At 34.5% G+C, this 72,089-nt stretch overlaps 1 long non-coding RNA gene across 1 annotated transcript; it reads right to left on the bottom strand.

Moving 5' to 3' along the window:
• Positions 1-20,816: 20,816 nt before the first annotated feature.
• Positions 20,817-48,273, bottom strand: LOC131858623 (uncharacterized). The gene is made up of 3 exons (XR_009358994.1): positions 47,615-48,273; positions 40,927-41,027; positions 20,817-20,901 (listed from the first exon to the last, which is right to left on the bottom strand). It is a non-coding gene; the product is annotated as an uncharacterized LOC131858623 (long non-coding RNA).
• Between the last annotated feature and the right edge of the window lie 23,816 nt (positions 48,274-72,089).

Genomic DNA, 72,089 nt, shown 5'->3' with positions numbered 1-72,089 from the left:
AGAATATAATATCAGAGCAAAGAAATCATTGGTAAGTGTTTTGACTGATTTAGAAATGATAAATGTTATGGGACTTCAAACCGCACATGAGATCTCAGAGAAGCTTGAGATTCTGTATGAAGGTGATAAACAGGTGAAAGTTGCTAAGTTGAAGAATTTAAAAGGAAAGTATGAGACATTGAAAATGGGAGATGATGAGAACATACATTCTTTTATGGATAAGGTGAATGACATTGTCCTAGGTATCAGATGTGTCGGTGGAAGCATTGAGGAAGATGAAATTGTTGTCAAGGTGTTGAGATCTTTGCCTCATGCTTATAAACATAAGGTTGTTGCTATTGATGAGATCCGAAGTGTGACTACAATGACAAGAGATATGTTGGTTGTAAATCTTGCTACATTTGAGCTGAGTGAGTTTGACGACTCACATGGAAAGTCTGAAATAACATTTCAAGCATCTGCGTCTGTATCCGGTAAGCAAAAGTATGATCCTGATGAGTACATAATATCCAGATATGAAAGAGAGAGAAGAGAGGAAGAGAAAGAAAGAGAGCTTGGTGAGCTTGAAGCACTAATTTCCCAAAGATTTCTTAAAGGTGTTAGCAAGTATGATGGAAAGTTGCCCTTGAAATGTTTCTCTTGTAATAAGATGGGACATTTTGCTTCTATATGCCCAGAGAGAATGGCTACGTATGACAAGTATGATAATTTTGATAAGCATTAGAGGAATGATATATATGAGAAGCATGAGAAATATGATAAGCCTTATAAGTCTAACCAAAAATTTAGGAACCAGAAAAACTGTTATTATGCTGCAGATGAAGGTGTTACAGATGCTGAATCAGAAGGAGATGAAGTTGTGTTTATTTCTATTAAAGAAGATAGACCAGTACCTATTGATTCCACTAATTGTTCTATTGAGGAGAAATCTTTGGCTGCTAAGGTAGAAGAAAAGGATGAATGGGTGATTAACAACGGTTGTTCACATCATATGACTGGTGATAAAAGAAAATTTGTAAGCATGGAAAGGTATGATGATGGAATTATTAGATTTGGAGATGACAAAGCCTGTGTAATATGTGGGAGAGGTTCTATTTCTTTTGATGGTAAGCATAACACTGATGATGTCTTATATGTTGAAGGTTTGAAGCATAAAATTTTTAGTGTTAGACAGATGATTGATAAGGGTTATGGTCTATAACAAAAGGATGGTAAATGCAAGATCTTGAATGCCTCTAGTATAGAGATTGCATCTAGGACTAAGACTGAAGGTAATATTTTTCATTTGAATGCTGGTGAGAAAATTTGTTTGATTGCTAAGATAGATGCGAGTTGGTTATGGCATAGGAGGATGTGTCATGTGAACTTTGATTCAATGATTAAGATCTTTTCTACACATGTTTTTAGAGATCTTCCTAAGATTGTTAAGCATGTTAATCCAATATGTAAGGAATGTCAGCAGGGTAAGAAAACAAGAATTTCCCTCAAGAGAAAATAGTATACAACTGAAGGACTACTAGATCTTGTACATAGTGACCTATGTGGACCTACAAATGTTAGAAGTGTGCAGGATGATAGATATTTTATGCTACTAATTGATGATTTTTCTAGGATGATGTGGGTTGTCTTTTTGAAGAATAAATCACAAGCAATGGATAAATTTAAAATATTCAAAGCTAAGGTGGAAACTGAGTCTGGATTGAAGGTGAAATGTCTAAGATATGATAGAGGTTGATAATTGTGTTCCGGTGAGTTCAATTCATTCTATGAAATGCATGGAATTAGAAGACAATTGTCTACTCCTAGAACCTCTCAGCAAAATGGAGGTGTTGAGAGGAAGAACAAAACTATTTTGGATGTTGCAAGGACTATGTTGATTGAAGGAAATGTTATGAAGATTTACTAGAGAGAAGCCATTAGCACTGTTGTTTACACATTCAACAGAGTTCATATCAAATCTGATACTGGTAAGACCCCTTATGAGCTATGGTTTGGGCATATTCCTACTATAAGATATTTTAGAGTATTTGGTAGAAAATGTTATATCAAGAGAGATGAGGATATAGGAAAGTTTGATGCTAGAAGTGATGAAGGTATCTTCTTGGGATATTCAACTAAGAGAAAACCCTACCAATGCTATAATAAGAGACTGAGAAAGATAGTTGAGAATGCAAATGTGATAGTGGATGAGAACCCTGGGAAGGTGATCAGAGCATGTGATTATGATGATGGTCAACATGTTGTTCTAACTCTTGTTTAGCCTAAAGAACCTAAGCAGAATGATCCGGTAGATACTGTTAATTTGGATGTTGCTATTGCCGATGAAGATGTTGAGGAACCTAAGAATTAAAACAATCAAAAGACTCTGAGGTATGTAAGATTGAATTATTCTGAAAATCAGATTATTGGTGATAAGAATAAAGGTGTGATGACTAGAAGAAGGTTAGTTGTTGAAGAAGTATGTTTGATTTCTAAAGTTGAACCTAAAGATGTTGTTGAATCTTGTAAAGATAAAAATTGGATGAGAGTTATGGAAGAAGAACTAGATCAGATTGAAAAGAATAACACTTGGGAACTTGTGCCTATACCTAAGGATAAGAATGTTATTGGTACTAAATCAGTATTTAGAAACAAATTGAATGAATCTAGTGAAGTTGTCAGAAATAAAGCTAGGATGGTCTACAAAGGGTATTCACAGCAAGAAGGAATTGATTATGAGGAGACTTTTTCTCTGGTTGCTAGACTTGAAGCTATTAGACTACTACTTGCTTATGTTGCTTATAAATATTTCAAGGTTTATTAGATGGGTGTAGAATCAACCTTTTTGAATGGTGATCTAGAAGAAGAAGTTTGCATTGAACAAACTGATGGATTTTCACTGTCGGATGATGGAGACATGGTATGTAAGTTGAAGAAAACCCTTTATGGATTAAAACAAGCTCATAGAGCCTGGTATGCTAGATGAGACAAATACTTATTGAAATTCGGATTTACTAAAGGTGTTGCTAACAATAATATGTATTTCAAGATAGAAAATGATAGCATTCTGATTGTTGATGTCTTTGTTGATGATATTATCTTTGGTGGTGATGATGACTTGAGCATGAAGTTTGTCGGTGATATGTAGAAAGAATTTGAAATGTCTATAATTGGTGAGATGAAATTATTCTTAGGTTTGCAGATTGCACAAACAGGAAAAGGTATATTCATATCTCAAAGTAAGTATGTGAAGGAATTGTTGAAGAAGTTTGGATTAGATGATTCCAAACTGGTTGGAACTCCTATGGTGACTGGTTGTAAATTGTCTAAAAATGACAAATCTCCTAAAGCTAATCAGAGTTTGTACAAATCTATGGCTGGTGGACTGCTATATCTTACTCAGACTAGGCTTGACATTATGCATGATGTATGCAAGGCTGCTAGATATCAAGATGATCCTAAAGAGATTCATGTCACTGCTTCTAAGAGGATATTCAGATATCTTAAGGAAACTGTGGATTATGGTTTATGGTACCCAAGGAATGATGACTTCATGTTGTGTGCCTACACTGATGCTGATTGTGTTGGTGATGATGACTGGAAGAGCACTACCGGTGGAGCATTCTTTTTAGGTAAGAATTTAGTGTCATGGGATAGCAAGAAAAAAAAATTCAGTGTCCTTATCTACTACTAAAGTTGAGTACATTGTTGCTGTCGGTAATTGCACTCAGGTGGCCTGGATGAAGCAAATGTTGAAAGATATCAGATTTATTCATGACGAGCCTACTGTTATATACTATGATAATTCCAGTTCTATTAACATGTCAAATAATCTAGTGCAACATTTAAAGACTAAACATGTGTCAATCAAATATCATTACTTAAGAGAGCAATTCAGTGAGGAGAAGGTGAAGCTAGAGTATGTATCTACAAAAGAACAGATAGCTGATATTTTCACAAAGCCTTTGCCCATAGATGCATTTTTATATTTGAGAGACAAGTTAGGGGTATCCACCCCTCCTGATGGGAACTGGATGCATTAATTTGCATCGATCTATTGCATTTCAAAGCCTTATTCTTTTATCTAGATTGATGAGTTGGTGTTGCTCCTCTGCAGGAGTAGTCTGTGTTTCAAGGGGAGAGTGATTCAAGTTTTTGTTTTGGGGGAGAATATGTTTGATTTAATATCTTTGGCATTGTTGTCAAAGGGGGAGAGAGATCATGTGAAAAACTGCTTTATCTATCTTGATCTTAGGGGGAGTTTGCTGGTGATATCTTCTTTCTTTGCATTGATTGTTTTTCACATTCATATGTTGCCATCAATACCAAAGGGGGAGATTGTTGGACAGGGTCGGTCATTGTTGTTTCTATGATATGTTGGTGTGATTGGAAAGATTTTTTGATCCAGTTTTGTAGTTTGGTTTTGTTGATCACTATTTTGCAAAGGTCGATATTCCCTCTGGTAAATTCTAGTGTGATCAAATCTGGTGCCGTGACTTTAGGATATTGTTTTGGTTGGTCTTTTGTATCTTCCATTTAGAGGGATCATGATTTGGTGCTCCACAAGTTATCTTTCTTCGTGGTAGTTGTCGATTGGTTGTGTTCTTGAGCTTTCAGTTGTTGATCGATGAAGATTTAAAAATTGTATTGGGGCAACCATTTCAGATAGTTCTAACATGCTTGTTGGTGTTTCCTAGTCATGTCCTATTTATTTTGGTGATCTGCATTGATGATTGTGTGAATTTTTGGTGGTCTCTATCAACCAGTGTTGATTTGTGTGTTATGCAATATTTTTGGTGGTGTAGAATATTACAGTTGATCTTGGCATAATTTTCGGTGGATGGGATCAATAGGGAATTTGATTGAGAATATTTCTATGCTATGTAAGTTATTATATTTGTTTGGCAATCGATCTTCGTATCATGTGATATAATTTTGTAATTATGAGTTGAGGGTTAGGTTTTAGCCGACCTTGTTATCAAGGTTAATGAATTATATACATAGGTAAATTATTCATGTAATTTGGGTGTCGATATTGTGTCTGCATTATCATAGAGAGATATGTTTGTGAACAAGAGATTTATCATTCGGTGTTGAGTTTGAGGTGATATTGGTGTTGCAGAGCAGACAATTGTGCCTAACCGGAACTATAATCAGGTATTTGGAGATGTTATTATTTTAGTTCACTTCTTCTGGATTGTAGTTTGAATCTTATTATAAGTCAATGAGACTTCCTTGAGGGTTGTAGCCTTCCGGGCAAATATATTTTGAGCAGTGAGCTCTAGGCAATGTGCCTGAATGGATGTGCATTCCCCATTGTAAAAATTTCACATACTACTATAAAGTATCATCTTACTATGGGTAGGATCCCACTGTGGTTTTTCCCTTAACCGGTTTTTCCATGTCAAAATATTGGTGTTGTGTGTTGTGTCGTTAATTTGATTATCTGTCTATTGTTGTAATTTGGTAGATCTGTTATTATGCTTAAAGTTTTATATTCTGGTGAAGATTGATTCACCCCCCCCTCTCAGTCTTCCCTCTTGGGTGCTGCTAACAAGGATTTCATCAATGAGCCAACCTCAAATAAGAGAAAGATGATAGAATACTTTCCAACATACCTAATCAACTCTTGTCCCTAACATATTTATGATTTCCTCATTCCATGTATCAAGGCTTAGTTAAGACCTATCCACTCCAAGTAAATGCCACACAAGATGAAGAACATTTATTATACGGATTTCATACCTTGAAAATTGAGCAACTTCACATTCCAATAATGTTTCATGAGGTAGAAAGAGTAGACCTAGATTCTCCAAGAGTTTCTACATGCTTAAACAAAGATAAATCACCAATGGCCCCATCCATTTTCACTACTTTATAGGATGGTCCAAAAAAAATAAGCTCTATATTGAAAGCTTGTAGGAGAGATAACTCCTCAAACACTCCTTGAATGATCATGGGCCAACCACCAATTTTCTTATGTTACTCTCTACATGAGTAGCTATAACACTAGTGACTAATCCACCAAGTGTGTGCTCATATATTCCATCTTCCTTGCTGATTTTAGCCATAAATGTATTCTTTAAAAGACGAAAAATTGTAAACATCATGATGTATACTTGAACAAAAATTTATGAACCATACCTCATTCCATGTCCAAACAAATTTGAATGTTCCTCTTGTAACTATTGTCTTGCTTAAGAAATCAATCACTTGGCCTTCCTATCTCTTTGTAGGTATCCATCACATGTACTTTGTGACTTCTCCACATCCTCCAAGGTATGATGTACAAAATCAGAACCTTTGTGGCCTAAATCTTCAATACATTCCTCACAAAAAATTTGAGTACCCATATTGGGAGACTCCTCAATACCATCAGCATAATGTGAAGTGGTTACTATCTCATTCTTATGAAAAGAGGAGGGATTGTTGTTGCCAAGAAAAAAATTAGAATAATAGTCATACATTTTTGTAGTGTCCTCAAGAGCCTCAAACACTCCTTCCTTGTTTATTGATGGTTCTTCATAAAGTGCTACTCCAAGACATGTCTCTAACTAAAAATCACATTTTTCGAAGTTGATTTGAGTCTTCATCTTCTTGGTTGTCAAGTTCATAGATGTGCCATTAATTTTTTTTGTCCCAAAGTATGTACCTCATCAAAAACCATCCTCCTCATGGTTTCCAACTATCCCAACTAAAGTACTATTGTCAACCATCAAAAAACCATAATTTTCTAAGTTTAGGGAAACATCATGTCCAATTAAGAAATCACTCTCTTCACAGTGAGATATCAAAAAATGAGGACATCTCTTCAATTTTGAATTAAGGATAATTTATTCCCCAATTGCATCACTATAATCCCTTGATGGCTCATAAGGAATATAAAAAATATTTTTCTCCTTTGATCATAGTTTGAGCATTCATTAAAACTTCTTCATTGGGAGGTTTCTCCTCAACAAGGTTGTTTGAAAAGAAGCATCCAACTGAAAATTACATGTATCTTATTCATGGTTGCAAACTAAATCCTCTTGTCTATAAATATCCTCCATCCCCTCTACTATTTTATTTTTTTCCTCTTCCTTGGGCGTAGTTGCAAAATATGATTGAATTTCTAATTCAAATGATAAAAAATGTGTCAAACTCGACTCCAAACAAACCTTATAAACTTAATTTTTTGATTCTTGAAGGGTCATGTATGTACTCATAAAGGAATTCATAGTAGCCTCAAGCTTATAAACTCCATCTTCTTTTCTTCTGATTGCATCAAAATATATCTCATTAAGCTGAAGGAGATAATCTCTATAAAAAATTAAATATAGGTAATTTGATTTCATCACAACCAAAGTTTATTTGATCACCTATAAGTCTACAAGGGAGATTTTTCCTTAAAATCCTTTGTGTCTCCCCTCAGCCTTCTAAAAATAGTCAACCATCATCTTACGAGTAACAACAATGTAAGTTATATTTGCAATAATCATGTCTTCATTTATCCTCAATTGACCTGCGAATTGATATGACTCTTCAAGTCTAACATCTTCAAACTAATTTTCTAATTTGTCTTCACAATCATTCCAATCAAAATAGCTCCCTTCATAACATCTTTTCTATAAAAACTCACATTTTGGAGCTAGGCCAACATCATGCTCAATCAAAACATTGGCCTCGTGCTCTTCTTCAACTGTTGATACAAGATCAAGTTGTAAGAAATCCAAACTTCAAACTTTTACCTCTTACCAATCAATCCAATATTGAGTATTCTCAATGCAAGACTCATGTTATGAAAAATCGATGTTAGCAAAGTTTGAAAATGAGAATGATGTGCATGCCTCTTCAAAGTGTCTTTGTTGTCCTTTGTTGTTGTTGGTGTAAATAAATATTCATTATGGATATTATTACACTTTACTTAAGTTAACTTAGGATTAGGCATCTCTTCGTAGTTTGGATTTGAGACACTTAGGGATGTGTGCACATAGGGATATAGTTTGTAGGAGAAATTCCACCTTTTGTACTCTTATTTTGTTGTTACACTCCACATTCAGTGGGTCATCTACCTCTTGTGGAATATTATATTATTTATTCTACCTACCCCTAGTATTTCTTACCTACCCTCGTTTCTCATTGAGCCACATGTCATGATTGTGTTCTTGTACATCCATATGGCCTTGCCTATATAAGCAGGCCCATATTCATTATATTGGTTAATCCAGTTGATCATTTGCATATTGATGATAATACAGTTTGTTCTTGTCATTCTTTTGTCTCTCTTTTATACTTTTCATTGTGTCCTTGATCTTGGAAAAATCTCACATGGTATCAGAGCCATTGGGGATTCAATTGATTGGTTTTTGGAGACATCTTGGAAGGCTTCTATTTTCGGATCTGAGGGACATCATTTTTTGGAGGCATCTTAGAGCGTTTTTTACCTCACCATTGCGTCCAAGAGGCCATTTCCATAAAAATCAAGTATAAACTCGACCTATTTTGGCAAAAATTGAATTTTGGGTGTTGGAGGAATGTTTTGCCCAATTTAGGGGGTACGGTACGAAATTTTCGAATCTCAAAAAAAAAATTCTGAATTTTTTTTTTTTGCGGCTCCGTACCTTCTGCCCAGTCAGCAGCGCACAGTTAGCCACTCAGTCAACACGTAGTCAGCATTTTTTGAAAAAAAATTAGACCCCTCTCCATTGAACAGTTTAGATTTTTTGGTCAACTTTGGAGGCTCATAACTTGCTCAATTTTGCTCCTTTTTGGGTGCAATTTTTTTTTTTTGGGGATAATTTTTTGTGCTCTTCATAGTGGTGTGGTTATTTTTGGGTTTTGGTGCTTAGAAGTTTTGGAATTTTTGGATTCTCTCAGTTGTACTTGTCCAATCCTCAGTTTTGCAACTTCAAAGACTTCATTTGAGCTCATATGACCTTCTTTTCAGGTGCCTTTTTTTTTAAAGTGCATATTTTTCCATCTACTTTCATAATATATGATCAGATTTCATATATTTTGAGTGTAAATTATACTTTCAGATATTGGTCTTATTTGGCCTACTTGGTACTTGTAATTTGTTTGGATCTTATTTTAGATCTCTTGCATTATTAGTTTGAGTCTATTTTGGCCTTATTGAGGTAGTTGTCAAGTTGAAATTAGAAGTCCACTTTGCCATTTTTTGCAAGTGGCCCATTGTACACACACTAAGTATAAAGTGTCAAATAATCATTTTTTTTGGGGGGGGGGTTCTTTGATTGAGTGAATTTTGGGGGGTGTCTTGTGTTATTGTGCCTCTCTTTCTTTGTTCTCTTTCATTTTTTTTGCAATGAGCCCTCATAAATTTCCACCTTTAACTCCACATAATTATGCATCATGGAAAATTAAAGTATGGAACAAATTAATGGAAAAAGGTCTCACGTATTACATAGATGGAACAATAGAAGCACCACCTGATCCTAAGGCTGATCCTAATGCTCAGTTATAATGGCTCACTAATAATTGCATGGCTCTTGGAACTTTGTGTAAGTATGTATCACATGACCTCATTTTTCACTTTGAGAAGTGTACTACAATCAAAGAGGCTTGGGATATGTTTCAGAAATTGTATGGTCAAGTTGATGAAATCAGAGGTTACAAGATTGACAATGAACTCACCAACTTGGGTCCCAAGAGTTTTGATACAATCGAAGATTATGTCACCAAAGCAAATGAGCTAAGAGCAAAGCTTAAGGATTGTGGAATTGACAAAAAGGATGCTCAGTTGATATTCAACTTGTTAGACAAGCTTGCACTAGAATATGCAACATTTGTATCTAGCTTCCAAACTCATCGTTTGACAGTGGGGAGTTCCTACATTATCCCTTCATTTGATGCTTTCACAAAAATGTTGATATTGGAACAATCTAAGTTGTTGAACATGGGGCTTCTCAAGTCTTCAAAGTCCAAGGCTTTGGTGGCTAATCAAGGGAGTCAAGGGAGTCAAGGCAAAGATTCCAACAAGAAGAAGAAGCAATCTGAGTCAAAACCACAACAAGAAAAAGGACAATCATCCTCACCATCACAAGGCAATTTTTTATCCTCTTCCAAGAAGGGGACTCCACCTAAGAAGGATAAACCAACTTATGCATATTGCAAGAAGTATGGTCATGATGAGCATCGATGCCACACCAAGAAAGTTGATGAGTTGACAAATCTTCTTAAGAAAAACAACATCAACTTGCCATCTGCCTACACAAAGAAGGATTCATATCCTTCCTCTTCCTCATAGTCTAAGGGAAAAGGGCAAGCATTTGTGGCTACAACAAGTTCTTCACAATAGTGGATACTTGACTTGGGTGCCTCTTATCACATAGGTTCTACAAAGGAGCAGTCTTCTTCATTGGAGCAATCTAAGGTACCTCACATTTACATAGGTGATGATACACAAGTAGAGATTTAAGGGAAAGCTTCAGTTGACATGGATGATGGAACATTTGAGAATGTTATTTATATTCCTAACTTGTCTACCAACCCTATCTCTATCTACCAAATCACTCTCTATGGGAATGGGAAAAAGGTTGAGTTTACACCTGATTCAAGTGTCGTAAAGGAACTTGATGATGATGCCTTGGTAGCAGTGGGACAAGTCAACGACAACTCAAGGCTTTATTCATTCTCCCACTTTGTACCAAGTTCTCCTTCTAGGGCCTTGCTTACTCATTCAAATTCAGAAAGTAGGCTATGGCATGAGCGTTTTGGTCACCTCAACTACCGCTATCTTCAGTAGCTCAGCACTAAAGACATGGTCATAGGTCTACCTCGAATCAGTTTTTCAAAGGGTGTATGTTCAAGTTGTTCCATGGGCAAGCATCCTAAGGAGAAGTTTGATAAGGGGAAAGCTTGGAGAGCTTTGGAAGTTCTTCAACTTGTTCACAGCGATGTAGTAGGTCCATTTCCAACACCTTCATTTAGCAAGGCCCACTATGTCCTCACCTTCATTGATGACTACTCCCACTTCACTTGGGTCTACTTTCTCATTCATAAGAGTGAAGTATTTGACAGATTTCAGAACTTCAAGACTCATGTGGAGAAGTAATCTGGGAAAGTGGTCAAGATTCTTCATACAAATAATGGAAGGGAATATGTGAACAAGAGACTTAAAGATTTTTGTACATTTGAGGGGATTGATCTTCAGCATTCTGTTGCATACACTCCATAGCAGAATGGAGTTGTAGAACGCAAGAATAGAACTCTCAAAGAAATGGCTAGTTGTATGATACATGCACGTTCTCTTGATCCCGCCTTTTGGGCAGAGGCTATCAGTTGTTCCATACACATCCAAAATCGGGTTCCTCACAAATATTTACAAGGTATTACTCCTTTTGAGGCTTGGGCTAGTAGGAAACTGATTGTGAGACATTTTAGAGTCTTTGGGTGTCCAACATGGGCTCGCATACCTCCACAGAAATGCAAGGCATTGGAACCTCGGAGTCGACCTTGCATATTTGTTGGATATCTTGAGGGTGTTAAGGCATATAGATTGATGGATCCTGAGATACATGAGGTGTTTATTGAGAGAAGTGTTCACTTTGAGGAAAGCTCTCCTAGCTTAGCCTCTCTACCTCCTCCACATTCCTCCATTGTGGATAGTGATTCCAGTGATTCAGATGATGAGACTCCTTCAACTTTGACTCGCGATGTTATACCTCTACAGGGTCCACTTGCAAGTGAGGAGCCTCCTTCTACACCTCCTCTAGACCTTGTTGGGCTCGACATACACTTAAGTCAGTAGGTTCTCTTGTTGGGGATCCTTCAGATACATGGAGGACTCGATCACAGCATCAGGATCTTCCACATGCATTGATTGCTACCGCTTCCAATCCACAAACATTTCAGGAAGTATCAGGGGTTCCTGAGTGAAACTAGGCTATGGAGGAAGAGTATAGTTTCTTGATGAGGAACAACACATGGGATTTTAGTCCATCTCCCTAAGGAGAGAAAGATGGTTCCATGTAAGTGGATCTATCAAACCAAGTTTGTAGCGGATGGTAGTGTGGATAAGTATAAGGCTCGGCTTGTTGTGAAAGGTTTCTCTCAGGTTTCCGGTGTTGACTATACTGAGACCTTTGCGCTCATAGCCAAAATAAACTCCATTCGCTTGACACTTGTTATTACTACAGCTCATGGTTGGGTTGTACATCAGATGGATGTGAAGAGTGATTTTCTTCATGGTGACCTTGATGAGGAGATTTATATGGAGCAACCACAGGGTTTCATCCAGGATACTTCCCTGATTTGTAAACTAAGGAAATCTCTCTATGGCCTTAAGTAGGCCCCCAGGGCTTGGTACACCAAGATGGATTCCTTTCTTCTCTCAACAGGGTTCACCAAGTGTCATTCTGATCTGAATATCTACATTTTACGATAGGATGACTCTCACTTGATACTTGTTCTCTATGTTGATGATTTGATCATTACAGGGAGCACTGCATCCATCATTAGCACGGTCAAATCTTCTTTGCATGACATATTTTCTATGATTGACTTGGGTCTTTTGCACTACTTTCTCGGGATAGAGATTTCACAATCACCTTTAGGGATTACACTATCACAACCCAAGTATGCTCTTGATCTACTTGCACGCTTTCATATGGCTGATTGTAAGCCAGCACTGACTCCCTTTCTTTGAGGAGTCAAGCTTGAGGCTCGATGCTCTTCTCCACCAGTTGATGCCACATTGTATCGTTAGCTTGTGGGTAGTCTCATCTACTTGACTCACACACGGCCTCATATTTCATTTGTGGTTGGCATGGTTTCCCGCTTCATGCAGGAACCAAATGAGCTTCATTGGAAAGCTGCCAAACGCATCCTTCATTACATCCAGGGTACACATCACTATGGGATTCACTATGCAGCAGGCACATGACTTCCCTTGGTTAGTTACACAGACTCTGATTGGGCTGGCGATCTTGATGATCATAATTATACTTCAGGTTACAGTTTTCACCTTGGTTCAAACCCCATTTATCGGTAGAGCAAGAAGCAGCATGCTATTTCTCTCTCTTCGACTAAGGCTGAGTATCGAGGAGTTGTTAATGCAATGACTGAGACCATTTGGATTCAACAGATTCTCACAGAGTTTGGGTCCACCACTCCATGATCGATAGTTCTACATTGTGACAATCAAAGTGCTATTGCAATCTCGAAGAATCTGGTCCAGCACTAGCGGGCCAAACACATCGAGATTCATATGCACTATATCTGAGATTTAATTCAAGAATAGTTCATTGATTTGTAGTATTGTCCTATAGAGGAGCAGGTTGCAGACATATTCACCAAACCTTTCACTGAGAGTAAGTTCCAGCAGTTGCGAGTTGTCTCGGGGGTGCGGGATGTCTCATTAGGGGGTCATCTAACTTCTCCTTCCTCTCTTATGGGGGGTACTTTTTCCTCTTTGAGGTTTTGTCCTTCTTCTTTGAGAGTCTTTTGTACATTCATCTCTCTTTTGGGGGGGTTTTCTCCCTTTCTCCATTTGCGAGAGATTACATTGCATAGTTTTCCTTGCATTTGCATATTGTACATGGGTACCTGTCATGGCCTAGTAGTCTGGGCCCATCTTGCATTGTTGACTTGAGTCTTCATTCCCCTAAGTTGCACTTAAGGGGGTGTGTTGGTGTAAATAAATATTATTTATGGATATTATTACACTTTACTTAAGTTAACTTGGGATTATGCATCTCTTCATAGTTTGGATTTGAGACACTTAGGGAAGTGTGCACATAGGGATATAGCTTGTAGGATAAATTCCACCTTTTGTGGTCTTATTTTGCTATTACACTCCACATTCGGTGGGTCATCCACCTCTTGTGGAATATTATATTATTTCTCCTACCTACCCCTAGTATTTCTTACCTACCCTTGTTTCTCATTGAGCCACATGTCATGATTGTGTGATCGTACATCCATATCGCCTTGCCTATATAAGTAGGCCCATATTCATTGTATTGGTTAATCCAGTTGATCATTTGCATATTGATGAGAATACTGTTGTTTCTTGTCATTATTTTGTCTCTCTTTTATACTTTTCATTGTGCCCTTGATCTTGGCAAAATATCACAATTGCATCTTCTTCTAAGGTAGGTTGCTTCCTCATAAGTGTTGGGATATGAAGTGTATTAAGCTTAAAGTCACATGTTCTCCTAGCTACCTTAGTTGTCATAAAACTAATCCATACCTTCACTTTAGTAGTTGTTATGTATATTTCCACCAATCAACTCCATGGTGAATTATCCATGACAAACCAAACATTACCAAATTGTATGACATTCTTCTTAGGTAATCTTCTAGTCTCTACAATCATCTATTCAAGACAATATGCCTCGTATGATCTTAACAACTATTTCTCCACTATAATCATGTGTATAAAATAATAGAAATCAATCTTACTATAGGCTATCATACATTGATGAATGTAGTTGGAATCTAAACATTGGATTGATTCTTGCTTGTCCATAGCCACATAAGGCTGAAGTAAACTTGTGAACAAGGCTTCATCCTTCTTGGGGCTTTCATAAGTTTGTCTTGACATCCAAACTTTTAGACACTAGACCAAATTTTGTGTTTTTCATTATTATTTTGAAATCCACTTTATTTTGCATCATATGTCCAATAATGGCTTCTAAGTTTTCTTCTTCCAAGAATGTTCCTACTTGCTTCAACTCTTCACTCCTATTCAATTCAATTTCTTCATCCAATTTCTCACTAAGAGGAGCATTCTAAAAAATTTACTAAAACAAAGGAAGAGACTATCCAACTTGCAAAGCAATCTAGGAAGTAATTTGTGGAAGCTCGCACCCTTCTTTTGTTGTCTTTCTTTTTCTGCCTATGGGTTGTTTGTAAAAGGGCCAGCACCCTTCTTTTGTTGTCTTTCTTTTAATTCCTATGGGTTGATTGTAAAAGGGCCAGCACCCTTATTTTGTTGCTTATTTAATCAAAAATAATAATATTCAATGTATGTTGGTTTGGGGATACACCCAAAAAGGTAGTTGTGTAGCATTCTTTAATTAATATTTTTCTTCTTAGTGGAGTGTGGGTTGTGCTTTATTTTTTTAAGTATGTCTCTACGAGTGGAGTAGCAGTATCCAATAAGTGAATTTCCTAGTTGCATGTTAAATTATTGCAAGGTCCACCTTCATAAGGAAAAGGATGCTATTACGATATGTCAAAAAAAAAAGTTATTATGTTTTTCTTGTTTTTAATATATTAGCATTACATGAACCTTAAACTAAAATTGTAACAACCCAGTTTATTCATTTGAAAAGATCATTTGAGGAGATAGAGGAATAAATGATATAACTCCCTATGGTGAAACTATAGATCATGAATATGTAAGTACTTGTTGTTAAGAAAGTAAAACGATGAAAGAAATAATCAAATTAAGGGTAAGTGCAAGGTAATGGGTCACAAATTGGCGGAAGTCTATGTGTTGGAAAACGTGCTCTTAGAAATGGGGGCCCATTTTTGCTTCAGCCCCCGAGGCAAAAATTAATGGGGGTCCGAGGCGAAACTAAATGGACCCCCGTTTTGTTCTTAAACGGGGGCCCGCTTGAAAACAAAACGGGGATTTCTAAATCTAATTTTACCCCTTTTTTTCTAGGGCACATAAGTAAACAAGCCCCCATGTTGTGGACTCCATTTCAAGCCTTCACCACTATCCCAGGTACACATTCGACCATCCATTTTCATATTTTGTAATTTTCTTGTATATTTTTCCTATTTTTTGGATATTATTTAAGTTTTTTTTGGTATTATTTAAGTTTTTTTTAAAGTAGCCTATAAGTAAATTTGTTTTTACATTTATAAATTCTTAATTTTGATCTGAAATATTCTTCAACAGTTAACCCTAAACCCTAAACCCAAATCAACAAATTTACAAATCAAAACGAAATCTAGATAGTTTACAAAACAAAATATCAAATTTACAAAATACAAGATATCTCACAAACATCAAAACCAAAACCAAATAAAAAAAAAACTGAAAGTAAATGGAAATCAAAACTAAAACCAAATCAAAACAAAACCGAAACAAATTGGAAATCAAAACCAATTCCAAATCCAAACCAAACTGAAACTAAATGGATGTATCAAAACCAAAACCAAAATGAAATATTCATTAAGAATTAGCCATTGACCTAGTCAAATTATTATAGATTTGATAACTATTTTCCTATTATTCCATGACATGACATAATAGGACTAATTATGGACCTATTATGGCATGTCATGATGGCATAATATGTCCTATTATGCCATGACATTGCATAATAGGTCCATAGTTGGTCATGGCATAATAGGACCTATTATTCCATCATGGCATGATAGGTCCTATCATGCCATGACATGCCATAATACGTCCTATTATGCCATGAAATGGCACAATAGGACTATTTATGCAATGTCATGGCATAAAGGTCCTATTATAGTCCTATTATGCCATGTCATGGTATGATAGGACCAATTATGGACCAATTATGCCATGTCATGGCATAATAAGACGTATTATGCCATTATCAAAAATGTTGCATGTTGCACCATGTTGTCTCAAAAATGTAATCCTGACATCAAAAACCATACTAGAACTATCAAGATATTTCCATTAAGATATGTTAGTTTTCTCACCAATCACATCACCATCTACATGCAAGATAGTCAATGAATTCATGAAATCCATAGTGAAAACTACTGAGACATCAAGAAACTTTACTTGTAGAAAGATTTGATCCACTATAGTAAATTTTAATTCATCCTTCAATATTTAATTTGTGATACTTTGGTTAAATGTTTCTAGGAATTATTTTTTTAGGTATTGGGCCTTTCAACCAATAAACGAAAAAATTTAACCACTTCTAGAAAGCCACCCTTCCAATTCTTTAAATTGAATATATGTACCAAAATTATTCTTAATCCTCATTAGGCAATACAAAAGTTGCCACCATTAGTTATTGGTACCTTTCTAGTGCCTTGGATCATTTTTAGGTGACCATGTGGCCTTTTGGGCTATTCTAGTGGGTTATGGGAAGTCAAAAAAATAGGAGATAAATTTTAAATTTCATGGATTAGATAAAATCCATAATTAAAACCACAATTTGAGCTACTAGACATTGGGGTAACTAAAAATTCATTTTAGAAGAGTAAAATCCAAATGTATAACCTTAAGTAATTAACATTACGAGCTTCAAATTTTAGAATATCAAAGTTTAGGCTTAGGTTTATGCCATGTCATGGCATAAAAGTCCTATTATGCTCCTATTATGCCATGGCATTGCATAATAGTAATATAATTTTCTCGAATTGCCAACTTCGTCATCTAATTCATCTCCAACACTGAAGTACTAATTCAACATGTTTACTTAGTATGATAGGACCAATTATGGACCTATTGTGCCATCCATAATAGGACCTATTAAGCCATGACATGACAGAATTTTCTCGAGTTGCCAACTTCATCATCTAATTCATCTCCAACACTGAAGTGCTAATTCAACATGTTTATTTAGTAAATGACCACTTAGAGAGGTTACCATCTAATATATCAGTACTATTCCAACACAAAGTACTAATTCAACATGTTTACCAGAATTGTGACTAATTATTTATTATATAAATTACTTTTTATATGTTGATCTTATTTTACTTTTTTTACAAGTTCATGTATGGAATATTTTACATTGATTTTAATAGTTGATGCATTTTACAAGAAATGAATGCATTAAATTGAACATATAATAGATTTATGAAGTTTCAATGAAAGTTTGTATTAAGTTTTGTGTGAAAATTATATATTTAAAGATTCAATAGTATGTACATGTATATTTTTTAGGTTCAATATTATATTATATTTCATGTGTATCTCATTCAAAAACATATAAGTGTTACTATTTATAAATGTTTTTTTTAAGCTAAAATAGATTCTTCTTTGGCATAGAGTTGTATATAATTCATGTATCTTTATATATGCATGAGCTCTTTGTTATGATGGATGTTTTTTCACATAGATGAATTGTTAGGTGATAATCCCCCACCACAACCCCCTCGTCCTCCACCTCCACCACTACCTCCACCACCACCACCTCCACCCCCTAGATTAGATGAAATCCGTTTAAGAGAAAGAATTATTAAAAACCTACAAGTTATTGAACAAAATATTACTTCAATCCAAAATGAGCCCATCACCACCCCCACCCCCCCCCCCCCCCCACCCCCACATCTTCTAGAGTTTGCAAAATCAATGCAAACTATTGTCGAGTCAGTTAGATCAGTTGATTCTCAATTAGATCAATTTCATAGACGACGACAAGAGTTGCATGATTTTTATGCTGATACATTAACTTTTAGGCAGATCACCGATCTTAAAATAACCAAAGCTCATTTATGTCCATATTTTATTAACCCAAAAACGAGAACCAATACAACCTACCCAAAAAAGAATTTCAATTAGGTGGTGTGATCATCCAGAAATGGCTAGACACTTTTGGGATAGATGGTGGATGGTTTTTGATTATCCACCACATCATAATTATGAGGTCCCTTTATATTTTTTGAAGAAATTATACTGTGAGTTTGTAATGCACCAAAAACCAAATTATTTTGATATTAAGTCATTCCAGGGTGTTGGTCATGGAATGTCACAACATAGATTAGGGGCATGCAGTAATAATCCCCTACCAGATCCATCCCATGGTTCCACTTGTTGCTCCATCGATTCCTGCAGATGTGCAGAATACATCATTCATTTCAAAATTAGATGCTTTGACTTCCCTCAAAGGTAACGTGAGTGAGCAAGCTACATATATGGCATCCACTCCTCGATCAATGCCACATATGTGTACGAGTTGTCATCAAATGTGTGTAGGTCCTACTACTGATCGAGGATACGCTTCAGTTGTAGCTGAGCATGATGCAACAGATGATACTATGATGACATCATATATGGATTTTCTTTGCTTAGATGATCATCTTGAGCGGGTATAGATATATATACATGTACATGTCAATCTAATACTTCATTAAATATAGGTATAAATTAAGTGCATGTCTTTTTTTTAATACAATCTAATACTTCATTAAATAAATTTGGTTTATGTAGATAAGGACTACACCAAATGTTAGAGTCAATATTGCATCTACTCCTACACAGCTTGGCACACCTTTTGGGGTATAGTATCAATTTCTATCTAGACGTTGTACTAGCTTTTCAAGTTAATATGTTATCGTTGTATACTATATAAATTTCCATGTTGATACACTGAATGCTTCTTTCTCCTAGCTTCAGGTCATGAGGGACCCTCTACATCACATCGAGAAGAGGGTGTGACAACTGTGACACCATCTATTGTATGTATCTTAGAATTCATAAATTAAATATGTTCTTACAACATTGTAACTTAACTTGAAATTATTTAATACACATATATGTTCAATAAATATGATTTCATTAAATGCATGTTTGCTGGTGGACACTACTATCGGGATAGGTTATCCTCATCATTTTTATCAGAGCCAATTTGAACGCACATCGACATCCTTTGAGATCTTAATATGTAATACTTAATTTGACCTTATTTTGACTCTTAATTTGACATTTAATTGGACACTTTGAATTTGACCTTGTATAGGAATTAGCTAGCACTACATTTGGCGATGATTTCAATGTACATACATGTCAAGGTGCACAAGATACTACTAGAGGAGATGAGCAACCTTATGTACGATATTTTATTAGATGATTATTTAATCAAATTATAATTGTTCATTTTTATTTAATAAAAAAATAAACACGTGTATGTGCTCATGTTCGTTATATCATGTTTCTTATCTTGTATACAGGATGGCACAACTCCTGAGCATATAGTACATGCAGAACAAGTTACTGGAGTTGATGTGCACACGCATACCGTGGTAAGTTTGTAACTTAATTTATGAATTCCAACTATATGTGATAAATGATTATCTTTTAATAGTTAATCAAGTATTTTAATATTATTTTTTCCTTGTACAGCATGAGATGGGTGGATCTAGTCCACGTCCTGGGGAGAAGAGACCACGAGATGTTATTGATGATAGCACTTAGATTTTACTATTTATTTGGCTCTGATATGATGTACACATACTATTATATGATATGTACTTTTTTATGGACTTTACACATTTGTTTACACATGTACTTATTTTTTAACATTGTATATATTGTCTTGGACGTGCACATACTTTATATATATGGATAGTTGCATAATAGGATTAGATCATATATTTTTTTTGGACTACATATATATATGCACATTAGATATTATGTGGAGTTCATCATGTTACCATTCAGATATATATGGATTATGTGGACTTGAAATTTTATTTATGGAACTTGTGCTTAAATAACTTTATATGGATTATGTGGACTTGAAATTTTATTTATGGAATTTTATTTAAATAACTTGTGATTAGATAAAATAAAGGTGTACATCGTGAACTAACAATGATGATAAGACCAAAGTATCAAAACATTTCTTATAATTATAACATATTTTAAACTAAATTAAAAATTATTAATCATCATATAGATATGCAAAATATATAATCAAATATATAATTACCATTACAATAATAATTATCATAAGTGAAAAGTATCAAAACATAGGTTTAAATATATAATTACCATTTCAATAACAATGATGATAAGAGCAAAATGTAAGGAACAAAGTAGGTGGTATGGTGGGGTCCAACAAGTAGAACCAATGTGCTATGTATGAAATTAAATATACCCCATAGAATATATAATATATTCAATAGAACTTGATTAAAACATAATTATCTCATTCATAAATTTGCCCAATAGTCTCTCATTTATTTATATTACACAAAGTGTAATCAATCAGACCTATCTAAAATCTTTGACTTCATCTCCTAAGGGACCTGCAAAAAAAACATATCGTATAAAATAATACACAATCATAATTCAACATTCAAGTGCAAGAATATTACTTTACTCAACTAAAATGTAAAAATTTAACGTTAAACATATTTGTAAATGCACAAATAATAATATTCATTGATGCCATGATTAGTTTTTATAATGAGGATGCATTCAATTTAAAATACAACATAAAGCATACATCATGACTCTTCAATGGGAGTTGCCTTAAGGATACAAAACTAAATAACTTACTTGTAATTATTCAAAATAAAATATAAAGTATGCACAAATAACTTGGTTTTCATTGATGCCTTCTACTTCTGGTAGACCTGAAACAAAATTAATAGATTAGATTTAATAATTAGGATGTATGATTTAAAATGCTATATAAAATATACATCACTACTTTTAAAAGGGAGGTGGATTAAGGGTTCAAATTATAACTTACTTGTATATATTCATTCTGTTATACCATCTACATCCTCTCTCTTTTGCGAAGCATCTATAATTGTCTCATGCTCTTCCATAGAGAGAGTTCATAATTGTTTATTAGCAGGTCTGCCAAGATATCTATCCAATTTTATATTGGTTGCCACTACCAAATGTGAGTAATGTATAATCTTCTTCTCTAATTCATAATCTTCAAACGTGGGCAATCCATTATTTCTTATTAGATATTTGCGAGGCTAGGTGCCAACAACAACCACAAATCCTGTTGGATAGTCATAGCCATTATCATCTACTTGAGGAGTCGTTAGATAATGTTTGGCTCTACACATCGAGCCAACCAATACTCTGTCCCCTCTTCATTGTTCTCTGGTGCAACAACAACATAGACATGTCCTGTGCACAAAACAATTTTATTTTAATATTTAATGAGATAGAAAATATATATATATATATACACTATAAAATTTCATATATGTACTATTTAATAAATCAAAAAAAAATTCAAAAACAATTTTACCTTGTTTTATAAGATCTGAAATTCGATCATAGTCATTTGATGCAAACACCTGATCCATATCTTCATTAGTTCTTTCATGCGGATCATTTGCATCTATGGGTGTCAATGATCTTTGTTGTCATTCTTCAACCCATTCTTTATTCTCACAAAATTCCCAATCTTCAAAAACACAAGACAAAAGCAAGCAAGCTCCCTTGTGAATATAGTTCATGTGTTTGAATTAGAACTCTTCAACGAATGCCATTTATTTGATCCAATGATGTAATTACAATCATGTTGAATAGGAATACTATCTTCCTCTACCAACCAGAAGAAACGTCGAATTGCAGAGTTCTCAGTTGATCCTTGTGAATATAGTTCATGTGTTTGAATATAGTTCATGTGTTTGAATTAGAACTCTTCAACGAATGCCATTTATTTGATCCAATGATGGTATTACAATCATGTCGAATAGGAATACTATCTTCCTCTACCAACCAGAAGAAACGTCGAATTGCAGAGTTCTCAGTTGATCCTTTTGACAACTTTGAATTGCACCAATCTACAACTGCACGAGCATCTCTTAATTTCACTCCATCCTCAAATTTCAATTGTTCTCTAGCAAGAGTTTTTTTTACACAGGCACCAGTGCCATCGTGTTCCCCCTTACCAAGTCCCGCTTCAAAAAAACTCCATAAATGTTGGACATTGGTTTTCTTGTGAACTCTGCATAGCCAATAAAACATTCTTGCATTTTTGAATTGTCCAGTGCAGTTATCTGACCATATCATATGTTGTTTCATGTCAATTTCTCTTTCCTTAAGATTATCATGAAATACCTCGAAGCAATGCTCAAAAAACTCTGACGAGTGTAATCGATTATCACTAACATAGAAATGATACTCCCTCAAAAAATTTATGTTATCTTATGTACTATCATGGTCATGTCTATATACAATGTGCACAAATATGGCCACTTGCATTGAGTTGTATTATTGTGATTGAGTTTCCTCTTGTGGTTTTAGATTATAATTTTCTGCAAAATCCACAACTAATACTATTGTTCCAACTGGAAATGTGTTCTTGCATGTGTGAAACTGTCCATCAAGCCATCGGGCATGTTGAGAATGTTTCACATATTTTGGAACAATATGACTTTTAAACTCACTGATAAATGCATTCACACTATTTTGTTCTGTAATCATTTCTAAACGTTTCCCCATCTTTCCATCCTTTAAAGGGTATTCTATATTTTCTAATCTCTTAACATCAATCATTTTTTGTCCAAACTCAGATGAAACATTTTCATGCGCAAACATTCACCTATCAAAGAATAGTTCCCACATAAATTGCAAAGGTCATAATGCATGAACTGGAAAGAAATAATTGCTCATTAGGTGGTTCACAAAATAAACTTGCAATAAAATCTTTTATAGTTTCAGGTAGAACATAAACACCACAATCTTGCACAAGATCATTACCATGCAACATACAACATATATATCGAAAAACATCATAATAGTAACGAAACTAAACATTTTTATCAACAACAAGATACTCTTTGTTTATTGATTTTAACATACCAGGGTTTGCATTTTTCAAATGATCTTTGACTAGTTCGTAAATTCATTAACACATATTCATCACTAAATTTTTTAAAGAATTCAGTTTGAGTCATGTCAAGAAGATGTTTTGGATGACGATCATGAATTTTTGATCCCACGCTTAACTTTAAAACATCTCTAGTATTTGATGAAACTCTAGTGTTATCATGCCAAAATTTTGCGATTAATTGTTTAGTTTCATCGTTTAATTTCATGTCCGACCTTTGAAGTCTACCACTAAAACTCCAACAATGGTTTAGTGGATCAATTTCAATTGTGTCTCTTCTTTTGGCCACTCTTGACAAGGTTCTACGATGTAAGTTTAAAAAGCCACTTATGTCACTTAACATACTTTTACTAACAATTGTTTTGTCAACTATAGCAGTTGTTATAACTCTACGTGCCGCATTCTTATCTTTAGATCGACTTGTTTCTCTAATAGAATTGATGGCACTACAAATAGTAGATGCAACTTGCTTATATGATTCATCTTTTCTTTTTGGTTTTGCATAAATACCTATTTTTTTCATGACTTTACGCATTTTTAACATTTTTATTAATTGTAGCATTAATTGACATTGGAATCCTAACTTTTTATTATAGAAAAATTGTTTATATAATCTGTTCGCATGTGTTCTTATTTGTCTCCAAGAAACTAACCCATTAAGATTATCTAGCACATTGCTATCAATAGTAAACAAATTACATTCATTTTCTTTCAGAGAGGGTGGTGTAATATTTTCAATTTTTATTTCTTTTCGTATTGGTGTATTAAATTTAGATCCAACTTCATTTAAATCAGCAATTTGATTGGCATCATAGTCTTGAGGATTTAAAAACTTACCAAGATTTGCATCCACATGAACATTTGCATCAACAGTCATACCCATGTTTGGTTCTACATTTCTTGCGTCCATCTTGATCTCTTCAATGGTCTCATCTGTAATGGGCACTGAACTAGATGCTTCAATGTTATTCAATTGTCGTTGTTGTGATCTTCGATCTCTTTGGCATTTTGCCTCCTCTCTTTGTGCTTGAATTTTGTCTGTTGTCATTGTCTTCCTTTGTTTCTTTTGTCGTTGCTTAGATCCCATTTTACAAACTCCTCTTCAAAAAATAATATTTCTTTTTACCAAGTTCTTCTGAAATTTGTGTAAAAAAGATTTAAAAAAGTAGTGCCAAATGCTATAAAAAATATTTGTCAGTACGAATTCCAATGATAATCTAGTAATTTGATGCAATCTGTCCTTTTTTTACAGTAATGGTAATTTAGGAACGGGCACCCGTTTTGAAAATGAGGGCCTGTTCCCAAAACCAATGATTAAAAAAGGAACAGGCCCCCGTTTTCTCGTTCTATAGAAGTTGATTCCACAACCCGCCACTTGCCTCGGGATTAGGTCCGGGATAGGCCTGGTATGGCCACACTTGAGACATGGACCTGCAAATTCAAATCTCCATGAATGAAAGCACAAATATGAACGTCTGAAATAGTTTACGTGCCTCTAATTAGAGAATTTTTATACGAAATTAAAACCCATTTCAGATTATATTCTATTTAAAAAAAATCAAAAAATGTTAAGTTTACATCAAATTATGTGGGTCGTACACGTCAAATTTTTAAAAAGATAATTACGGTCATTAAAAAATTAATTAAAAAAAATATTTAAAAAAAAAATACAAAAAAATATGCTCATCAATCTTCAGTGCGTTAGAAACCATTTCCCAAAACGGTTTTGAGAAAATAATTTTAATTGTGTCAAAAAGTGTGGGTCGTACACATGCATGGTTTTGTCCTGAAACAGGCATTTTTAAAACATAGTTTTTAGAACTCCATTCAAAAAGTTATTTTTTATTATGTGGGTATTAAAATAAATTACATATTTGGAAAGCAGACTCATAGGGCTATCTTTTATATTCCTGACTTTTTCCAAGATTCAATCTCCAAGTGTTTCAAAATTTAAGCTCAAATGAGACAAAATCTGAAAAATTAGGGAAAACACTTCCACTTTTTGGCCAAAAAGTGGACTCGGCTTCTTGCACTGTTCCTTAATAAAGGGATAGAAGGGAATGGTCAATATGGGTAAACATTATGTGGGAATTACTAAATTAAGATTGGAAGTCAGAGGAGTTCACCAAATGGGTTGTAAAAGAAAGAATGGCTTAACTTTATATTCACCTTAGGACTTTGGGGGCAAACAAGCCCTCTCTTTAATTCATGCCATGCATTCTAGCTAGCCAACCAACACTATAATTAAATTTAGAATAACTCTAGTGCCTTTTAGGCCATGTGATATGCAATAGTAATCTAGCGTATGAGAATGGGTAGCAAGTTTCTACTTATAATTCCTTTCTTCCTTGTAATGATTATATACTATCCATCAGCTGAGTATTAGCTAAAAGTATATAGGGAAAGGAAAGGTTCAAATACATTCTTTTCATCCTACCATTGTTGGATCTATATAGGTGAGCCATAGAGGGAGTAAAATTTAGAAAATAATTCTCAAATTAAGAATTTATTTTTAGATATATTGCTAAGATGAGTACAGGTGATGAATTCTATGGCAATGGATGGAATCGGGACCTTATGAGGGCATAATTTGAGGCCATATAACTCTAATACATAGGCTAATCCTCTCCATCCAACATAAGCACCAATGGATAAACTTTATGACTTCTTAAAGAAAAGCTTATTGATAGTCAAGAAAGATAGTATTCAAGTAGCATATTGTGTTGATGGACTATTAGTCATACCACTTAGATAGTCAGATGGATTCTACTAGGAGTGGGTGGGTCTTAGGGCCAATGACAAGACAACAATGGAGTTTTCTTTTTATATATTCATCTATAGAATGTAAGGAAAAAATATTTTCTAATGAAGAATAGGTAGATAACAAATCACATAAACCTCATAGTATAGTTATGTTGCATCCTAATAAGGAAAATGGTCTTTTAACTTATTAGTTGTAGGTAACACCTTAGGTGAATAGTCATTGGGGAGTTGACCTATTGAACTTTAGGCTTGTTGATTGTCTACTCTCTCATCACAAGCTACAAAATCTACTTAAACGAGGATAGGGATGGAATCCACTATGCTTGGGATCATATTTCATCCCAATGCAAATGAAGAGAAGTTAAGGACATGGTTATGTTAGGATTAAGGTGTCATCTATCTTATACATCCAATTGCATGGTTCCAACATCCTTTGAAGGTGTCTTAAGGCACTTAAGGTGTATTGAAAAAATAATTTATAATATTTAATTCTCACTATTGTTTGTAATACATTTAGGGATGATGGGTTCCACTAGCAGCAGTAAAGGTGGGTTGTGAACATAATTACTTAATCTTATTCTCCCCATATGTGGACACCTAGAATAAGATAATTAATGATTTAGTAAGTGGACAAATGAGTGACATTTGGGTTTCTCCAAGTGGGCTCTTGGAAAAGGCAATAGGTTGCTGGCATGTTGGCATAACTGATGGAGATGATGATGTACCAGTAAAGGATGATGATGATATATTGATGGATTGTTGGTGATGATATAATTGTGATATGATGCTTTATGATCAGTTATTTGTGTTGTCATTGATGGCAACCATTTTTTTTTATGTTTGGTATATCATCTAAGTTATCTAAGCATAGCCTAACCGGTAATGAATTGAGTTGGACAGAGAAATTGCTAAGTTGCAGTCAACCGGTAAGTAGGAACAGAGAAGGAGATGGTTGTGGTAGAGATTTGTGTTGAGTTAGGTGTTGTGGTTTGGAATGTATGCTTATGAAATTATAATCAGTCTATGACTGGAACTGCATCATGTTTGGAGAACTGGAAGTCATGTTTTTAATTAACTGTTGTATATTCAGTGCAGGGTTTGAGAATCGGTGACAAGATCTTTAACCAGTAATTATTTATGGTTTGGCGGTGAATCTTATCATGTTCATTACTTAGTGGTGACGTGTCAAAATCGGTGTAAAGTGATAAGATGTTGTTTGAGCATGATCAAGGAGCAAATTTCTTGGGAAACAGTGAAGTGCTTAGCAGAATGTGATAAGGGTTTGACAAATTATCAGATCGATGTGCGGTGATGCGTTATGATCATTCAACGGCTATAATTGTCTTGAATTTTTTTTTAATGGTCTGAAATGATGATCTGTAATGATTTGTAATGATCTAATATGATCTATGATGTAAATTCATTGTAAGTTAGGGTTATGTAACCGACCTAGTTGAATAGTGTATTTAGGTCGAGTTTGAGAAGAGATTTTGTGTTGGTGATTAGAGAAGAAGAGTGTGACGAACTAGATTAAAGAGTCTGCATGTGAGAAGCAGAGATTGAGATGAAAAGGATCTACACTAGCAAGCAGAGAGTGTTGTGATAAGGTCATTTACCTGTTGTTCCCTAACACTTACAGTAGTATTAAAATCCCTTTATCGAGTAGGTCCTAACAAGCCTGATATTGTAAATCCCTTCACCGGGTGGCTCATTAACTTGAGTTTATATCCTCTAGCAAGGTTACTCCTAACAGGGTTGAGGTTAAAATCCCTTCACCAGGTGACTCCTAACAGGGTCTGCTCCTGACTGGGCATTATTGTAAAGCTCCTAACTGAGCTAGGCCTTTAACAGGGCGCATTCCAAAAGGGTGAAAATATTGTGAGTACCAATTCCCACCGTGGTTTTTCCCATTTGGGTTTCCACGTGAACAATCTCAATGTTCATATGGTGGTTGATTTGTTTATGTGTGGATTTAATATTATTGTATTGCTTACATTTTGATGAACACACGAATGAGTAGTTTGGTAGATCTTTTTTGAAGTGATTGATTGAGTAGTTACCGGTACTGGTTATGAACTATTTTTGAGAAGTATTTTCAGATTGATAAAATATTTCTTGTTTGAAAATATGTAACCCCTTGTTAGGTGATTTTGTTCCTTTACCTTGTGATCATGTGTAGTGAAAAGGTGTTCATATCGGATAGGTATTGGCATCCTAGTTATATGGAGAAACACCGACCTAGATTACAAAATGGAGTTCTTATGTTGGGTTCATGGTTTTAGCCCATGGTTACAGGCAAGCGCTGAAAGATAAGCCACTGACCTCTTTGTGAGCTGTGGAGTTGATATGTTTCAGATGTTTTAAGCTCTTGAATTGGTTTTCATATTGATTTGCATTTTTATCTTCTTTTTAATATGTTAGTTTGTAGATATGTGCTTATCCAACTCTTCAGATGACATGCTTAATGTGAATGTCTAGATATTTAAGTGGATTCAAATTTACAGAGCTTTTGCAGGTTTTCCATGTTAACTAAAATTTGTGGTAAGATTGTATTGAAGGTGTTCTAAATGGAAACAATTATAGGCTTGCATGCTTGCTAGGAGGGTTCTTATTGACCTATGGTTATTCTTATGTGGGTTTGTTTTGCAAATCAGATCTATTTTTGTTTTTTGTGTTAGAGACTTGGAAATCCACATGTTATGCTTGATTATCTCTGTTATGCATGACACTAATTTGGGGTTGAACCTTTCAGTTATTTGAGATTGGAGCATTGACTATGTGTTTCTCCTTTGAGAGATTGCAGATCTATTGATCTTGTAAATTTTCTAATGAGGAATTTGTTCAGTAGGCCTTATTGTTGATCACCGTTATTACATTGGTATGTTGATTGCAGTGAGAAAGGGATTTTTTAGGAATACCTCATAGAGATTTTCATTTGAATATTAATAGTGGTTTATGGTCCATGAAAAGATCTATTCACTTTTAGTGGAATTTTGGTAATGATGTTCATGATGCCATGTATAATTTGGTATCACTTTCAATGGGAAATTTATGGAATTACATAATGTGTTGTATCTTCTTTGTTTCGAGATATTGGTTCTAATCTTTTTGTGGTTTCTATGTGTAGTGAGCCATTGACAATATTTCATTAGAATATGGATGATCTTTTACAATGGGTGTTGGTCTCGTGTGAAACTCTTGGATTCTACCTTTGAAATGCAATGAGATTTTGATATCTTTGGTTCTATTGACAAATGATGTGATGTTTTATATCTTTTTGGTTTGGAGATTGTGGTTTGACTCTTCCCTTTGAGCACTCTTGGTGTTGAGTTCTTTGATCATATTGGGACCATGGAGGATCTTCAATTAGGAGATGGTTATCACTACTCATGGGGAGTTTGGTTAAGTAGTTCAGTGGGAGCTTTGGCAATGATATGGATTCACCATTTTATGATGGATGGTTATCTTCGTGTGGTTTGGAGATGGTGACATCTTGGTTTGCCATGGAGGCCTTTTGAGTTTTGGTGAGATGTTGGTTTACAATATGTTTTTTGGAGCAGATGATGATCTTTTAAGGAGATGTTAGATCATGATATGTTCTTGGTCTTATTGTTGAAACTTTGACAATGGTTTTGTTAGTTCTCTTTGGTTTTGAGTATTAATCATTTGCTTGGAGTTTCATTATTTTATAGGGTTGTATTTGAAGTTAGCATGGATTGATTGGTAGATGTTCATGCAAACTAGAGAGCCTTGGGTGAGGCTATGAGATCTCATGTTTTTGGGGATCGTGTGCTGAGATGGCTACTCTTTGATGAGGATTTCAATAGAAAGGTTGAACAACCTATACCTATTTATGGATGTCAATTCATTATGGACTTGAAGAGAAAATTTTCATTTATTGTAAGATTTGATTGCTTGGTTTTGTGTTCTCATGACAATCTTGTTCCCACTCTTGATCTACTCAAAAAGTGATTGATATGCGAGGTATTGTTTGCTTGGTTATCAAATTTATTTTTTAGTCTGTATCTTGTTTTCTCATGTGAGCTAGTCCTGAATATAACAATTCTAAGGACTTGTTGAGAATATGATGCATAGTTTTATGGGTTTTCATTGTTCTCCTTGTTGGTCTTGAGATATAGACAAGGTTTTGAGGACTTATTTGGTGAGGTACAAGAAATGGTTTGTGACTTAAGAAATATTCCCTTTGTTAATGCTTGATTTGTTTGTTTTAACTTTGATGTGCAAGGTTTACATCTATTGTTGTCATGTTTCATTTTATTTGAATATTAGATCTTGATATCCTTTTACTTTTGGAATGGCAAAGGAGATCTTAAATTACACAACTTGGTACATGCTAGTGTGGAACAAAGATATGGTTTTAATTGCAAGTTCTCTATTTGATCTTGTTTTGGTTTTTGGATGTTTATATTCACATGGTTGTGTGAAGAACTTGGGAGAGCTATGGAGACAAGTGCTGAGAGGGATATTGCAACATGTTTGGCTGTGTAATGCCCCGCCAGGAAACCCCGAAGGGATTAAGCTAAACACAAGAATAGAGTGCAATAATTTTTTTATTTTTTTTAAAGTTACACCACATTAAGATACAACAAGATATCAAAGATTCAGATTACATAGCGGAAGACATCAACTAACACCTAAAGAGTTTCCCAACGAGATTACTTAAATATCACAATTCACTTAACTCACACAATTAATCCAATAAGTTGATTACCTTAATAACGAGATAATTCTTAATCGGGATAATTTCTTTCGAAAGATGGAAATATAATTCACAAGCGAAGACTCATCCATTAGATCTATTCATAACCTTCATTCAAGCTTTTCATTTAAAATACAAGCCATACATCTAATATTCTAATACACTAGAATTTCATCATAAACATAAGAGGTCTTTTCAAGCATACTTAATTTCCTTGCAACAACTGAATATATTCCATTACTCTAAGTTACATTCTTTCATATTCCAATTCATTGCATTAAAGAGACGATTGCATACATGCATCTACGATAAATCTCATCTAAACCACTTATGCATTTGATCAACATGGCATACAAGAAAGACTGCATATAAGCATTTAAAGTTAATTCCATTTATCCACTTAACCATTCTAACATAAGCTAATCATACATGATAAAGCTGAATAAAGGAAACATAAGAGAAAGCATCACATAACACCATAATGATCTCGGAGTTCACCCTTAAAGGGCTACATCTCCGGGTCTGCTCAACTGCAAGACCCCTCTGATAATTAATAAAGTTAAGAATACAAGAGGTTACACCATTACAATCTGGCCATCAAAGCGAAACATAAACATTATACAAACGACCGCATCGGTCAATAAATACATGAACGATCCCTGAAAAGAACAGGATCCAGCTGAACATAATCAAAGCTAAAACAGGGTCCAGAAGAGCATCCACAAAACTGAGCCATCACCACCCAAGGTCTACCATGAAACTAGGTACTCACAAGGGCAAAGACAATAGGAAGACCCACAAAGGTACTCATAACAGGACAAAACGACAACACACTAACGAACGTAGGGACAAGTGTCATCACACAACCTGGTATGGTTACCATGGCAAGTCTTCATAGGTCCTAGCCCCATACAATGGGTTACCCTGGCAACCTAATCCGAGCTTCCGGCCCATCCAAGCCTCATGTGGACCCACACATCCTCTCGTGAAGACAAGGATGATGGTTTGCCATTTCAGGCCTTCTCACAGCATGTCGAGTCTATGTTAGCACTCGTCTCATGTGTGAGGCACATTTATCTTACTTAGAGTTTACATTCTAATCTACTATTAGGTTATCACTTATTAGACTCACTTTCGACGGGTTACCCAGCAGCCACTTTGGGCGCGGCCCCCAATTGAAAGCCACTTTCCCATATGACACTAGACTAAACTCAGACGAACTCAAAACCAAGGACTAGACATGGTCAGACGAACGGAGTTCAAGAAGGGAGAAACAGCCATCTAGTCAAACACGACTCAAAGATGAACACTTACAGACGGTACTCTAACTAGAGACCTGACCAACTAAGGTCAACCACGAATCATCATTCGACTCACACAAAAAGGATAAGACCAACTATGACAACATCACAATACAACAGTCAACTCGGAATCGAGGACTGAAACAGGCGCCCCAAATCATTCCATACGACAGGGTCCCATCAAAACAAGCACGACTTGCCATTTCATAATCAAAAGCGAATACAGAAATTAAACTCGCATAGGAATATTCAACAGATACAATCTTTCTGAATTGATCTAAACATTAAACGTCGATCAAGCTTTCTACAAGATCTAAATCAGATTACAGTTATCTACCTCATCTAGGGATAAGTTGTTCTTGGTTTTCTAACTCTCTAAGGTTCAAAGCATCGAACAGACATATAAAGCCATAATGAGTTTTTAAACCAATTCATATTAATAAAATTCAGACAACCATTAATCAATTAAATAAGATATTTAATCTCCAATAAAACACCATTGACGTACTGGTTCAAAACCAACCTCTACAGTTTCATATTTTCACGCCTAGTTGCTCTATACGGATCCCGGAATATAAATATAAAAAGGGAATCCAAATGAAGATAATCATTTTCAAAAGCATATCGTTTAAATTTCTAATGACCAATGGTTAAATATTCATTTCGGACCTTTCCAGATGACTTATACCCTTAAAATCTTCAAACAATATATATATGGGCAATAAGTATGTTTAAACTCAAAAAGATTTTTCCAATATAACAATATTTGATCTACCCAAAGTATTCACAATTTAATAATAAACCTTGCATAAGAATCTACTAAAAAAAATTCATCAGCATATATATATATCTATGCCGCATTACCCGTAATTAAAAACTTAGTTAACAACTTCCATTAAATAATATTTAAATATAATATATATTTTTTTTTGAATAATAAAAAAAATACATTAGAAAAAAAACATTCTTTATTTAAAACTTACTAGAAACAATAATATAATAAGGGGGGCGGCGGAGGCCGGTCCCACCTCCCATGCGGGGGTTGGGCGAGCCAAACCCTAGCCGCAGGCGGATCCATGCGGCGGTGCCACTGTGGTGCCCGCAAGTCCGCGGCACCCTGCGGCCACCGCAGTGTGCCGCGGCCATAGTTATCAACACCAGCGAGGGGAAAGTAGGGAGAACGAGTGGGGGACGAGCGGGGGAGGGGAGGAGGAGCGGGTGGAGCTCCGCTCCCCGCCCTCCAACCCCAAACCCAGGGTTCCGTTTTTATTAAAAAAAAAATCTCACCCAGTTCGGTATTAAAACAAACAAAAACCCCAACTCAAATTTGTTTAATAATCTCCATTTAAACTAAGATCCGGTTTTAAAAGCAAAGTGTTTTGGGTATCATAATTCTTGATGGTTTTCATCCTTCCCAAATACAAAGGGGTTTCAAACACCCAAACAGCAATGAGGAATAACACACCTCAATTTTATTTTTATTTAACAACACAAACCAGACATGGCAAAAAAGAGAACCATTTTAACACAATGGTCTAACTATGAAATTTTCTTGAAGAACACAAGCTACAAGCATGGATTTTAACCCACAATTCCAATTTTAGAACTGATAACAATATTTAAAAGATTGGATTTTGTCAACAATCAATTTCACCCAACAAACCATTTCAAAACAACAAGGAAGAACAGTTAAGGTAAATCCTACCTCCATACGCATTCCTGGAATAGTTGAAGGAGAGCCCAATCCTGCCAGATCCAGAAGAACTTTCTTCCTCCCCAAAACCCCCAATTTTATCAAAAATTATTTTCCAACCAAAAATTCTCCAAAAATGTCCATCCTCAAAATTTCCCCAAAAATTAGGTTATATGGAAGAGTTGACCAAAATTCCATTTTTGGAATTAAATTTTTTTATTTAAAAATAATCTTCCAAAACTAATTCTCAAAATTAATTCCTTTAACTATCACAACAAATTGACTTGCTTTTCAATTCAAAATCGATTTTCTCACTCAACTGAAATTTAACTTTCTAATCAAAAGCCAACAAAATACAATTTAATCTATGGCAATTAAATACAAAACTTTCTTTTTCGACAGCATACACAAAATGCATTTAATATTCAAAGTCAGCTATTTAATTGAACTTACTCCCAATTTAAAACGAGCAATCCAATATCAACGAAAATCGCATAACGGAATCCCGATTAATCTAGTCCATTAATCTCTAATGCACAAATACATATTTAATCAAAATAATTACTAAGAACTAATTAATCAATTTAACCATACACACCAAGCACGCAAACCGAGAAAGTCAACCAGACAGACGACTCGCAAACCCAAACAAGAAGGGAACACCGACGACGGCTGACGATGCTCACTTGAGCACGACTAAGGTCAACTAGGGTCTTACGACCACCTAATCCAACTCTAAGGATTAAAAGAGGTACACTCAAACCTGCACATACAGGTGAAGACAAACCTCGCACTCCTGCGGCGTTGTACCTGAAATTTCCTGCAACCAAGAGTCATACATGCATACATATATAAACTTAATGAAAGCGTTAGCCCGATATTAATACCACGAAATAGGAACACTAACCAACTTGCATACAACTAGTGTGAAAACCACATCAATAGCTATGCGTTAAATCAAACATCTGATTATAATCATAATATTAAGATAAACTGAACAAGATTAAACTAAGATTAGAGATTGATTAGGGCAGGGGTATTACAGGCTGTAGGATTTGCAAATCAATGTGGTATGTGTAAGGTAGTTACATAGATCCTTTGTTATTATTTGAATCTAATGCTTATGTTCATGTAAAAATTGGTACAAGTTTCAGTGATAGTTGACATGGTTGCTTTGCATGTATACATGGCCTCTCTTCTTGATGGAGTTTTTTTCCACAAGGGTTTCTCCACATAAATCTTATGTTATGTGAAAATTTTATGCTATTGATTTATATCTTATCGCAACTATCGTATGGAAATGATATTTTTATATATAGATATTATAAGTTCACATAAAATATGTATATTAAGCATGGTATGTAGGCTAATTTTTTCGTATTATTAAAAAGAAGTATCTAATCATAGTTTTTCACATTAAAGAAACCTAATTTTCAGATTTGCATATAAGTTTCAAATTTTCACATTCTAGTTGCCCAAACCTTATATCTAGGTAGAGATTGATTTACTAGGTAGAGATTGATCTTCACAATCTTTAACATTGAACCTATTTATTTCATAACAGATTCTACATGACCATACTAAACACTAAAGGCATGTTTCAAGTATTATTAGCAATTAATCCTCCACTGGTCATTTCGTTATAAATTATATTGTTATTGTGGATGACATGGTAGTATGCGTGAATAGTGAAATATTATATTGTTGAAAATTACTTTGCATTGTTGTCTCTAGATATCCATTTACTCACTTATCATGATTGTAATGCAATGATGTTGAAATATGTGCAAAGAGTTTGGGTCCTCTTAGGGGCGTTGTCATTATACCCAATTCAAAATTTAAGCTTTTATATAAAATTCTAGGAGTTTCTCAATAGTAAACTTTCTGCATTACACAAATTTAGTTCATTATAAGATTTGATATTACCAATTCGTGTGACATCTAGATTTATATTTGAGTTATATCATTATCGATTATTTTATCATTTTTAATTCATAATTAACATTTAATCACTCATTCAACTTAGGGGTTTAATTGCATGAAGTTTTTTCATTCATTGCATGTTTCTCTAAAATTGGTCTCTTTCATATCATGATTTAATTGAATTGGAAAAGATAGAATATCTTCATATATGTAGTTTAATATTTTATTTACATGAATTGTCTTATATATTCTTTTTTCTTCGCATTCTTAGGTTTGTGCTCCTTCAATGTTTAAGTTTTTGGTTATTTCCTTCACAATATATTGAATTAGCTATCAATCTAAAATATAATTGGTTCAACCAATGAAAATAAAGATGAAAAATTATCAAACTTAAAAAAAAGGTTTAAAGACATTAAAATAATCATTCAAATTATTCAAAATAAGAAAATAAATTTAATTTAAGATATGCAAAAAAAATCATTCAAATTCTTCCAAATATGAAAAAATTTATCTGTCCAATATTTTCAATTTAAAATGTTATTTTAATTTTTTACATACAAGAAATAAGTGGGATAAATTAATCAAACAATTATTACAATTCCTCATAACAAAAAACAAAAAACAAAAAATTGTTTATACATCAAAGAATATGAAGTTTTTAAGGATTTAATGTAGAGCATGTCAATGTAAATTAATAAAATTCACATGTTTTAAATAGTGTTATTTATTTTCTACATATGTAATTAATTATAATAAACACACATGCCACAAGAAATGTCAAATTCTGAAATTCACATGTTTTAAATATTATTATTTATTTTCTACATATGTAATTAATTATAATGTACTCACATTATCTCTTGCTTTGAAAACTACCAAACCCTAAGTTTATTTAAACACACATGCCACAAGAAATGTCAAATTCTGAAATTCATATGTTTTAAATAGTGTTATTTATTTTCTACATATGTAATTAATTATAATGTACTCACATTATCTCTTGCTTTGAAAACTACCAAACCCTAAGTTTATTTAAACACACATGCCACAAGAAATGTCAAATTCTGAAATTCATATGTTTTAAATAGTGTTATTTATTTTCTACATATGTAATTAATTATAATGTACTCACATTATCTCTTGCTTTGAAAACTACCAAACCCTAAGTTTATTTAAGTTTATTTAAACACACATGCCACAAGAAATGTCAAATTCTGAAATTCACATGTTTTAAATATTATTATTTATTTTCTACATATGCAATTAATTATAATGTACTCACATTATCTCTTGCTTTGAAAACTACCAACCCTTAAGTTGATTTAAGAACACACATGCCATAAGAAATGTCGAATTGTGAATGAATACACACACGACACAAAGGGAAATACCAAATTTTTTTAACACAATTCACACAAAAATGAATGCAAAATTAGTTTTAAAACATAAAAGTGATTGTGTACACACACACGCGCGGACACACAACAAAAGTGAATTACAAAATTTAAACACACTACACTCCACATAAATTGAATTCCAATGTTTATTTAAACATACACACATGGAGTGTCCATGCTAATGTTTATTCAAACAAAAATTGAATGTTAATGCTAAATACACACATAACAAAAATCAAATTTATAAACTATACAAAACTGAAAAACATGCAACACATTGGATTCAATTCAAACATGACAAAGTTAATGTCAAATTTAGTTCAAACACAAAACACACTTAAAGTTAGCATCCAAACGTACATGTACACACACACACACACACACACACACACACACACACACACACACACACACAATTAATGCTTCACATATCCACATATGCATGCACTATAATAATGTGAACATCAAAGAAGTTTGTTTATACATACATTCCATAGAAAATAAGATAGAAAAAATGGATGTCAAAGTTCTTTCCAACATACGCACACTACAATGAAAGTTGGGAGTTAGTTCAAATAAGAACACACATAGAGTAAATGCCAAACTTAACTTTCAAACAAAAACACACATACAAACAAAAAGTGAATTTCAAACATACTTGAATATGAGTAAATTTAAGGGCACACACCACATAAAATGAATGTCAAATTTAGTGCAAATACACACCACAAAAATTGAATATCCAAATTAACTTTCAAACAAAGACACATAAACACAACACATGAAGTTCATTAAAAAATGACAACATTAAAACACACTCCATAAATTAAATGTCAAAGTTAATGTGAATACCAAATTTGAAGCACACAAATTGTATGTCAATATTAAATTTCAAATATATACACACAATCACACACAAAGTGAATATTAAAGTTCAAAGACACCTCATACTAAAGTTCAAGCATGCAACATTATTGTTAGTGAAAGTTCAAACATACTCACGCATGCCAAAGTACAAACACAAATAAAGTGGTTACCAAAGTTAAAACACTTATTACACAATGTCCGTTTCACATATAGCTTGTTCAAACATGCAAAAGTTTATACACATACAAAATAACTACTAAAGTTTATACACAAAGCTATTTCACTTCACATATTGAGTTTGTTCAAACATACCAAAGTATACATACACAAAAGTGGTCACACACCTAATTTAAACAAGTTTCACAAAAATTTACTTTAACCAGGCATCACTTAGGTTCAAACATGGCAAGGTACAAACACATAGAATATGAATAACAAAATTCAAACATGCAACAAAAGTGAATCTCAAAGTTAATGTAAGGTGAATGAAAGTTAAAACACACATACACATGCCAAGTATAAATATAAACAAAGTGGTTTTAAACCACACACAAAGTAAACACTCGAGTTTACACATGTTAATGTACAAACACACACATTGTGAATGTCAAAGTAAAGTTAGTACACTCTTCATCCAAAGTGAAATTGAAAGTTAAACCCAAATGCACATTCCAAAGTATAAATATAAACAAACTGGTCGCAAACATGTTTCACAAAAAGTTACTTCAACCACACACAAAGTAAACACTTAAGTTCAAACATGTTAATGTATGCAAACACACACACACACACACAATGAATGTCAAAGTTCAAACACACTTCAACACTAAATTTCAAACATGTAACATAAGTGAATGTCAAAATTAGCACACTCTTCATACAAAGTGAAAGTAAAAGTGAAAACACAACTTACTTAAACAAATAAGTGAATTCTAAAGTTAGCAAACTTTTTACACACGGTGAATGTGTAAGTTCAAATCCAAACACATGCCACACAAAGCTAGTTCAACTACACATGAAGTAAACTTAAAGTTCAACCATACACAAAGTAAATGCAAATGAAGTAAACACAAAAAATTAGTTCAACCACAAATGAAGTAAACACAATAAACTATATTAATAACAACAAATGCAATCAAAGAGAAAGGCAAAGTGTCAAAATTTAGTCAAAATGGATTAAATATAAATTAATGCCAAACTTCAAAATCATGTTTCAATAGACAATAAGTAAATCAATGTTCAAACACAATTACACTACAATGCACTACATGACATTATAATTGAAAGGCATTGTCATACTTAAATAATTAAACTATGCTAAAATGTCATATCATTAAATGTGATGAAATAAAAAAAAATTAAAAAATATTGAATTTTATGCAATAAAAAAATATAACCAAAAAAAAGAAAAACATGAACACTAGACTGAAAACAATGGACATGGCCAATGACCATTCCCCACAGCGTTGGGAAGGGGGGCACAATTCAACCCCTTCCAAATAAAAATTTGGCATTAAACAACAACTTTGTTTACATATGAATTTACAAATACTGATTTCAACAATTGATTCAAAAGTACAATATTTTTTTCAATTTTAAATATTAAATGTTGCATTCAAACATTTCTAGAAAATACAAGTCAAACACTCAACTCAACCATGATTGGAATTTAAATCAATTCCCCTGCCAATGTACTATACAATATTTAAATATTTTATTATTCAAATTAAACTGACATAAGAAAAATCAATAAATGAATTTAATGAAAATACACAAATAATGTTGCAGATTCTTTTACATACACCAAAACCTTCAAAAAAATAAAACAAAAAATTAAATTATAAATCTTTGTAATTCTGATATACAAATATACAAAATGATAGTCTAGACAAAATATAACACTTAAAAAGCACTCCTCTATGTCAAATGTCATAAAGCATGCCCCACCCCCTTGTTAATGAAGAATGCAAAATATGTTTAAAATTCTTCTCTACAGAAATGTAAAAGCCATGGAGAGTGGCAATGACAATGAAGTATTTTGAAACATAACTATTGCTATACTCTTATTCATGGCCCAGTAATATCCAGAATTTTTCAAAATATTATCTAAGTGAGGGAAAACTCACCTTGGAAATACCAATAATATCTAAATTTCTGAATGATTTTCTATGGTATTACAAATGTTTGGTAACCATGCATGCAAAATGCAGAACATAAATAAGTTAACCAAACTATTTGTAAAATAAGAGATCGATACAAAACTCATCTGTCAGAAGTTGTATACATGCAAACTGTAAAAATAAAATAAAAGGGGTAACACACCATTCATTTACACAGATAAAAAAGTCGACATGCATGCAAAATGCGGAAGTATGGTCAAGGTACAGCTTATAATGCTTCAAAATAAAACAAATAGAATAAAATGATTTCAGTGTATGCATAAAATGGATTTGACAAAAAGGCTATGTTAATAATGCAGCAGGCGATCCAAATGCACACAAAGATATCTTAATCTTGAATTATGTTGGGGGTTTTGAGAATGTATAAGAATCGATTACAATTACGATGGCACGCCTGTGATTAAAGCATTGAGCAACATTGAAAACATAAAAGTATAAAAACCCACCAAAAGTCATGCAGAATGAGCATTGCAAAACAGAGACTCATTTACAAAACCCAACAGATTTAAGAGAACAAAGAGACCACTATAAAAACCCAATACATTTAAAAGAACATGAAAGCCCATATACAAGAAACATGAAATCTCACCATGATAGATGATAAAACAAAGAAATAAGCTTACCTCGACAACATGGTGACCAAGATATGGTGAACGTATTGGTGGGGTGAGGTTTATTCTACTACTGTTAAAATGGTCGAGCGGAGTCAATCTATGGCTCTGCCCTGTTCAAAGAAAAAATATTAAAAAGTTAATATATAATGCCTTCGAGTGTTAAACTAGTTGATTGCTACATACTATGTAGAGGATGCCAAATTTCATGCTTCAAACTGAAAGTGTTGTAAAGGATGTCATTATATCTAACTAGAATTACTAACTCAATTCAGATAATTAGTTTAAAATTTTAAATAGTAATTTGAGGTCTACCTGAAAAAACCCATCCTCAAACAGAGAATCATTATCTACACATTTATTTCTATCCTCCTACACATTTATTTTTATTTCTATCCTCCTGCATTTTTTATCTTTGTTTATCTTTGTTTGTAATTTGTCTAGCTAATTTCTGAACTATGAATTAACGGTACCATCTACTCTTCTATCCTCATTAATGCCTCTACTAAAAGTTCAAATTGATCTCAGATAAACATTAAAGTCATTTGGATCCTATCAAATTATATGGAAGAGCTTTGCCTAGTTGAAACTTGAAAAGTCTATATTACTGGGAATGGTGATGTTGCATTTGTTCAGGGGATCTACCTCCCGAAAATCCCAGCAAATTGTTGAAAATTTCAAATTCCAAATGTCTTGGCTGCAGAAGATTTTGGAATGAGGATTTGGAAGCACAGAACACTTTTATCTGTACTGGAAACTTGCAGGCTTGTAGAGTAGAAGATATTTTGTTAAGCCTTGGACTATGAAATATATTTATGCAGATCTCGTGCTGTATATGGTACTATCTTTTGTAATATCTTGCTGTATTGACAAAATCTGAAGAGCTAAAAATACTTCGTAGTAAACAATGATTTTTGGGATTATTATTGGAGAATAGTTTGCAATATATTCATTTAAATGAGTAATTATTTGATAAATCATAAATTTTGAAAAGTGTAATGTCCTCATTTTGAAATAGAATTTAATAATATAAAATATTAAAAATTAAATTAAAATATAAAATAATATAATTAAATATTATTAAAATTTTATTAAGTTAATGAATGGTCAAAAGACAAAATAAAAAGTTGTCTCCTTCAAACATGAGATATAAAAAGAAGAAGAGATTCTCATTTGAAGGGAGATAATTCGAGGAATCAGAAATGCAGATCCGATTTAAATAAGAAGTGCAGATCTGATTGTGAAAGGTTGTGTCCCTTTCACAGGGCAGATTGCACTCTTTCACAAGGGAGCTACTAAGTGGGTGTGTCTCTTGCTAAAGAGCATACATGAAGATGTGTGACCTAAGGAAAGGAATCAAAAGCATCCAATATCATCACCATCGATCAGATAAGATAGAAGAGCAGTTAATAAGAACTGGCTCTCACGTATCGATCAAGTTTAAATTGCACTCTGCCATCAGACCACAGCCTGGTATGCTGAGTTTATTTTATAATTAGAACAATTAATTCTTACAATTTCGTTAAATTTATAATTACAGATGAAAGGCCAAACTATGACACACAATATGAGCAGAATTATATTCATATATTATAAGCATTAATTCTGAGAATAATATAGCAAACTGTATTTATTAGTGAATTATTCTAAATAGAAGAATATAGATAGATAGATAGATAGATAGATAGATAGAATGGATATATGCAAATGGACTAAAATAGTAAATTCCTATAAATAAATAATTAGAATATGTTCATAACATTTACATTCTTAATACATTAAGAATTGTTATATGGTAGTCTAATCTTTAATCTTTCCTATTGTCCTTTAGAAGGATTGAATGTGGGAATGTTAAGGAGAGGCGGTAGTAATACCTCGCAAAATAGGTAGGTCCTGCGGTGAATGGGCATGTGTTGCATCATACCAAGGCACTATTTGTGAAGGATAGTTTCTAGCATCTTAACATGGTTATTCCCCATTCTTCATAGGGTTGAGAATTAGGTTAGAGGTAGGAATTGGGGCTTAATTATAATAGTTATCAAATATATTACAAAAGATAAATGTTCATTAGTTGCAATAATTGAATCTAAGCATAATAGTTATATTGAAATATGTTGGCCTTTGTAATAAGAAGTATAATAAACTGTACAAATTAAGAATAATCCTAACGCTAAACTGATATAATTATAATTCAGAAAAAAAATTGGAAGGGCACATTACAAAAAGGAGATTGTTCTATTATGGATTACTGCTCAACTGTGTAAGGAAGCAAAGCAAAGCGAAGCGATTCTCTAAATTTTGGTAGATTATATTCTACTCGATTTGGGAGATAAATTATGTTGACAGAAATCAGAAAAGAATATAATCTACCAAATTTAGAGAATCGAATCAGACTGTGTTTTGACTCAATTTGAATTTTTAAAAGTTTCTTAGTAATGTCACATTATATTTGAAGGCAAAGGAAATCGATTCTTTAAATTGACTGAAATCACAAAAGAATATAATCTATCAAATTTAGAGAATCAATTCAGATTGTGTTTTGACTAAATTTGTATTTTTAGAAGTTTTTTAGTAATGTCACACTATATTTGAAGACACGGTCACAAAAGAATATAATCTACCAAATTTAGAGAATCGAATCAGACTGTGTTTTGACTAAATTTGAATTTTTAAAAGTTTCTTAGTAATGTCACACTATATTTGAAGGCACGAGATAATACACCAAGGGTTTGGGATCATTTTCCAAATTTCATACAAATGTCACATAATAGGTCAAGGAAGAAGATGATCTACCACAGTAAATAATTAAATTAAACTACGGCATGAATTATTTCCCACAATTTCATACTACTGCTGAAGAAAAAGTTCAGTGAAGTCATCGGTTCAGAATTAACTAGCAACAAGAGTAAAGCACAAGATCAATGCAAAATCAATTGCAGAGACTAAACATGATCTTTTCACAGCTGAAAAAACATAACAGACAAAAAGAGGTTTGGGATTGAATTATACTGTTCAGTGAAACTATCATACAAATGTCACATATAAGTTAAGGAAGAAGATGATCTACCAAGAGTAAATAATTAAATTAAACTACGGCATGAATTATTTCCCACAATTTGATACTGCTGCTGAAGAAAAATTTCAGTGAAGTCATAGGTTCAGAATTAGCTAGCAACAAGAGTAAAGCACAAGATCAATGCAAAATCAATTGCAGAGACTAAACATTGATCTTTTCACAGCTGAAAAACATTACAGACAAAAAGAGGTGATCAAGTGAGCCAATGATCTCATCTAACAATTCTAGCCATAATGTTCAATGTCATGGATGAGTGGTCCTAGGACAAGTTAGTACTCAACAATACAGACTAACCATGATGTGAACGTTTACATAATCCCAAGTGACCTATATTTTAGAAGGCTAAGTACAACCATAGAATATTCCTAACCGTTGTTATATTTACTCCATTAATACTTGGTATTGTCTGTGGATAAATGATGGGTTTTAGAGCTGGTGGATTCTTGAGTTCGAGACAGATTTTTGCAGCCTTTTAAATGACAATATTGGTTGCGAGTTGAAATTTGTTTTCAGGTGCGAGTCAAGGAATATTTCAACTATTTTGGAAACTGTTTTGCAATCTTTTAAATGAAAATATTGGTTGTGAGTTGAAAATTGTTTTCGGGCACGAGGCAAGAAACTGCTAGTATAGCCTAAATCTTCACCTTTCCAATGTTTTTCCTGATTTATGACCCTAATCGAATGGTCAAGTTACTTTGAGTTAAGTTCAATATTTTTTTATTTCTGTCTTAGTCTACGGTGTTCTTTGGCTTGAAAATCTCACGACATTATAAACTCATAATTACAATATTTGGCCCGCTTTCCTCAAGCACAATTCAATATACAGTTTATATATTAATTCCTCTATGAAGTGTAAATATCAAAACCCTAAAAGCTAATCTCAGCATGTACTTTAAAGAGAAGACAAAACACGAACATGAGTATACATGTTCGGCAATCACTTCAACCCTTCCATTAAGGAGCCCATTAAATTCGTTTTTAAATTACTCAAATGAAACCCATGTTAGCTGAAATTTTAGAAATAAAATTCACAAGCACAAAAAGTTGCTCTAAAATCTCAATGCCGTTATTCTGAAAGGTAACCCTTTTCTCAGAAAGCAAACTAACATGAAAACCAAAAAATGTTTGTAAATGGTGCAGAAAAACATGAAACGTTAAATTTGTTGAGAAATGGACCAGCTAGGACTCGAACCTAGGACCTTCCATACGCTGCTGGAGTGCTCTACCACTGAGCTACTGGCCCCTCTTGGACCAGTCCATTGTCGGTCCGGGTGTGGCTTATTTTCAACACCAACACCCCCCCTGAACCTGGCTCTGATACCATGTTGAGACATTGAGCAGCTAGGACTCGAACCTAAGACCTTCCATACGCTGCTGGAGTGCTCTACCACTGAGCTACTGGCCCCTCTTGGACCAGTCCATTGTCGGTCTAGGTGTGACTTATTTTCAACACCAACAAAATTACTAATCCTATATAAAAATTCATAAGAATTACTACCGGAAAGAGCTCCTGACAAATCTTCGGCAGCTATTCTGCCAATAATAAGCTTAGGACCCTGTGCATATTGGAAATTTCACAGTAGCATAAATACATATATAAATAGATATTCTATAAGGAAAAATACATAAATACATAGGTATTCTATAAATCGTTGGGAGAAATTTTATAGTAGCATAAATACATAAACAAATAGATATTTTATAAGAAAAAATTCATAAATACATAATTATTCTATAAATCGTTCGAAGTTTATAAAGACAAACATAGGACACTGACTATTGGGGAATTCTCATTAATAAATCCTATTCTCAAGCTTAAAACCTCCCTCTTCTGAATAACTCCATCTACAGTTACAGGGGATTTGGCTGAATAATCCCTTATTTATTTATTTATTTATTTATTCATTTATTCATTTATATTATTTCTACGATTTTGAATAGCAATAACACTAACTACTTGCACAATACACACTAGTTATCATTCCTTCATTTTAATTTTGCAGTAATTGGATTCAGAATACTATACAAAAAAACATAGGATAATATGTATATTTATCCCCCTCCCACACATAACATGTAACACAAACTGCCAAGATTAACTATTAGCTTACTAAAATAGGGCATACAGATACAAAGTTTATATAGTAGCATTGCATGATATTCAAGAGCTCCAGTATTACATTTACAGCAACCAAGTATTCACAGTAAGGGGATAACTTCTTTCACCTATAGATATATTTATTTAAGGATGTAAGGTTGCAAATTGTATAGGTTAGAATGGAACAATGTACTACAATGTCCTCATGCATGAAATGCATCCGTCAAATAGGATGACAAGGTTGTCAAGCCTCTGCACAATAGCCTCAGCAAGAGCCAAAATACTTGCCACACAAAACCTAGTGCCATCATGGCAGAAATAGGACAAGAACAAGTCAGACAGACACAAACAAAGAAGACTGAGGACCAAATGGAGACAAAAGGAAATACAACTTGGCCTGAACAAGAAATAGAGGAAGCCCCTACACATAAAGTAGACGAGCGAAAATCCGAAATATCTAATTAAAAAAATGGAGGATGAAGAAGCACAAAGAAAACAGGTACTCCAGGAAATGCACCATGAAATTCACTGACACCTTCTAGAAAACAAGCGCACAATTGGCAGAATTGATTGAAGTACACATCAAGAACCTCGAGTTCAACTGAGCTTAGTCACTAGACGAAAAAATGGCTTCCTACCACTCTGCTTAAAACATAGGCAACTGTAGCTTTGATAAAGGTGGCCAGGGAGACTAGACTGTTAGAACACGAGACATGATTATACATTTGACTCCAATCAAATTCGTTTTTCAATTACTCAAGTGAAACCCATCTTTGATGAAATTTTAGAAGTAAAGTTTCACACAAATACTCAAATGTAAATGTATTTGCTCTAAAATCTCAATGCTCTTATTCTGAAAGGTAACTTAAGTCTTGACAAACGTTCTTGTAATTTCTAAACCCTTTTCTCAGAAAGAAAACTAACCAAAAAAAAAAAAAAAAATTACAAATGGAGAAAAAAAACCTGAAATATTAAATTACTAATCCTGACAAATCTTCCGAAAACGTCTGCCAAAAAGGGCTGCTGACAGATATTCCGCAGCATGCAAAGGGTTTCTCTAATTGGAAGAACAAGCTTCTCTATGATACATCATTTTATAGTTTGAAATTAATTCTCAACTCTATTGATTTTGCTCATAACTAAATGCAATGTACAATGCGAGTAGAAAAGCATATATTCTATTTAAAACAGGATACATGAATCTAATTTAGTACAAAATACATACATGTTTGAATTTGAATGCATAAATTTTCTTATTGCTGAACTCATAACTTCATATACGTGTATTTTTACTTATAGAATACCTATGAATTTTTCCTGATAGTACCCTACCCTAACAATTTCAAATCCTATACAGAAATCCAAAGAGGGTGGAGAGAAGAGATATTTATACCGTTCAACTGAATGGATGGAGAAATTCAATAATATAATATACACCAAATTCCCTTGTAAATGAACTACTTGAAACATATAAATTCTTCAAAATGAAAGAAAAAACAAGAGAGCAGAGTATAAGATGTACTCACCATTTTCTGTCCATAACTCCAATCAGCCACTCCAACACGTAGAATTCTTGCTGCTGCCTACCTCCATGCCCATCAAAAATGACGCCCCACAGAAAAGAAATACACAAAATACCAAAACAAAAAACTGCAATTCAAACCCAGAAAGCAAATGAAAACATCTGAGTATAAAAAGTAAAAATTACAAACTCAGGAAAGCAAGACTCAGAGGCATGGCCACGCCAAAAAAAAATTGAAGTTAAAAAGAAAACCAAAAAAAATGAAAGAACAATATAATCTATAGGTGAAAGAAAACCAAAAAAAATATAATCTGCTCTGCTTCTCTAGTATATGTCCTTTTAAAAGAATTGAAATCCTGCTTTTTCCAACGGGAACACGATCTGCTTTTTGCAACGGCCATTGTAATTTGAGTGTCGTTAGGGCACGTTGTGAATTGAATCTGGACAGTTATTCATAAAAAATGGATTGAATCTGGACAGTTATTCGTAAAAATGGATTGAATCTGCACTTGTGTCGTTAGAGCACGCTCCTCTGAACGTTTGATATCGTTCGGAAATCGACTCAAAATGGATTGAATCTGCACTTGAAGTACAAATTCCATTCCCACTCGACACTACATTACTTTTCAACTTCATATTCGTTTTCTGAGTGCAGTGCAGTTCGTAGGGATTTTTGGGCAATGTTCACTAGTGGGCTATCTCTCAGTTTTTTTGTTTTTTTTTTTAAATTAAGTTTCTTATTATATTTTATTATTTTAATTATATACATTAATTTATAATTATAATTAGATAACTTTTTAATTAGATTAGAATAATAATTATATTTAATAAAAAAAATTTAATGTTGTAAATTAGATTTATAACTAAGTTACAATTAGAATTAAAATCGATATTATATAAATTATGTTATTATTAATTATTTATTTTTAGGGTTCTAATATATATAAAATGTTTTTCTAAATTATCAATTGTTATTTCAAAATTTAAAATAATTATAAAATATCTTTAAATATTTTAATCAATTATATTATGCTTGTAATCTTAATTATTAATTATTTTAAATTATATAATTATTTCAAATGTTTTAATTAAATAGTTTTCTATTAGGTTAGGCAATTATAATTAATAATTTCGGCATAATTGTAAACTCGTGTATTGACGAAAGGAATGAAACAAGTGGTGATGCACATGACAAAAATTATATTTGGAGCCAAATTTATATGTGACAGGAGAAATGCTCTATTTGCAATAACAAAGCTTGATATTAATGTTTCTAGTAGATCACATCATTATCTATAAAACAAACGAAAGTTGTACATATAATTTTAATTTATATAATAAATACAAGGTTGTTAGCTTTTAAGTAAAAGAATAAATTCTCTCTCTCTCTCTCTCTCTCTCTCTCTCTCTCTCTCTCTCTCTCTCTCTCTGTGTGTGTGTGTGTGTGTGTGTGTGTGTGTGTGTGTCTCTCTCTCTATATTGAACCATCTCTCTCCCATTCTTCCTTCTCTCCCCCTCTTTCCCCCTCTTCTCTCTCTATTGATCTCTCTCCTCTCTCCCTCCCTCCCTCCCTCCCTCCCTCTTTTTCACATATATCTTTATCTCTCTCCCTCTTTTACCATATCTCTCTCTATCTCTCCCTATTTCTCTCTCTTTATCTCTCTCTCTCCATCTCTATTTTTTTATCTCTACTTCTCTCCTTATCTCTATCTCTACCTCTACCTCTATCTCACTATCTATTTCTCTCTTCCTATATGTACTCATCTCTACCTCTGCCTTCCTCTCTCTATATTTATTCATCCATCTCTCCCCATATTTGTATCTTGTTATATCTCCATCTCTCTGCCCCTATATCTCTCCCTCTCTCTACTTGTCACTTCTTATATCTATTTGTATAATCTCTACTTCTCTCTCTCTCTCTCTCTCTCTCTCTCTCTCTCTCTCTCTCTCTCTCTCTCTCTCTCTCTCTCTCTCTCTCTCTCTCTCTCTCTCTCTCTCTCTCTCTCTCTCTCTCTCTCTCTCTCTCTCCATATTGCCTATTGGTAATTAATTTTTATTATCCCCTATACTTACTAAATGACTTATTGATTTACCTCATGTACTACGATCGCTAGTTTAATTTTTTTTTTTGACTCTACAGATATTGTTGACTCGTATTTTTAAATTCAACAAAATATCATTAGTTAATTTGGTGAGATTTAAATAGCACATTCTAAGCATTTACTATTTAGGTCATGGTTGTATGTGAGTCCTTTTTCACCCAATTTCTTTGCCAATTTTCTTAACCCAAACCTTTTCTAGTTTTCATTATTGCATTTGTTGTTCGCATTCTTATAGAAGTTTGTGCTTGTTGTTTCCATTATTTTGAAGGATTCCACCATTTGTAGACTACATATGTTTCAAGTTTAACAATTACCAATGGATTGATTGCTACTTCATTTTGAATTAGTCATGCCTATCTTGTAGATTTGTTAAATGTCGCTTGTAGTCTACATTCCTTTCCTTACATAGATTATTATTAAGTAAAACATTTTTTGTTAAAAAATTTTATATTGTAAAATTAGGATTACTTTTTTTTTTTATTTGCACTTTTGGAAATGTGCGCAAATCAACCCTAGAATAATCAACATTGAGGCATTTAGTGTTAACTATCTAAATTAATTGTTAACTATTTTTTTTTTTCTAAATTTTAATTGTCTAAATTTAGTGTTAATTTTTTCTTGCTAATATTAGTTAGAAAATGTTATTTTAATACATTTTGATGGTTTACACTATTTATGAATTCACTCATTACAACTTTTACTTTATTTTTTATTGGTAATTTGTCAATATTTGGTTAGCAATCATTTTCTTCTTTTTCTTTCTCAACTATTATAATTTTTCTTTCTTCTTTATTAGGATTTTATTATCATGGTTTTAGTTGCTTGTCCAATTTAAACATGATTTATATGTCACATGACACACTAATTCTTTTAGAAATGTTTTTTAATTTTGATGAAGAAGTGTCTTTATTACTAATTATAAATTATATACAACATAAATTAATATAGATTAATTAATCATTACTGGTGTTTAGACAGTTTAGAAATAAATGTTAGCTTTAAAAATTAATTGTGAAAGAAAGGTGTACATAGCTTATAATCTAATGAGAAAGTGAGAATGTTCATATCTAGTAGAATCAATTTGTTAAATTCTAGGATAATGATAATATTGGCATGATTTTTGTTCTTAAATTATTTCCAAACCTAGAACAAACTAGAGATTACTATGAAAAATAATCTTCAAACAACCAAGACATCAAAAAATATCACAAATGAAAAAGAAATATCATTGAATCGACACAAACAAAATAATAATGAACCAAAACCTTGTAGCTTTGTTGCCTACTAATAGAAGCCAAGAGCAATGAAAAGCACATTCACAGTCACAAAGGGTAGCATTGAAAAACACAAATGAACATATCTAAGACAGAGACCCTATAGACAAAGAGTATATGGTGGAATAAGATCATTAAAATGTCATAATAAAAAATGTGTTTAGGACATGAGCCAAAAGACAGTAAACGAATTCACTTTTTATACCTAGAAAATACAATCGAAGTCATAAAGCAACAAGGAAATATGGGAGAAATATAATCCTATTATTATTATCTTTATAAGCTTCCTCTCAAAACCCTAGATGAGTTATTCTTTTAAGGCATCAACACAATACAGATAGCTAGCCTCATGCATAGTACAATCACAACTATAAGGAGCAGTCTCAATCCCTTCAAGGCTACAAAAGACAGAGAAACACAACCAATACATAGTGACAATGGAGGTTGAAAACAGTGAATTTAAAAAGCATTAAGAATAGTGTTTTCAAAGAATAGTCATACACATAATGACTATTTGAAGAAAAAAGAATCAGAGATAAGAAATCAAACCATGAAGATCTCATAGAAGCAAATATTCACAAGACAAACTATCAGCATTCACAAGACAATCTATCAATAGTCATGGCACTTCAAAAGAGGATCTCAGACTTAAAGTTCATAGAGAATGACCATATTACGCATATGAACACAAATGTATGCTCAAAGCAGTCTTAGAACATAGTAGAATGATGATAAAAAGCAGTCCAAAGCCAAGGAAAACACAAAGAAATAGTAGAACAACCTGAGAGTATATGGTCATACAAATGAAAGAATAGTAAAGACAGACTAAGCTGGTAAGAGAGGTGAACAATAGGTGTTGTCAAATAATGAAAAAACACAAGGCCATGATATCTTTCATAGCCATTATATAAAATTTCAGACCTAATGAGAGTGTCATTCATCATGAATGTATTAGAAGGGTTTTACCACTAAAGAGATGTTGTGACATTTTCACACATCGCCCCATTCCAGATTGGGACCCCTTACTTTTTAGGCCCTCAAGGTCTTTTGTTTTGGTTTTGTGGGTCTTTTGGTGGCAATCTCTCAAGTTTCTTTTCTTTGCAGGTGTTTGGGGGGTTGAATTGGTCAAGTCTTCTTTTCGTTGGAGTGATTTTCGTGAAGTCTAGGGCTTGTTTCGTCAATTTTAGGGTTTCTACCTTTAGTCCTAGATTTTAGGGTTTTTTGCTAGGGTTTTGGAAAAAATGAAAATGGAACTAGAATCAAGACCCTTCGAAGAACCTCCTAGTAAAATTTGAGCAAAAACGGAGCAACTTTCTAATTTTAGAAAATTCCTATTTTTTAGGGATTTTACTGAGTCTCAGAATGTCTTCATTTTGCCAAAAATCAAACTTACTATTTTTAGTAATTTCTATTTTTAGTAAGTTTCTATTTATATTAATTCATTCTTGCATCCTGTTTTGGGGTCTAACGCTAACGTTCTGAAAGTTTCTATTTTTGGAAAATTTATTTTTGACAGGACCATTCAAGCAAGCAATTAAGATCAATCATTCACGACTACTTTTAAATTCAGAAGGTTTGAAAAGTAGATAGAATCAGTCAAAATTGGTTAAGTATTGGAATCTCAATCCTGAAGTGGAAAGCTCGAGAAACTTGTCTAAGTCTGGGAAATCACCTCAAATCCATATATGGTAGCCTGATCTGGAAGAAGCTAAGAAATTCACCTAAGTCGGGAAGAAGAAAGGAAATCATGAATTCCTCCACACATGGAAAATTCTGCCATAGCATTGTGGAGGGCGCCAAAGTAGAGTGGCCAAGGAAGAATTGAAAGAATCTTGAATTCCTCGGTGCCAAAATGAAGAATGCATGGAAAGTGTGAAAGATGATAAATTCCTCCCCTTATGCAAAAATTTGCCCTACTCCTCAAGAGGGCGCCAAAATGGAGAAGTCGGGGAGGAATGGAAAAAGTGTGAATTCCTTCTTCATGGTCAAAATCCGCCCAAGCACTGTGAAGGGGCACCAAAATGAAGAATACATGGAAAATGTAAAAAAATCATGAATTCCTCCCTCCTTGAGGAATTGCGCCCTGGGCAAGGAAGAATGTTGAAATGGCTAAGTCAAAGAGAATCAAGAAAATGATGAAATTCGAAGACATAGGGAATTACATGCCTAAGGTGGAAAAATCAAAATTTGTCTAAGGCATGAAAATCCAAGGGTCAAGGAGGAGATTGAAGGTTACGAATGGATTGAAAAAACAGAAAATCCCCTCAAGAAATTTTTTTTTAAAATCCATTTTTAGACACCAAATCTCGTTTGAATTTCAAATCTCGTTTGAATTTCAAATCTCGTTTGAATTTCAAATCTCATATGAATTTCAAATCTCGTTTGAATTTCAAATCTCATATGAATTTCAAATCTCGTCTGAATTTGGATTCGTAGGAGAATTTTCTATCTCCTGGACCTGGGACCTAAATTTTAGGAAAGTTCCTAAAAAATAGGAGATGTCAAAAATTGGTCAAAAATCTCCCTACGGACATGATGAATTTGAAAGAGCACAAAAATTCCTTCCTCAAGGAACAAATTTCTAGAATTTCTTCTCTAGTTCCAAAATGTGCCCAAGGTTGGAAATAGGATATAAAAATCAAGGTTCAGGAAGAAAATTTCAAAATTCACAAAAAATCCTTCCTCAGGGAAGAATTGCGCCCAAGAAGAAGAAATTCCAAGAAAGTGGAAAAATTGACTGTGTTGGAAATTCCTTCCTTCAAGACAAAACTCCAAGAAAGTGAAAATTGGCTAAGTATTGGAAATTCCTTCCTTCAAGACAAAATTCTTGGGAAATGTGAAATTTGGGTAAGGCATGAAGGAATTCCTTCCTCAAGGGGTAAAGTAGAATCAAGGTCAAAATGAGGTTAAGGAGGAATTTTTCCTCCGTATCAAAATTCCTTCACCATGGAGAAAATGCGCTCCGGGAAAGGAATGGGTGCCAAATGAAGGTAAGGAACGAATTTTCCTTCCAAGATGAAATTCCTCCATGACATGAAAATTTCGCCCAAGGAAGAAGATGAAAATTCCAAGGCAAGGGAGGAATCGAAGATGAACAGAACGAGAAAATTCCCCTCGGGGAAAAATTTGTAAAATCCATTTTTTGGCATCAAATCACATCCAAATTTCAAAATTCTTTCACATTTGGATTCGTGGGAGAATTTTCTCTCTCCTGGAACCTAGAACCCTATTTTTGGAAAGTTCCTAAAAAATAGGAGATGGTGGAAAATCATTAAAAATCTCCTCTAGAGAAAGGAAAGTTTGAGAAACTCCAAGAAAAATCTTTATGGATCAAATTCTTCTCTCCTGAAGTTTTCTCTCTCCAAGGTTTTCTCACCAAGTGGCAATCAGGTCAATGCACGTTGAATTAATGAAGCATCCCTTTGCATGTAACTGTCACACTTATGGCATTATGGCAGATTCCTTTTGAATGTAGTCGTCACGTTCAAGAGATGATGGTGCATTTATGGCATCATAGGCAATTTTTGCATGAGGGTACATTCATTGCATAGTGGGCACTTTTTGAATGTAATGGTTAATTAATGCTTTAGCGGTGCCATCATTCGGAAGGAATGTAATTAATTTTATATGGGCTTTATGGGGTATTTATTGCTAATTCCCACCTTGTTGCATCTTGAGTGGGGAATCTTCTAGGGTGAAACCCTAATTGGGTTTTGCATGTAATCATGACCTGAGGCCTATGTAAAGGGGTGACCCCCCTCATTTGTAAAGGAGGGAGATTTGTATGAAATTGTTGCGATAAGTTTTGAGATAATAACAGTGAAACATTGTTCTTTGATGGTGTCCACTTAAGTTATTTTTTCAAGACTCGCATGGTTTCACCTTCCTCACTTAGAGTAGAATTTTATTTTCTCAGTTGTTAGATAAAGTGCTTTGATTGTAATGGTGCTTGATGAATTTCTATGTTTCATACTTTTTGCATCTTGTTGATTGTAAGTTGTAGTGTAAAGTTAGCCTGGGCCACTAAACTTGTGCTAAGTTAGGTTGTCGATAGTCGTTTGGATTGCGTTGTTTTGGGTATTCAAATGCACTTTCTCAATTTGAAAATCCTCTAGCATACCCAGAAGATTGCACCAGTTCTTGCGGAGTTGTAGATTATCTGTTGATATCACTACCCTTAGGAGTAGATTTAGATCTTTCTAATCATTTTCCCCTTTATTTCCAGTTCATTCTATATACACATAAAAATGGCTATGAGCAATTAAATAAATATTTTATATTTATTTAATAATTATTCCTCTATTAAATAATTAATTTGAAAAGATTAATTTATTTAATTCATTTCATATTCTACTATTAATTAATTTCATTAAAATATTTTATTAATTAATTCATTTATCCTTTTCTTCTAATCAATTAATTAAATATCTATTAATGGTTATTCTTATATCCTATAGTCTCATTATATTAAATAATTTCTTAATTATTTAATCCTTTTTCCAACTCATCTTCCATCTCCATTTCATCTTTCCTTTGCCAACTCATCCATCATGTGGCTAAATTAATTCAACAAAATTAAAATAAATAAAACATTTATTAGCCACTTATCTCCAACTTCCAAAATAAATGAAATATTGTGTACGTACACATATTTCCTAACCTTCTTCTATATTCTCTCTAACATCCCTATATGTTAGGAAGGACTTGAGTCCACTTGTCCTCTCATGCCTAAATCTTCTCCAACCATCCCTATATTTGCTCAATCTGCAACCCAGTCAAGGTGAGATGACTGTCACTTGTCTTCTCCTTCCCCCTTTCTCTCAACCTTCAACTTTGCTCACAACCATCCAAATTTGCAGATCCGATCATGACCATTGATCTCAGACACATCATCTTATCCTCTCAAAGTATATAAAAGTAGGAGTTTGAGTTGAGAAAGAGTTAGTCTTCAAGTTAAAAATTTGAGTAAACTTATGCATCTTTGATTTTTTATCTTGAGGCAATTTAGCATTTCTCATTTAGCATAATTATATGCATTGCATATCATAGTATCAATTATCAATCCATTCTTCATATGCCATCTTGGAATCTTCCAGTGCTTGTCTGAGAGCAAATCACCTACAACCAAGAATAGTGGAGTTAGGACACAATGAGACTTAAATCATGAAGGTAATAATAGTGTTTTTATTTTATATTCATTTCATGTAGTTTCATTGGTTTAGTTTGGATTTCCTGTAGTGTTTCCTGTAGTGTTTTGTGAAACTAATATGTTGTAGGTAGTATTCTGAAGATGAAATTCAAGTCGATACATTTTGGCGCCCACCGTGGGGCTGGAGCCTCACATATATCTTTCCAATATCCTATCTAGTTCTCGTAAACATAAGTTTAACGCATTTGTAATCCAGATTCACACCTATGTGACTTCTGACAACTCTTCCATTTAATAGATTAGCACTTTTGTCTCGCATGTTAGCGCATTTGACATTTAGGTTAGCGCTTTTGTCTGCAAATCAACACATTTAATTCTTAGATTAACGCTTTTGTCTCACAGGTTAATGCATGTGTCATTTACGTTAGCGCTTTTGTCTATGAAATCATGCATTTAGTCCGCAGAGCAGTGCTTTCGTATTGCAGGTTCACGTTTTTGTCACCTAGGTCAACGCTTTTGAGGTGGAAGATCGCGCATTTGCTAAGATAACTCTTTTATTCTCAGCTAACAAACTTTTCTGCAAGTCCGAATGTCCAAGAACTGAAAATTTCAAACTACTAACATATATGTGTGCAGGATTATTTTAAAAGAAAATTTCATGCATTTCCTCACATAGTTAATTAGGAGTTTTATTTTGGAGAGTAACACATCATATCTTGCTCATGTAGCTTAACTAAGGGGACAAATTGCTAGCAAGTAACTTGCATTTTGAGTGAATTCTTTAAAGTAGTTGCACATAGATTGTAGAAGGCTAAAATAAACTTGTTTATTCCGTGCTTGATGAAGTAGTAGGTAAGTATGCTCTCACCCTCATATGGTGATAAGAAAACTAAAACTACTCTTTTTTTAATGTGTAACCTTTAGAGGGCTTGCCTTCCCGAGCTGCCTTGAGGGGGCCAATGAGAGGGGAACAACCTAAGTAGAAATAGGCTAATATCGAGTCCTTCCAATCCACTCTAAATAAATCATGTTTGTGATGAAATTCATAAACAACATGTGCTGATAAGTTCATACCGACACTATGTTTCCCCATAAACCCTATGGAGTGTAACCTCTATAGGATGGGAACCTTTTGTATTTATAGAGTTGAAAGTGTCGCATGTATGGCCACATGACCAAAAGCCTTTACTAAAAACCACTTGTACTAGTTGCCAAAATCCTTCTAATTGTTGGCACAGAAGGTCAAATCTCTGAAGTGGCTCACACACATACGGTTCTTAGTAGAGATATAAAGTTTTCCATGGGGAGTTTTCATGGAAACTGGTGCTTGGCTGCCCCAGAGAAGTGAGTATCGAGGGTGGAGCCAGTGGGGTCAAGCATCTAAATATCTGCTCTAAATAGTGTAGCCTCGGGGGAAACCCTATGTGAGATTCAACAGTTATTGTCTCAACCTGCCATACGATTCGTGCTTACTTGTGCATTTTTTTTTTCAATCATTGTGTCTTCTATGTCTATAACATGCTGGAAAAATTGAAAAATCCTTTAACACGGTTAGAACAACGCTTTTGAGGCACAGAACCACGCATTTATTATACAAAATAGTGCATTTGAACAACAATATAGCGCTTTTATGTCATATGTTCTTGCATTTAATCAGTGGATTAGCACTTTTAAAAATGAAACCATGCTTTTATAACAAAGTTTTCCGCTTTTAGTGTCACAAAGCAGTGCTTTCAAGCAATAGAGTAGCGCTTTTGACCAAAAAGTTAGCACAAAATGCTTTCTCACATCTAAGATAGAGCATATCAGACAAAATTTCAAAGTCAGTATCAAGAACCCTTCTTGAGTAGAGTTGTCTTTAAACTATCACAGATCTTCAAACTAGTTCGATAATTGGGTTACCAATCCAATGAGCTATTTCCAAAAGGTTTCAATAAGTATAAAACATTCAACAAGATAGTGATTCAATACTGTTAAGTGCAAAAATCAACATCATTATCAGTTTCTCATCAGGATATATCAAATCCTCTATCATGAAACTTGATCAATCCACCTTTTGTTCATTATCTTGGATATATCGTTCCTATTGTGAACCTAGGTTTTATCAAAATCAGCATTGCACTCACATTGGAATCAAACAAACTTGTAAACTATCATATGCTTATATGACTTTTAAATATCGGCTTAAGAAAACAAAACCCACTTATAAAGCTACTCAGAAGAGGATAAGATTCTTGTATATCAATCGCAAGATCTTGTTAAAACATAGGACATTCCTACATCGTATTCATCACTATTTACATAGCTGCGGGATAAAATTTGATGGAGAAATTTTACAAGGAAGTGATTTTAAACAAAGAAATGTTTTATCACAATGAACCAATAACAGTGGTAAAATCAACAAAGCCTACCTTCCTAAACCAATAATCACCTATTGAGTTGTTTTTAGAAGGTCAAAACTTGAGACATTTTTCGAGGCAATCACATGCTAGTTTGGACTACAACTCAATACGAGCAATTCATAAAACAAAAAAAACAAATGGAAGAAGATAATTCAATGTTCCAAACTTTTAAATATATAGTTTTTGATGAAGAAGCAGTCAATAACACCATTAGAGACCTTGAGAAAGATTTCAAATTTGACAGACTAATGAAAAAGTTATTAGCGAAGAAAAAAAGAAAAATAACTTTTAATGTTGGCAAAATCAGGAGCTAAATTGCCACAATACTTTAACGTAGAAGTCTTAAAACAAGATGCAGAGACGAGTAATAATAAAAAAATAGATGATCCAAATAACGAGGATATAAATAAAGAAAACCATGAGGAAACAAGGGCAGATAAAACAAGAAAAGACCATGATGATACAAGAAGAGAGCGTAGTGATAGAAGAACTTATGAGGATACAAGGAGAATCTATATGGATAATCCTTTGTTAACTCTCGCTCAACAAATGCAAACCTTAGATCAAAAAATACAAGATATGCAGAATGGAACAAGTTCCACGAAGTATTCATTGGAAAATATATGCCCATATCCTTTTGACAAAAGTTTAAATATGATACCATTCCCACAGCATTGCAAAATCCCTAAATATGATAAATATGATGGGAGATCTGATCCTAAATATCACATTAGGGAATTTTATACTATGAGTATGGAATTTGCACATGATGAAACTTACCTGATGCATCTATTCCCTAGGAGTTTAAATGGACAATCGATGGAATGGTTCTCAAGACTACCATCTGGAATCAAATCTTTTGAAGAACTTGTGAATAGATTTATCTCACAATACTCCTACAATGTAAGAAATGAGATAACAATGCTAGACTTATGCAATGTTAAGCAAAATAATGGTGAATCTTTCATGATCTTCTTACAACGATGCAAACGAATGTTTAATAGGTATCCAAGAGATGTACATAATAAAGAGAAAATAGACATATTTATTAACAACCTTATGAGTGAAATGAGTTATCGTCTAAAAATGCAATGTCCTCCTTCTTTTGCCAAGATGATTGAAAATTGTCTAAAAATAGAAGACGCAATGGTAAAGAAAGGAGAGCTAAAGCTTTACAATAATTCCTAAAATAACAATCACAACAACAACAATAATAACAATGGCAAACCTAAATTCTAGTCAAAGAATAGGAATGTTATCAATGGAGGAAATGACGACAATAATGCTAAAAAACAACAACCAATCTTTAATCTATCAAGTCAAATCCCAAACAATAACAATCAAGAGAACAGTAAATCCAAGTATTTCTTCTCCAATCCTCATAGGAAATTCACAAACATTGGAGAACCCTTGGAATTAGCTTTGAAAACTCTTGTTGCGAATAAACTGACTACTTTACTAGAAGCAAGAAATTATGAACCACAACTCAAACCTAATTGGTGGAATGACAATCATTTTTGCAATTATCATCGAAATAAAGGACACCAAACTAATGATTGTCAAAGATTGAAGCACCTTATCCAATATTTAATCGATAATGGAACTATCACAGTGGATAGTCATAAGAAGAACTAATCACATCTATCCTTAAAAACTCCACTTCCAAACTATGAAAAAGGTGAACAATCTAAATCAAAAGATGACAAAGGCAAACCTAAAGTGAACTACACTTATATGTATGATGATGTGGTAAATGTCATCATCGTTAAAGATAACACACCTTCAGAACCAATCAACGTCATTACGAGAAGCAAAGCGAAGGTTACATTTTTGGGTATAATAAATGAATCAACATCCACTTCATGACAATACAACTTAGTAGAACAATTGCAAAGAATACCCGCTCAAATATCAATTTTAGAGCTCCTCAAAGTTTCACCTATGCATAAGGAAATTTTAGAAAAAGCTCTAACGAAAACAACACTTCCAAAAGACCTCAATGTAGATCAATTCCAAAACATGGTAGGACACCTTATAGCCCCTCATTGCTTATCATTTTATGAAAATGACGATGCATCCTTGCAACGTCCTCACAATGCTCCCTTACATGTCGAATTCAGCATTCACAAAACTTGTGTCAAATGCATACTCATAGATGGTGGAGTTGGCTTAAATATTTGTGCATTAAGTTTAATAAAGGTTTTGAGATATTTAAAAAATGCAGTAGATCCAAAGAAGAAGATAACCATTCAGTCTTATGATGAAGAAGGGTGTTCTTCTAAAGGAACTATGGAAAGGAATACATTATGCCAGGTTTTAGATTTGAATCTATCTTATAATATTATTCTGGGAAGACCATGGATTCACAACATGCAAGCAATTTCTTTTACATACACTAGTACATTCGGAGCTGATTTCCGACGGCCGTTTGTCGCATTTTCGACGAATTTTCGTCAGAGTGTCGACAAAATCCACTGTCAAAAACTCAGCGTCGGATTGGTCAACGATGCCATGCCCATCGTAAATTCGACAATCTAATGGACTCTGTCGACGGTCAAAGAAGTCGTCGGTCGAAAGCTTGCTATTCATCGTAATTCCGACGATGATCATTTTTATAAAAAAAAAAAAAATTATCATCGATATAAAAGAGCCACCAAAGGAAGGAAATGCCGAAAGGACTCACCAAAGATAATAACTTCATCGACAAAAGATATCGAAAAAAGCAGAGAGGGTCTTCATTGATGGGAAAAGTTCTCGAGGAAATAATACTATCGGTGCAACATAAAAATGACCCACCGAAAGGAGTGTTTTCATCGAAAGAATAATATCAATCAGACAAAAAGAAGCTACATCGATAAAGGTTATTGATGAAGATATAGGTTTCGAGGAGGTTAAACTTCATCGACAAAAGATATCGAAGAAAGCAGAGAGGGTCTTCATTGACGGGAAAAGTTCTCGAGGAAATAATACTATCGGTGCAACATAAAAAGGACCCACCGAAAGGAGCGTTTTCATCAAAAGAATAATATCGATCAGACAAAAGGAAGCTACATCGGTAAAAGATATCGATGAGGATATAGGTTTCGAGGAGGTTAAACTTCATAGATAAAAGATATCGAAGAAAGCAGAGAGGGTCTTCATCGACGGGAAAAGTTCTCGAGGAAATAATACCATCGGTGCAACATAAAAACAACCCACCGAAAGGAGCGTTTTCATCGAAAGAATAATATCGATCAGACAAAAGGAAGCTACATTGATAAAAGATACCAATGAGGATATAGGTTTCGAGGAGGTTAAAAGGCATGTTCTTGATATGCGTGGTTTTGCCGATGTAACTTTATTGGTGAAGAACGATAAGGGAAAATAAAGAAAAGCTTCGGTGAGATAATAGACTCATTCATCGACGGGGCATAGTGATATCAATGAAAGAAGTATTTCGATGGAAAATAAAGGAGGACACCGAAGCCCAAGGTTTATTTGACATAAGACCCGATGGATATCAGATATGTTTCGATGAGGAGACAGCCATACTAACCAAATACAGTATTTCGATGAAGGGAAAAAATACTTGATTGAATACATATTCGAAACAAAAGTATTGTCGATAGAAACAAAGAGATCGATGGACTAAAGAAACAAATGATCAAAAGACATATCCTCATCGAAATGATTATTGATTTCCGCAAAAATCATAAACAAATCCCAGGGAAGGTCACATCGCCATTAAATTCAAACATGTGCCCGAGTGACCGTTGTCCAAAGCACCATTACTAACTGATTAAATACACCATAAGTAGTGGATCAACCATCAAAGGGCACATCATTAAGGATTTCACAGGCGATGAACTAAAAGCAAGAATTGGGCGAATTCACAGATAAAGCTAGTAATTCCAAGTAAGTTGTTTGCACACAGACCTCTTTTACAAAATTCAAATGGAATCATCATCTAAAACTAATAAGACCAGAAAGGGAAAAGAACCTATCGCTACAGAAGAAAAAACTAAAAGACTGAAAAGGGAAGGGCGTTCTTTGGCCCAGGACCTGATTGACCAGTGCCCATCATCCAGTTTGAGGTCCAAGAAGATTAGAGTTGATGAGGAAGGCCTGGAGGACCGGTTTGAGGATCTTGGAGACATATGTACAGAGTTGAGAGGGTATGAATTATTCATATATGGGTACAATAGAAGAGTTGCCCCTCAACCTATCAACAATTTATGGTGATTGAACTTAGGAAGGTTAGTTGTGGCTAATGTATTCGTGAATGTGGAGCTCATGAAGGCATTGGCAAATAATTATGACCCTAAAACCAGGACCATATATAACTACGTGTGTGAGCCAATTCTTGCAATCACAAAGGAGGTTATTGACACCGTGTTCGAGTTGGATTGGGGATTTGAAGAATTGATTGACCTCAAGAAGTTAACAAGTGAATATTTTAACCTAGAGCACATTTACAAAATGTGGAGACTCCCTATACATAGACCTAGGAATGCAGGGTCCTTAGTGCCACTAGGTCAGGATGACAAAGCTCCCTATGATGTCAACTCTTTCCATCCATATTTCAAGTATACCTATTACTATGTTGCCCAAGTGCTAGGGATAAAAGCCCATCCTTTGATGGATATTGCAGCCATGGTCATTTGTGTCGATTTGCAGTCTAAGGACCCCCGCTTCTTTGATTTTTATGCTTATTTGGTTGAGGTTTCGAATCATGGGTTATAAAAGTTAAAGGGGGATGTCATCAATGTTCATTTCAAGCATTATTCCTTACTTATGCATATGCTATTGTATGTGGGACAAGATGAAGGGTTATGGCCAGAAGAGTTATGTGTCAGGACATATGACAATGCTGGAATGAGAAAACTAGTGCAACTATGGGTTTCTTCATGGGACCAGAGGTATGTGAATAATCAATATTGGCATTTTGAGGAGTTCTTTGTCAAGCCATTATGTAGACTGTTGGGATGCCCGTGCGATCATGCCCTTGCACCAGAGGTTCAAAGATTCCTAAGACCAAAAGATTTCGTTGAAGATCCCTCAATTGAACACAATTGGGGAGATTGGTATTGTTTTTCAGACTGCACACAAGTCAGGGTATACGGGTTCAAAGGGAGACCATACTTACTACCACTTACAGTCCCTAATAGAGTGGCTTGTCTGGAAATTGTGAGGCAACTGTCAATAGTGAGTACAGAACATCTGACAAGCCATGGAAAACAATCAATTGTACCTGGGTTGTTAGTATTTTCAGATTTTATTGTGAAAAGTTCAAAGAGTTATGGCCTGCTACAGACAAAATTGGATTATTATGGCATGGCTATGGGTGATCCAAGGCGTAATTTTGATCCTGAAGGATACATAAGGATAGCTCGATCATCACAAAAGCTGAAGGCTGGAGAGCATAAATCTTACCTACCGGATGACCTCATTAAGAACATTGGCAGAGAAGAGGCCAGAGTGAAGCGAATAAAGTTTGAGAAAGCAATGCAGGCTTATAAATGGAAGCTTTATAGAAGGAAAATGGATGAGAACGTGCTACAAAAGATTGAAGACCCCTTGGAGTTGGCCAACAAACTTGTGGAGCATGAATTGGAAATACTTGCGGGAGTCCCGCCTCATGTTTTTAGGGATTACATTGATACTATTAGGAATACAGAGCCTTTGGCTCATATGTCTCCTTCGTCCACATCTGGCATCATTCCATTCACTCCTCGAGAGGATTATCCCCCTAGTTATGCAGAGTATTACCCCCCTGGTTATGCAGAGGATACATCGATAGACTTGGCAACAGGACAACTAAATGTCCAAGAAGTGGCTGACATCAGATTCCTGGAGCATGAGGATTTCATTGCTGATAGTGACTTCATTGCTTCCAAGGAGTTCACTGCATTCCTCTATCAACATAAAGGATCTCAAATTAGGAATAACATGAGAAATAGCGAAGAAGAGTAGCAGCTTCAAAAGTTACAAGAGGAGATGGATCTTGTGATGAGAGAAATGACACCTGATAAGGGAACACAGTTGCTTAAGGAAGCTGGTGTGCTATTATACTCTGGATGGGACATGAACTCTGCCTTGTTGTTTGATGGATTCCTCAAGAAATAGGACCCAAGTAGGCAAATGATGCCAAAAGAGATTGATAAACTCTTTAGAGGATCAGGATATGATCCAGATCAGAAGGCTCTTCTATTGTGGGCTATCTATCCCAAAGATAAAAGACCTATATTGGCTGATACAGAAGAAGCTTTTGGACATTTGATCGTGCAGCAGGTTGGAAAGACTGACCCTAGAACAACTTCCAAACTAAATTTGGATGTCGCTAAACTGAACCAAGATCAGATAGAGTTTCTGGTCTGAGAAAATTGTACATACAAAAACCTATATGAGAAAACCGATGAAGAAAAATAGAGGCTGCAAGCAAGATTGCTTCAGATTGATACAGGTACCAGTCAAATAGGGATGACATGCGGTGTTGATAGAGATGCCATGGATGCCTTGACAGACGCTATGTATTGGAGGAACAGGGTCGAAAAGACATCTCGACAACTAAAAAGGGAACAACAAAAGATGAATAAGTTAGTTCTCGAGGTCATTGACCATAGATTCAAAAGTATGATGCAGGTTGCAGAAATCTATTGGAAGACATACACTGGAACAGTCAAAGCTGTGAAAGAGAATGAAAGGCTTAGGTCTCAGTTGGAAGGCTTGATGAATGACAATAGTCTGATGAATCCAGGTGAGAAAATTGAAGTCGAGACTCACTTGAAGTCCCATGATGAATTGGCAAATCAATTAAGGAAAGAGCATTAGAGGCTGGATGATGGGAATACCCCTAGGGTGCCCTCTTTTTATAGTAATGGTGAGTTAGTATCATTGGAACAGTGGAAACAAGAGTTCAGTGATGAGAAGAATCGAGCAGTAGCAAAGTTGGATCGGGACAAAGATTTATCACTTTGTGTTAACAATATTCTATCCAATCATTTCCAGATAGAAAGCGACATGAGGACACTAAACAATGACGTTCTAATGTATAAAGATGATAAGTACATTGAACGCATAGGAATGTTGAACTTGTTTATCTTCCAGTTTGTTAACAAAAGTGCTAATTAATAGTTATGTGCTGAAAAGCCACGATGCTTGGTGACAATGTAAACCCTCATATAAATGAGGGAATTTTTGTAACAATAAGGATCATTAGAGAAGAAGTAGAATATAGCCTCAAGCTTACTATTCTACCATTTTGCGAACATACATAATATAATTAGTTGTCTTTCCTTTGTGTATATGTTGTGGATTACTACATCTTTCTATAGGCAGTTGCTTGTGATATTATCTAAAGGAGATAAGGTTACTTGTGTTCTTCCAGTAAAACTCTGTGTTTCATATTGTGGATTTGAATAAAAGATTTACTTGCGAATATAGTTTTGTATATAGTGCGCATGCATGTTATCTCAACCATGGTGCGCCTGCATATGTATATAGTTTTGTTTATAGGTGGAAAGCCTGAGGTTCAATGTCGAACTTGGTTGCTCTGATACCATATGTAATATTCCATTAATTCTATACTTGAAGAAAATAAATTGTGATCTATATTAAGATAAAAAATTGAGCATTTCAAAATAAAACATAACTACTTCAATTGAAGGAGAAAACTAACTAAATGTTCTTCAACATAATAAGAATCTAACTAATTTATCTAAAAGGAAGGTAATCTTTTAACGATAAAAAACATTGAACAAATATTATTAAGCTAATCAATATGAGAAAGGAATTCAAATGGCAAGTTTCATTTTTGAGGGAAGAGATAAAGGTTCAGAGGTTACTGTTATCACTGTTTAAAAAATGGGTATTCTTTTCCATAATTGGCTAAGTCTATGAAATTCTTGGGTCTGGTATGGCCTTGTGATTTCTATTGCTTTGGGTCCTAAAGAGGGTTTAGGGTTTAGGTTTAATCACTTTCAAAATGTCTGAGAAAAAACCTTTATAATTCTATTTCCGTGTTACTTTATTCAGTTAAGTAATGGGTCCTTTTGTCATGCAAAGTGTTCCCCCCATTGTTTTTTACCTAGGCGGTCCTTTTAAATGTTTTAATTTTTATATGCCTTTAAATTGCCTTTTCTAATGACCGTCGGGCCTTGTAATTATCGCGCAACTCTCAGTCAATCAGATGGCCCGCGTGGATTCACGAACTCAATATGCCTGAAAGTTACCTATCGTGTAGTAGCGAAAAGGTTTGGCGGGACCCAACGATAAGGACTTCTTTCTTGGCTAAAAGCATTCTATCGAAGTATCTAAGATTCAAACAGTATCGATGAGACCCAGTGATGTCTCATCGATATAAAAGGGGCATCGAAGAAAGAAAACGCCGATGAACTTCAGAAAGGACTCATCGAAGACGTTTACTCCATCGATAAAAGATATCAAGGAAAGTGGAGATGGTTCTCATCGACAAGAAAAAATCTTCGAGGATATAACACTATCGATGCAAAAAGACTCACCAAAAGGGATGGTCCCACCAACAAAAGGTATCGAAGAAAGCAGAGGTGACCCCCACCAATGAGAAAAGGCTTTCGAAGAAACAATATCATCGATGCAAGATAAAGAAGATTCACCAAAAGAAGCATTCTCATCGAAAAACTGATATCGATAAAATAGAAGAAAACTACATCGATGAATGATATCGATAAGGATATGAGTTTCAATGGGAGGACAAAAGAAGTCACTAAAGTCCAAAGTCTCTTCGACATGAAACCCGACGGATATCAAAAATATTTCGATGAGAATGAGTTTCGAGGAGACTAAAAGGCATGTCTCTGATACACATGGTTTCATCGATAGAAGCCATCTCTCTTTGTTTCATCTGATCGAGCGGACAACGTGGTTTCGTGAGATCGAGATGAACGTGTTTTAACCTTCGTGAAGTGGCGAAAGGGTTTGGCAGGTCCCAGAGATAAGCGGTCTTCTTTGGTTAAAGAATGATCAGGTTGGAAAAATATCAATGGCTTCTCGTTGTTTTGTGGCCAGGAGATGCACGAGCTATACCTTCAGTGAAATAGCGAAAAGGTGGAGGGTCCCACTCAGAGTGGTAGTAAATGTGGTAACCCTAGTTGGCAATGACATGGTGGTGACAAGGCACTCAATTGGCGGTATGTTGTGGATCTGGGCAAGGTTGTCATAAAAAGAGTAAACAACAAGCAAGTTCTTGAGATCTAATGGCTCACGTGAATTCACGAAAATAAGATGCTAGCAAGTTAGTCATTGCGAAGTAGCGAAAAGGCCAATGGGCCCAAGGGACGGGCATGGCATGAAGTTAAAAGTAGGTCAGGTCTATTTTGATCTAACGGTTCTCGTGGTTTCGTGGCTGCAAGCCAAACGAAGAATAATGTTGGCGAAGTTGCGAAAGACAGGTGGAAATCACATGGAGGAGTGACATGGCATAACAGCTGCCACTTTTTGTAGAGCTTGATAGTAATGTGTTGAGTGACACGTGGTTTAAAAAAGTGGTTGAGGGCCCCCCTAGGTGTAACCGGTAGTTATGTGGGAATAGTAAAAGGGAACACATGGCAGATTAAGGGTGGAACCAAAAGGAGTTTCCAAGGCTAATGGCCGACTGCCATGTGGCGTTTATTAACCGGATGACAAGTGGGGTAAGTAATTCCCGGATAAAGGGTCCACTTAAAAGGCATTCATCTCAAGATTGATCCAACGCTTCTCATTGTTTCCTGACCCGAAGATGCCCGCAGCTTAACCTCAGCGAAATGGCAAAAAACGTTAGCCATCAAGATGAGGCGCGATTAGTTAAAAGGATTGACGATCCTGGTTGGAGTTAAAGGCCGGGTGATTTGAGTTTGATCTAACACTTGGCGTGGCCTCGCGAAGGAAAAGTTCAGGACTATTAAACTCTGTGAAGTGGCGAAAAGGAGGTAGGGCTCGACACTAAAGCAAAGAGATTAAACAGAGATAAAGGCGATGTAAGTTCTCAAGATCCAACGGCCAGCGTTGTTTCATGAAAGAAAAGAGCACAGGTTTTATGTTCTGCAAAGTAGCGAAAGAGCGAAACAACGGAAAGACTTAGAGAAATTATGACCCATTGGAGCCAGTTTTGAATTCGATTTGGCGAATTTAATTCTGAAAAGAAACCCGAAGCATTCAGAGTTAATTTCTAAAAACTTAAATGCCAACTTGCCATTTTCAGTCGGCATCAACTTGATTACTAAGTATTGTTTCATCGAAGTTTGTTGCAGAGCGAATTGTTGCAGAGTGATTCTCTTTAGGTGAATAATCAGGTTTCTTGCGCTTTTCTTGATAACTCTTGGTTTGTTCTCAAATACTGTTGTGTGAATTACTTCATTAGAGGTCTGTGCTAGCTTATAGTGGTATAATTGTTTGACCAGAATGGCACCCAGAAGAGAATTTACAGGGAAAGTGAATTACCAGGACCGAAATATCTGTGATGATTTTTTAGAGCAATTAACCATGTCCACCAATGTTGGGGCTCAGGCCAAAGATCTAGTACCTAAGAACCCTCGTCTAAAAATTGGAGATGGCCTTTATGATAAGGGTAATTGGTTGAGGGACCCTGAAATAGGATTGTCAGGCTTAGGACTCTTCAAAGTCAGTTTTGGGCATTCCCCAGCTCCTTTGAATGGCATATGGGAGCAGGATGCAGGAAAGCTTGTGGTCCCAGGTGTTTTTATGGATGTAGATCTATTAGCCCTGATTGCATAGAATTATGACTCTGTGGCAAGATGCATCAGGAACATAAAGGGATCAGTCTTGATTGAGATAAATGAAGATGAATTCAGGAAAGTGTTTAAACTCAGTGAGTCCTCCAATTTGTTAGAACCTATTGACTTTGAGTCGTTAGCCCAGGTTTACAACACACAAAGGGATCATCTTAGAAGTGGCCCATTGAAAGAATTCTTTGTAAAGATAGGGGTTAACAGTTGTAGGCCCCAGCACAATGGAACCATTCTCTCTCAACCTATTCACTCTAAGAGCTAAGGGTATGTATTGGGCATTATGTCAGATTTTTGGAGAGGATGCTGAAAAGAATATGCCAACCCATTATATGTTAAGGATTGCACAAATTCTAAACCCCTCCCTAGCAATAACATTTGATTATGCCTCATACCTTGCTGATGCAATTCATAAAGGGCTAGTAGGAATCAAAAATGGTAAGGTGGATAGGCCATTTGGATGGTACTCCATGTTAATGCATATGTTTTTGTTCAAAGGGGTTGATTATTTTGGAAAGGAGATGGACCTGATTAAGGTCAAGGATAAAGAGGAGATGCCAGTGCAATTGTGGAGTACTGTTCTATCTTGGGATAGAGAAGATGCAAGTTATTTAAAGTTTGATAGATGCTTTGCATCTAAAATTAGGATTTTTCTATGTAGAGAAAACCCTAGAATTCCTAAGGCTCTTTTGGAGTTTCTCAGACCAAAGAGTTTGCAAAGGATATCAAGATTGTTCACAATTGGGGAGACATATATTTGTACCCTGTGTCTACAATTTTTAGAGTGTTTGGATTTAGAGGCATCCCCTTTTTACTACCCTATCAGGTCCCTTTGAAGATAGGGATTGCATAAGTCCTGAGACAAATTGGGGGAGTACAAGAAGCAGAGCTAACCAATAGAGGTAAAGGGACTATTTTCCCAACTATTACCATGGCTCACCAATTTGTGATCACTAAGGGTGGATGGAGATTTTTTGAAGAATTATTTAAGCCATATAGGCTATCTACTGTAGTGTCAAGATGTGCAAACCCCGAGGATTTTTTCAATGGCATGTTTAGAAAAAGAGTAGTGTGCAGAGGTAGGCCACATCAATTTCAGTTCCTAGAAGATCTGATTAGAAATGAATTCAACTTAGATGAGAAAGAACTGAGGAAGGAGAAGTGGGTAGCATATAAGAAAGCCCTTGATTTTATCCATCAATTTGACACTAGCTATGACCCCCTTTCTAGCTTCAATCCATTTGAGGAGAAAATAAAATTCCTAATTCTTTATTTTGAAGATCTCATGCAGACCTTAAAAGAAAAGAGGGAGGCCATAATGCAAAATGAGCCTAATAAGGATAAGATGGTATTGGCTAAGCCTGCCTTTACTAGAGATATCCCACATGGTGACTATGTAATGCACAAAAGGTCAAAGTACACTATGATAATGCCAATGATAGGTGAGCCTTCCACTTCAAAAGGGAAGAGGAAAATTGAAGATGTCATTGACATCCAGGATTCCCCTAAGAAGTAGAGAGTGGGAAAGTAAATTGAAACTGATGAGCCTCAATATTCTCCATCTCAATCTCCTATCCACATTGGAGATGAACAAGCTGGGGATGCCCGAAGAGCCACCTAATGCTAAAAATGGATTTGACTAGTGGTGAGTTAAAGGGCCAAGAAATGGACCTTACTGTTAAGCAAGATAGTGAAGAATTCCTAGCTGAAAGTAATTTTGTCACATCAGGAGCTTTTATACAGTTTCTATGGAAGCAAAATATTGATCAATTCAAGACTAGATGTGAATAGAGGAAAAGTGAACAGCCTCTTAAAAATACAACTTAGGTGGAAGAAGAGGTTAAGAAAGAAATGATGGAGGAGTTCAAAGCAATCACCCCTGAGAAAGGAAGAGAAATGGTAGCAAAGGCTGGTGTGTTGATTCTCCCTGAATGGGATATAGTTGATGCCTTAGTGCTTGATGCAGTGAGGAAAGAAACAAAGCCTATGGAAGGAGTGACATTCAGCAAAGATAATGTTGCTCTTGTCATGTGGTCTTTAAAGAAGGATGAAAACAAAGAAGGAAGGATGCATCAGATTCTAGCCTCTTAGGAGGCATGATAGTTAAAAGAGTCCAAGACACAGGGGTACTGGAAGCTACAAGCATAGTCCTAGAGACTGCAAAATTTAGTGTTGTGGTGGCAGAGAAAGAGGCACAAGAAAAGGCTAATCTCCAATTGAAGTTGGAGACTATTTTAAAAGCTTACAATGATGCTAAAGAAGGAATAGCCAATAGAGACAACATAATTGCTAGACTCTAGAGTCAATTGGCAGGTCAATATCATCCTGGTGAATCTTCTACACTCATGATAGCCTCCTCTCTAGCAAGACCCCCTCCTACTATTCCAATCATTGAATATGCCCCTCTCCTATGCCTTCTAGTTCCCAATTACCTGAAAATGTCCAACATGAGTTGGAAAAATTGAAACAAGCTCAAACATTGTATGCAAACAAATATGAGGAGAAGGTGAAAGCCACCATCTTGAAGTTTATTGACTCAGTTAAAACCTCCAATGTATACATAAATATGAAGAGAATTCTTGAGGTTTTGATCAAATTGAGAGAAGAAGAAGCCACTTTGGAACCAATCCTGAATAAGTGGGTGCCTAGAGGTAAAGAGTTAGAGCTCATGTGTTCTTCCCATGTAGATGCAGAAGAGAATGACAATCTAAGGTCCACATGTGAGTTTATAAAAGAGATGAATATTCTTTTAGTGGAAGGAGCAGGTATAAAAAGAAAAGCCCAACTTTATAGGAAAGAATATTCAAATCATA

This window comes from Cryptomeria japonica, chromosome 9 (genome assembly GCF_030272615.1).
Source record: "Cryptomeria japonica chromosome 9, Sugi_1.0, whole genome shotgun sequence".
Taxonomy (NCBI): Eukaryota; Viridiplantae; Streptophyta; class Pinopsida; order Cupressales; family Cupressaceae; genus Cryptomeria; species Cryptomeria japonica.
The sequence above is the reverse complement of the archived record's forward strand: the minus strand, read 5'-3'. Positions and strand labels throughout refer to the sequence as shown.